The sequence below is a fragment of the Rutidosis leptorrhynchoides genome, chromosome 10, assembly GCF_046630445.1.
Source record: "Rutidosis leptorrhynchoides isolate AG116_Rl617_1_P2 chromosome 10, CSIRO_AGI_Rlap_v1, whole genome shotgun sequence".
In the NCBI taxonomy this organism is placed as follows: domain Eukaryota; kingdom Viridiplantae; phylum Streptophyta; class Magnoliopsida; order Asterales; family Asteraceae; genus Rutidosis; species Rutidosis leptorrhynchoides.
Window position 1 is genome coordinate 141,094,286 of NC_092342.1, and position 72,089 is coordinate 141,166,374.

The 72,089-nt window shown below is 33.1% G+C and overlaps 1 long non-coding RNA gene across 8 annotated transcripts; it reads right to left on the minus strand.

Moving 5' to 3' along the window:
• Nucleotides 1–42,443: 42,443 nt before the first annotated feature.
• On the minus strand, nt 42,444–46,959 carry LOC139872199 (uncharacterized). Of its 8 annotated transcripts, none has more exons than XR_011766929.1 (9): nt 46,733–46,959; nt 45,610–45,853; nt 45,351–45,430; nt 45,130–45,204; nt 44,515–44,589; nt 43,796–44,095; nt 43,543–43,667; nt 43,106–43,244; nt 42,444–43,019 (listed from the first exon to the last, which is right to left on the minus strand). It is a non-coding gene; the product is annotated as an uncharacterized lncRNA (long non-coding RNA). The 8 variants fall into 8 exon arrangements; XR_011766928.1 differs by having other exon boundaries at nt 44,509–44,589; XR_011766930.1 differs by having other exon boundaries at nt 44,509–45,204; nt 45,747–45,853.
• Nucleotides 46,960–72,089: the final 25,130 nt, after the last annotated feature.

Sequence of the window (72,089 nt, forward strand, 5' to 3'; positions counted from 1 at the left end):
GCATTCTGATTTTGACAAATCAAAATCCAAGTCATGATTTAACAGAAGACATCACTCTTAGATTCCTACATCTTTCAAAGCTATACTTTGACTTCAAAACCGTGTTAGAACATCATATGTATATTAACGATTACAAACTGTGTTTAAACTCTCCGAAGTTTTCGAAGACACTTCAAACAATGAACAATTGAGATGATGATCCAACCACATATTACCCACATTTATGTACCTAAAAAGCTCTCGAAGCCAAAGTCATAGTTCGACGCGTATCCGTGTCAGACCCTTTGGCATTTATTAGCTAAAATGACTTTTCAATTCCTTTTCAAAGTAGACAGTTTTGTCACAGATCCAGCAAGTCAACTTCGACTTTTCAGTCGGACTAGTCTTATTATAACCTCGATAGATACGTTGCCCTTTCGTCATCGTTACTGGGGACCTTTCATATCTCGCCACCTTAGCAATAAACTTACCAACAACTTCAATTATCTTTGAATTTTCGAAAAATCATTATATTTATTGAAATCGCATCATTTACTCATTCGCATCTTGTAACGAGAATTGTCATACGAATCATCGAAAAATAGTAACCAGTATTTTGAAATCTCGCAGAATGTCTACGCCAACAGTTACATGTGTACGTAAAACGTCTATCTCCTGGACTTACATACTTTGAATGTGAAGTTCTGAAAAATATTTTGAACTGCAAACTAGTTCTTGAAATGCTGACGAAGCATCAAAAACTGTAAACGATCTTAACAGTAAAAAGTTTGATGACAAAGAATAGTAAGGTGGTAAAGCTGAGAAAAAGAGAAGGTTTGGAACTGGAAAACGGATTGAACAGACTATGAAGGAGGCTGTGGACAAATCACAAAGACTAAATCTGCCTTCAAAGAATCCAAATGATTCAGTGCCTGCTAAAGTCATTAACGAATACCTTACTCTTTATTCTAAACCTTTACAAACAAATCTTCATCATCATCCATCAATATTAGAAATTCTAAGATATTATCATATCTTTCATCATAAATATCCGCGATATTTCTGAAGATATTTTCACAACTAATCTTATCTGAAGTCATTTATCTCTTTGCGCTATCAGTGTTACATCATATAAGAAACTATTAGTTTCTATATTCTATAAACTTTCGAGTTTAAATTATGAATGTTTTGAAGTAGTGTTGGGAACTGAAGCATGAGTTAGTATAATATAATGACACTTGATCAACGTGATTATATTACAGTAAGTCATGCTGAGTTTCTAATGAGACATGACGAGTCACAGACCATGCCATCATCATATTCCATGTTAAAAAACTCTTGTATTCTATTTAATCTCTAAAAATATCAAGAATATATTTTCTTGATGATTCGGTCTTTTCAGGGTATTCTGGTAAATTAACAAATCAAGATCGTGCCATTACCATTTCCTTCTTAGAACATTAACTATGTTCATTCTGAAATTCATATCTGCGAATACTGGACCATTACAAACGTTGCTTAATCACAAGAAGAAGAAACGAAAGGACAAAACTCCAAAATAGAAATTGGAGTATAAATCGCAGCAAATATAAGGGAGCATTAACTGTGGATGTCAATGATTATAGAAGACAAAAGCAGGGGCTTTGAAATATAAGGGAAGATATAAAACCTAACAACCACCCAAAAATTATAAACCGTATATATCGATGCATATAGCAATATAAAGACACGAAAGAACTAAAAACACTATAAAATCGAGAGTACAGTAGAAGTAAATAGATTCTTCCGGAGGCAGATGAAAAAGAAGAACGACAGATATGAAAGTGAGGAGTATAACGAGAATCAGTACTGGATGAAGCATATTGACAAATACTTTAAAATATGAGTTGAGGGAGAAAGAATAGAAGGTGTGAGTTGTAAGGAAATGAAGGAGGTGGATTTATAGTGAAATACCCGACAGAGAAATCAAGATGGATTATCGTATTAATTCGAAGAGAATCATAATCTCCTTAATCACCGAAGCATCAAATCCAACATAGATTATAAAGATTTTCTTTAAATTCGGAGATCAATTGTAATGACGTCAAAAGATATGACGAATCACTATAATCTTATTTCCTTCATTTACGATAACTTCCCTCATACGCTTTGAGTAATCGAATTATTTTATCCATACTTCTTAGACATGATAAAACTTCATAATCGTCTTAATAACATTCTCATTGTTAGCCATAACGACCTCTATCAAATTTCGGGGACGAAATTTCTTTAACGGGTAGGTACTGTGACGACCCGGAAATTTCCGACTAAATTTAAACTTTATCTTTATATTATTCTGACACGATAAGCAATGCTTGTTAAGTTAAATCTCAAGGATTTTAAACTATGTTTATACATTCATTTAAACCTCGACCAAATTCCAATGATTCACGAACCATTAAATGAACATATATGAATATGTATGTATATGTGTATATGTTATAAATTGAAAATGTCAACAAAGTATTTAAAAGTATAATGCTTTATATGGACGTATTTGTTTCAATATGATTATCGACGAAATTAAAAAAAAATATATTAAATGATTGAATTATCAGAAACATTGAATTATGATTACAAGTCTCTGTTGAGAGGTCCACTATGATTTGAGAAATCTATTCCTCTTAACGATATTCGAAATAATTTGTAAAGCTATTTATAAATAAAAATAAAAAGTGTCATTTACGAAAGTTAGACAAAAGCTAGTGGAGAATTGGTTTCCATAATATTCTATTAATCTATTTTCAAACGTACAAAAACGTTTTCAGTTTAAAAGGAACTTTATTATTAAAACGTATATAACTTTTATAAATATCTAGAATCACTTTTGATAACTCATTACTTAACCAGTATAATAAATATAACAATATTTATATTTTATTTCATTAAATATATATAACGATTTAAATTAATATTATATATATTTATACGCGTATTATACATACATAGTTTTTATACTTTTACTATACTTTAACTTTACCTTTACTTTACTTTTACTTTACTTTAACTTTAATAATTCATACTTTAATAATTCACTTTAATAATTAATACTTTAATAATTCACTTTAATAATTCATACTTTAATAATTCACTTTAATAATTCAAAAATCTATTATAAATAGAATTCAATAGGTTTCATTATTTCATAGAAACTTGAAAATATATTTCTCTAAACTCTCTCAATCGATTTACATATATATATATATATATTTGCTCTATATTATTTCAAGATATTATTAGTATACATAAAATATTACGACGGAGTGATGTCCGAGTGATTTCAAAATAGTTTTTTTAAATGAGTCGAAGCTAAGGAAATTATGGGTTATATCTATGGAGGTGATGGGTATGGTTCATGGGTATGCTCGTGAGGTCAATCTAGTGTTTATCATCTCCGTTGCGTCTACGTACTTTCCTGCAATATTGAATCTCAATATTGATACGTTCGTGAATCCGAGGCCAACCTTGCACTTGTTAAATGACGTTATATGTATTTTTACTACGAAATACAGTATTGTGAGTTTCATTTGCTCCCTTTTTAATTGCTTTTGCAATATATATTTTTGGGCTGAGAATACATGCGCTGTTTTATAAATGTTTTACGAAATAGGCACAAGTACTAAAACTAATTCTACGTGGGTTTAAACTAGAAATATACCCTTAGCTTGGTAACATTAAACTACTTGTCTATGTACGGTAGGCGCGAATCCTAAAGATAGATCTATTGGGCCTGACAAACCCCATCCTGACTATGGGATGCTTTAGTACTTCGAGGTTATTTTAAACACACCTGATCTGGTGTACTTCAGAGGGTAAAACATGAACGTTAATGCTTGTTACCGGGTGCCTACAACTTATAGAATACTTTTATACACTTGCGAGTGTACATATATTTATAAACGGAAATCTTGTGGTCTATTAATATATTGAAATGATTGTTATGATAAACCTATGAACTCACCAACCTTTTGGTTGACACTTTAAAGCATGTTTATTCTCAGGTATTAAAGAAATCTTTCGCTGTGCATTAGCTCATTTTAAGGATATTACTTGGAGTCATTCATGGCATATTTTGAAAGACGTTGCATTCGAGTCATTGAGTTCATCAAAATTATTATTATGTCAATTATAGTTGGATGTATTATGAAATGGTGTGCATGCCGTCAAGTTTCGTTGTAAAAAAAGTTTGTCTTTTAAAAACGAATGCAATGTTTGTAAAATGTATCATATAGAGGTCAAAATACCTCGCGATGTAATCAACTATTGTGAATCGTTTATAATGTATATAAACGGGTCCTTTCATTTAACCTATATATCAAATTGTAATAATAGACCACAAGATTTCATCTTTCAATAACATACAATCTGTATAAAAATCATTCATATGTTGAACACTTAGTAACCGACATTAACAAAATGCATATAGAATATCCCCAAAACAGAAATCCATATGTATTAATAACACGAAGTACTAAAGCATACCATTTTCCAGTATGAGGGGAGTTAGTGCCCGTAGATCTACCTTTAGGATTCGCGTCAATTAGGGTGTCTGTTCCCTAATTCTTAGGCTACCAAGCTAAAAGGGTGATATTCGGTATTCATAATTCAACATAGAATGTAATTTCAAGTACTTGTGTCTATTTTGTAAAACCTTTATAAAACTGCATGTATTCTCATCCCAAAAATATTAGATTTAAAAGTGGGACTATAACTCACTTTCACAGATTTTTCCTTCGTCGGAATAAGACTTGGCCACTGGTCGATTCACAAACCTATAACAAATATGTACATATATATCAAAGTATGTTCAAAGTTCAAAATATATTTACAATATTTTTATTACGTTTTAATGATTTAAGTTTGTTAAGTCAGCAGTCCTCGTTAGTAACCTACAACTAGTTGTCCACAGTTAGATGTACAGAAATAAAGCAATATATATTATCTCGAATCAATCCACGACCTAGTGTCTACAAGTCTCAGACTCGATCATAACTCAAAGTATATATATTATTTTGGAATCAACCTCAACTCTGTATAGCTAACTCAAATATTACTGCATATAGAGTGTCTATGGTTGTTACGAAATATATATATAGATGGGTCGATATGATATGTTAAAACATTGTATTCGTGTCTATAGTATCCCAAGATTACATAATATATGTTAGAATACATGTATAATACAATATAAGTTAGTTAAGTTATGATTTGTATAGATTTGTTACAAATTTCACGTAGCTACAACAAGCAAAATTATCCAATCTTGTTTTACCCATAATTTCTTCGTTTTAAATCCATTTTGAGTGATTCAAGTTGCTATGGTTTCATAATGAACTGAAATTTATGAAATTAAACAGAAAAAGTATAAGTTTATAGTTAGAAATACAGGTTACAAGTCAAATATTGTAAGAGGTAGTCATTTCAGTCGAAAGAACGACGCCTTGATGACCATTTTGAAAAACATACTTCCACTTTGATTTTAACCATGATTTTTGAATATAGTTTCATGTTCATAAGAAAAATCATTTTCCCAGAAGAACAACCTTTAAATCAAAGTTTATCATAGTTTTTAATTAACTAACCCAAAACAGCCCGCGGTGTTACTACGACGGCGTATGTCCGGTTTTACGGTGTTCTTCGTGTTTCCAGGTTTTATATCATTAAGTTAGCATATCATATATATATATAGAACATGTGTATAGTTGATTTTAAAAGTCAAGTTAGAAGGATTAACTTTGTTTGCGAACAAGTTTAGAATTAACTAAACTATGTTCTAGTGATTACATGTTCAAATCTTCGAATAAGATAGTTTTATATATATGAATCAAATGATGCTATGAACATCATTACTACCTCAAGTTTAGTAGGTAAACCTACTAGAAGTGATAAAAATTGATCTAGCTTCAAAGGATTTTTGGATGGCTTGAAAGTTCTTGAAGTAGAATCATGACACGAAAACAACTTCAAGTAAGATTATCACTCGAAATAAGATTGTTATAGTTATAGAAATTGAACCAAAGTTTGAATATGAATATTACCTTGAATTAGAAAGATATCGTACTGTAAATAAGAAAGATTTCTTGAGATTGGATGATCACTTGAAATGGATTAGAAAGCTTGGAAGTAGACTTGTAAACTTGAGAGTATTCTTGATTTTATGAAACTAGAACTTGTAGAATTTATGAAGAACACTTAGAACTTGAAGATAGAACTTGACAGAGATCAATTAGATGAAGAAAATTGAAGAATTAAAGTGTTTGTAGGTGTTTTTGGTCATTGGTATATGGATTAGATATAAAGGATGTGTAAGTTTGTTTTCATGTAAATAATTCATGAATGATTTATAATATTTTTTGTAATTTTGTGAGATATTTCATGTTAGTTGCCAAATGATGGTTCCCACATGTTTAATGAATTACATGGGCTGCTAAGGAGCTGATCATTGAAGTGTATATACCAATAGTATATACATCTAGAAGCTGTGTATTGTACGACTACGAATACGGGTGCATACGAGTAGAATTGTTGATGAAAATAAACGAGGATGTAATTGTAAGCATTTTTGTTAAGTATAAGTACTTTGATATGTGTCTTGAAGTCTTTCAAAAGTGTACAAATACATCTTAATATACTACATGTATATACATTTTAACTGAGTCGTTAAGTCTTCGTTAGTCGTTACATGTAAGTGTTGTTTTGAAACCTTTAAGTTAACGATCTCATTTAATGTTGTTAACCCATTGTTTATTATATCTAAAGAGATGTTAAATTATTACATTATCATGATATTATGATGTATGAATATATCTTAATATGACATATATACAATAAAATGTCGTTACAATGATAATCGTTACATATATGTCTCGTTTCGAAATCCTTAAGTTAGTAGTCTTGTTTTTACATATGTAGTTCATTGTTAACACACTTAATGATATACTTAATTATCATTTTATCATGTTAAACATAGTGTATCTATATCTTAATATGATTCATATGTATTTAGTAAGACGTTGTTATAACGATAATCGTAATATATATCGTTTCAAGTTTCTTAATTCAATAATCTCATTTTTATGTATATCGCTCATTGTTAATACACTTAGTAAGATACTTACTTATCATAATCTCATGTTAACCATATATATATATATATATATATATATATATATATATATATATATATATATATATATATATATATATATATATATATATATATATATATATATATATATATATATATATATATATATATATATCCATATATATATCATCATGTAGTTTTTACAAGTTTTTAACATTCGTGAATCACCGGTCAACTTGGGTGGTCAATTGTCTACATGAAACTTATTTCAATTAATCAAGTCTTAACAAGTTTGATTGCTTAACATATTGGAAACACTTAATCATGTAAATGTCAATTTTATTTAATATAAATAAACATGAAAAAGTTCGGGTCACTACATCATTTATAAAAATATATTTGTTTCATGCAGTTTTGACTGTTGGTTTGACAATTTCAGATATTGCCTGACTGTTAGGGTACACTATTATTATTTTTATGAAAGCTGCTTATTTGTATCCTCAAATCTTGATCTATAAGCTTGTAGACTACATTTATTTTAGTTTAACTGATGTAAATGGGTCGGTAGGCAAACAATATACCTACAATGAATGGGTTGAAATCACCACATGTAGAGGCAAAGAGTTAAATTCATTTTTTGTCATTAAAACTTGTAAGAAGCTTAAAGTTTTTCGTGTTTCACAGTTGTGAAATGTTTGACTTGAATAGTCAAAGCGTTTGATGTCTGCAGATTGAAGAATTATAATGCTAATGCATAGTTTTTGAAAATGGAGAATGCTAATATTATGTTATTTGTTTGTCTTTTAGGGTTTAGGTTCTGGATTTGTTTATTAATAAATAATTTTATAACATTACACTCATTGCATGTTTTTATGTGACGTGTTTTTCTGATTTCCATACATGATTTTTTTGATTAAAACATTAAATATGATGAATATTTTTTTATTTTTGAGTTCTGGACCTGTTTCATTCAGATAAACTTGCTCTTCAATAATAAGAGAATATGTTGATGGCTCACAGGAATGAATACCTGTTGTTGACGATAACTTGAAAGATGTTATTAGTGCTTTTTTCATCATATGATGCATGCTCTGTTGTTCCATGAGAGCTGTGGATTTGTCATCAAAAAATGGGCACAAAATAGAAATGAAGATGGGGTCATTACTTATAATTGTGTAGGTGTAACAACCTGGTACTTCTAAGAAATTAGGTTAAGATTCTCTATTAGATGTTAGTTTACATTTCGTTGAAGATTCTGTTGAATGTTCTGTTGAAGGTTCCGTTGAAGGTTCTAAAGGTGATAAGAAATTGTCTAATCGCAAGTCGTCGACAATTAAGACAGGTTGTCATGCTAGCCTTAGATGCAAGTTAATTGGTGATAAGGTCCTTATTCATAAATTTTATGAAGGACATAACCACAAGATGGTTTTTGTACTTAATAGAAACCAAATGAAGAAAAATATAAGGATTGGTTTAGATAACGCACAAAGTTTCTTTAATTTAAATAAGAGGAGTTTGACGATTTTGAAGTCTCATTAAAGTTTTCATCTATATATCATATGTTTACCTTCACTGAATGTTACTAGTATTATATTTAGACATAGCACTATTACTTATATTGAATGTTTATGTTTTAGACTGTTTTATTTCATATATTTGTTCTGACTGAATGTTATTATGTTTTTAGACCGAGTATCAGTTTATATCAATGATTTTTTCGTCGATCATCATTAAATTAGGGTTTCGTTCTCTATTCGTCAATATTCATTTACGGTTCTTCATACAATTTTTTCAGTGATTTCGTCTTCATCATAAACGTTTGAGTTAGGGTCTATATGTTCATATGTTTCATTTTTTTTGCTCAATTTAGTGTTATAACCCTCGTATCTGATTCGTTTGTATCTTTTTATGTGTAATTAGGTTTTGGGATGGCTTCCAGTTCTATTTGTGCTTCAGATTCTACCTCTGGTGTTGAAGTTTCTACCTGATTGTTGGTGCTACCTCTCGTGTTGAAGGTTCTATTTTTGTTCATATGTTTCATTTTTTTTGTTCAATTTAGTGTTATAACCCTCGTATATGTTTCGTTTTTTTGCTCAATTTAGTGTTATAACCATCTTATCTGTTTCGTTTTTACCTTTTTATGTGTAATTAGGTTCTACCTCGTGTTGAAGGTTCTACCTCTCGTGTCGAAGGTTCTACTTCTCTCGCTGTTTAATCTGGCTTCGATTCTGGACATTCTGATCCTGAATGTAAGTTTTTCAGTTTATTCTTATCATCATTCAATTATGGACATTATGATGCTTCTACGATGAATGTTCAGTTTCATATTTTAACTTATCTGTCTGTATTCATTAATATTTTAGTAATATTACATTCACTGCATATTTGTTTTTGACTTGTTTTTTTAAGATTTTCATTCATGATTTTTTTATTAACATTACATATGATGAATATTATTATATATATTCTGTTGTATATTTGTTTCTTAGGGTTTATGTTCTGTGTATCTGTTCATTAATAAAAAAAATTGAAAACATTACACTCGCTGCACATTTTTTTTACTTGTGTTTTTCTGATTTCTATATATGATTCTTTGAGTAATATTACATATGAAGAATGAAGAATATTATTATCTATCTTCTATTATTTGTGTTTTCTTACGGTTTATGTTCTGTATCCGTTCATTAATAAAAAAATTCGAAAACATTACACTCACTGCACATTTTTTTACTTGTGTTTTTTGAAGGTATTTCATATGCCCGAGAGACATATTAAATTAATGTGGCTAATATGTTATGATCCAAGTCAGGTCATACCCAATAACAAACTTACCGACACCTTATAAGTATTTAATCTTAACGGTTGGATCGTTAAATAAATACGCGACACTTGAACTTTAGAAAATCGGTTTTCTAAAATATCATCACTTGGGACAAATTATTTGGATAATTTATATGTAATTATTTATAGGTTTAAATAATTATGTTGTGTTATATTTTATAAAATGGTTTATAAAATTATTGCAAGTAGCAAATACATGTTTATTTTATACAAGTTTTATAAAATTTTATACAAGTTTTATAAAATTAACATCTTGTATAAAATAATGGGTAAATGTGGGCAGATTTTGGAGCCCCAAGAAATGCCCTCCCATGCTTATTCCTTTTGGTACTTTTGAGGTCACAACTCCTAGGTTCATGCTTAACATGTATACCAAGGCATTGACTCATGAAGATGCAAGTAACACACATAAAAATAGCTAGAAAATTCTGCTCTCTACCACCCCATTCTGGCCGTGAGTTTCAGCTGCAAGGAGAGGGTTATTCTAGTTAATTTTCAAGTTAAATTCAAGTGTCAATAAATCCTAACCATAGTATTAGGTGTTGGGTAAAAGTTTGGGGTATTATCTCTTGAGGTTTCATAGTTTTGAAGCTTCATTCATCATCATTCTTTCAACTAGCTGCTGTCCAGAATTTTGGGTTTAAAGGAAGTGGGTTTCTAGCTTGGTTTTAAGGTGATTAAGTGTCTAAAACATAATCAAGTTCAAGGGTGGTGTTGGTGCATCAAAAGCTTGGGATTTTAACACACTTGTTCATCATCTTCTTGTTTCAAACAACCCTCAACTAGCTTGAGGAGGTAAATACCTCTTCTCTACTTGTTATATTTGTAAGCATTTACCCAAGACTTGATGTTATCATGGAATTTAACTTAATAGCTTATCATGTTAACAAGAATTTTTCATAATGCTTCCGCTTGTTTTGACTACATTCAATTGGTTTAATGATCAAGTTAACTATAAGAACTTGTTGTTTTAAAACTTGTTAAATTCCATCAATGGTATCTAGAGCCGAAGTCTATGGATTATGCTTCTTATATGGTTATTAAACTCACCATGACTTTGCATTTTATGTACATGCATGAATATAGAATGCAAAAATTCATTGGTTTTGGGTGGGTTATGTTTTGGCCGAATTTTGAGGGTTCCAAAATAGGGTTTTGGATTGCCATTTGGTTCATATTTTGTTCATATGTTGTTGTTCACAATCAAGCCTTGACCTTGTGTTTGAATGGTTGAATGGTTGAATGATTTGTATTATTCATTTGGTATGTAATAATTAATTCATTCATTTGGTTGTAATATTCATTCATTTGGTTATGTAATTTATTTTATATTTGGTATGTAAAATAGATTAGGTTGTATTTTCATTTTCTAGAAAAATGTATTAGGATATATTTTTAAAAAAAATGAAGATGCAAGATGAAGACAAGGAAGATGCAAGATTAAGTGGGAGATTTGAAATCTCCTACTTTGTGCTATAACCCTTAACCGGTGACATTTGTTTTCGGCTAAACAAATGTCTACCAAATTAGCTTGATTGTGAACACATTTGTTTTGCATGTGTGGTTGTTTTATTTCTTGTATGATTGTGGATTGTGTATGTTACTACAACAAGTTATCACACAAGTTAATAACAAGCAAAACTGAAATTTAATTGGTTAAATTATTAACAACATGAAATTTACCAAACTACAATTTAATCGGTTAAATTGAAATGGCAAAAGACGCTGATAAATGGTTATTAAGAACAAGAAACGGATTGCACATATAAAAAGGTTTATATCAAAGTAATGAAATAGTTTTATTACATGACATGAAAATGGATTTTCATAAGTACCATACACTAAATGCATGTTGGTGTATGGCATAAAAGTTTTCTCAAACTAGAAATAATGAAAACTTAAAATCCCTTTAACAAACAAGGTAAACAAGTTAAACGCCATCCTTTTGTGTGACACTTAGACATATTAGGGAACTCATGATGGGATAAAGGTCACCTAACCGTCATGAACAAACTAATATGATTAAGGTGAATTTTGCATGCTTGTGGGATAAAGGTCACCTAACCACATGTATGTTAAGTTTACACGTTTACACAAGTAGGACGACTTGATTTGGAAATCATGAACTTAGGGTCACCGAAGCATGAGGAACAAATAGGCGTTGATGGAATTAATATGCCATACAAAAGGATTGCATGATTCCATAACTTAAAAGTTGCAAAAGGATTGCAATTGTCATTTAATGACTACCTAGCTAAATCAAATGACGGGATAAAGGTCACCTAATCGAAATTTGGTTTACCGTTGGATTCTAAAATTTAAAAATATCAATTGGATTAAAGGTTATTGATTGTTAAATTAAAATTGATACTTAAACAACTTTGTTAAATTTTATAGATGGCCGCCAATAACAACAACAACATTCCTAACGCACCTATCAACTTTAACAACCTATCGTTGAGGTCAATCCTCGAAAAAGAAAAACTCAATCATACGAACTTCATGGATTGGTTTCGCAATCTAAGAATTGTCCTCAAACTAGAGGATAGGGCGTATGTGTTGGAAGACCCCATTCCCAATCAGCCGGACGAGCATGATACGGAATGCATGGCTTATTGGGAGAAATATTGCACCGATTCGTTGCAAGTTTCTTGCCTCATGCTTGGGACTATGATACCCGAACTTCAAAAGGATTTTGAGCATCATAGTGCATATGACATGATCACACAGTTGAAGGAGATGTTCCTTCAACAAGCTCGTGTCGAGCACTTTGAAACGGTCCGAGCGCTTCATGCATGTCGGATGGACGACACCCAATCCGTTTCATCTTATGTCCTTAAGATGAAAAGCCTAATTGATCGAGCAAACCATCTAATTTGCAACGTGTCTAATGAATTAGCCACGGACCTTATCCTTAACTCATTGTCAAAGAGGTTTAACACATTCGTGTTAAATTATAACATGAATGGTTGGAATTAAAGCATTGGCGAATTACATGCCATGCTTAAGACGGCCGAAGCGAGAATGGGTAAAAGGGCTTCACCCATGTTTATGATCAATGAAGGCGGGTCCAAAAACAATAACACTTCTAAGCCAAAGGCGGCTAAGAGGAAAGGACCCGCCTACCAAGGCAAGGGTAAGGGAAAGGGGAAGATGTTTACCCCAACCAACAATAACAAGAAGCAAAAGGTTGCAGGTAAAGCTAACCCCAAGGAAGATCCGTGTTTTGGTTGCGGTGAAATGGGTCACTGGAAACGCAACTGCCCGGTCTACCTAAAGGATTTGAAGGAAAAGAGGGATGCAGGGTAAACCTCAGGTAATGTATATATGGTATACATTGAGCTTAGTATTACTTCTTCTAATACATGGGTATTAGACACAGGATGTGGAACGCATATTTTCAATTCTTTGCAGGGGTTCAAAAGAAGTGATCGAGAAGCGGGAACAACAAGTCTCTTCATGGGAAATGGAGCAAGGGTGCAAGTGAAAGCTCATGGAGACTTTGTTTTGAAGCTACCAAGTGGTTTGGAGCTTATTTTGAAAAATGTTTTGTATGCACCTGATTTATCTCGAAACATTATTTCTGTATCCCGTTTGAAACAATATGGTTTTAATCTTAATTTCATTAATGATGATATCCATGTTTCTTTAGATAATGTGTTCTATTTTAAGGCTTCACCTTCAAATGGTATTTATGAATTGGTTCATGATGACACATCATACAACAGCTCAATATACCATGCAAACACCAAAAAACTCAAAAGGGATTTGAGTGATTCCTACTTATGGCATTGTCGCCTTGGTCACATAAACAAGAACCGAATGCATACACTTCAAAAGAATGGACTTTTGAAATCAAATGAACTAGACTCGTTTGATGTATGTGAATCATGTTTACAAGGCAAAATCACTAAAGCACCTTTAAAAGGGACATATGAAAGGGCTAAGGACTTATTGGGATTAATACATTCGAATGTATGTGGACCCTTTAAGCCCATAACTAGGAATGGTGAAAGATACTTTGTTACTTTCATTGATGACTTCAGTCATTTCGGATATGTCTACTTGTTAAGACACAAGGACGAAACTTTTGGAGCATTCAAAGAATATCAAAACGAAGGTCAAAATCAACTCAATAAGACAATCAAGGTACTTTGTACCGATAGAGGAGGTGAATACCTAAGCGATGCTTTCCAAGATCATCTTAAAGGTTGTGGGATTATCTCACAACTTACTCCTCCTGGAACACCCCAACTAAATGGAGTTTCCGAAAGGAGGAACCTAACCCTAATGGATATGGTTCGATCTATGATGGCTAGAAGCACGTTACCTCTATCATTTTGGGGTTATTGTCTATGCTCTACGGCTCGTATTTTAAATATGGCCCCAACCAAGAAAGTGGAACGAACTCCTCATGAGATGTGGTTTGGAAAACCTCCATCTCTATCATACTTAAAGGTATGGGGATGTGAAGCTTATCCTAAGCGTTACGTCCCTAATAAGTTGAATGCTCGATCCACGAAGTGTATCTTCATAGGATATCCCAAGGATGATATGGGATATTATTTCTATGATCCTTCCGAGCAGAATGTATTTGTTGCTCGGAAGGTTGAATTCCTTGAAACTAAGTTCCTAATGGAAGGCGAAAGTGAAAGGAAGATAGATATTGAAGAGTTTCAAGATCAAACAGATGATACACAATTGGTTGACACTAGCACTCAACGTGGAAATGTTGAAAGTGATCAAATGGATGATCAAAATATACAAGACATTCGCAGATCTGGTAGGATTAGTAATCCTCCTGAGAGATATGGGTTTCTCATGGATGGTTGCTATGTGGTTGATTTGGATGAACCAACAAACTACCAAGATGCTTTATCAAGGATTGATAAGGATAAATGGCAGGAAGCCATGAACGCTGAGATGCAATCCATGTATGACAACCAAGTTTGGGAACTTGTTACACAGCATGCTGGCTCAAGGCTAGTTGATTGTAAATGGCTTTTCAAAATAAAAACCGACATACATGGAAACTTGGATACATATAAAGCTAGACTTGTAGCAAAAGGTTTCACTCAAACTCAAAGGGTTGACTATGATGAAACTTTTTCGCATGTGGCAATGCTAAAGTCTATTAGGATATTATTTGCCATTGCTGCTCATTATGATTACGAAATATGGCAAATGGATGTCAAGACCGCTTTCCTAAATGGATATCTTGTGGAAGATGTCTATATGGTTCAGCCTGAAGGTTTTGTTGATCTGAAATATCCTAAAAAGGTATGCAAGTTAAAGAAGTCAATCTACGGATTGAAACAAGCATCTAGAATGTGGAATCATTATTTTAATGAGGAAGCCAAGAAATTTAGCTTCATTAAAAATGGTGATGAAGCTTGTGTATATAAGAAAGCTAGTGGGAGCACTATCATGTTCCTTGTACTATATGTGGATGATATATTGTTATTTGGAAATGATATTCCGGCAATGCAAGGAGTTAAAGCTTGGCTAAGTAAATGCTTCTCCATTAAGGATCTTGGAGAAGCACAATACATTTTGGGGATTGGGATCTACATGAATAGATCCAAGAAACTGATAGGTTTGAATCAAAGTGCATACATTGAAAAGGTTCAAGATGGAGAACTCTAAGAGTGGTTTGGTACCTATTAAAAGAGGAACACCTCTTAGTTCATCTCAGTGCCCTACCATGAAAGATGAACAAGAGAGAATGAAGAGAGTTCCTTATGCATCTGCTATTGGGTCAATCATGTATGCAATGATATGCACTAGACCGGATGTGTCATGCGCCCTAAACTTGACAAGTAGATACCAGAATAACCCAGGAAACAGTCATTGGATTGCGTTTAAAAGTATATTAAAATATCTTAGGAGGACTAAGGATATGTTTCTAATATATGGATCTGGTGAGGAGGAACTCGCTGTAAAAGGTTACGTGGACGCGAGTTTCCAAACTGATCGAGATGATTCTCGATCACAGTCCGGTTATGTATTCACATTAAATGGAGGTGCAGTCTCTTGGAAGAGTTCAAAACAGGATGTTGTTGCATTATCCACTACAGAGTCGGAGTACATTGCCGCCTCATTGGCAGCTCAAGAAGCTGCATGGATGAAGAAATTCATCGACGACTTAGGAGTAGTCCCTTTCATTCAGGACCCCCTTGAGATCTTTTGTGACAACGAGGGTGTGATTGCTCAAATTAAGGAACCTCGTGCTCACCAAAAGACCCGTCACATTGAGCGGAGATTCAACTACATAAGGGATGAAGTTGAAAAGGGAAAGATATGTATTTGCAAAGTTCACACAGATCTTAATATAGTGGATCCTCTCACGAAGCTCTTACATGGAACAAAACATACTGGACATGTATGTGCATTAGGGCTTCGATATTCTAGTGATTGGTCATGATCTGTTTAAGTATTGTATCGGAACGAAATTGTTCAAACTCATTAATATAATTATGATATTAATTTATTTTGAGTCATGTTCCTATTTTGCATATTTTATCCATGAATAAGTAATTATTCTAAATTCCGTAGTCGATCACATTTGTGGGAGAAAGTGTGAGGATTAGACTATTATGAACTTGGATTGGTGTACATTCACGGGATGAATGTGGTGCAAGGTTGCAACCAAAGTTCATAGATATTTGTGGGATACAAATATTGGAAGACCCGCCCTCAAGATTCACTAGATGGAGCCTTTGTGGTTGATCACTTGTAATCTTGAGTAAAGGCAAATATCATTGTGTCCTCTGACCTGATATACATATTGGGTTCGGATATTTACCAAGTATTGTACCTTGATTCTTTCCTTCGCTATTCTGAAATATGGTAGTTCATAAGGAAGAGCTCAGGTATAATGCAAGGGATATATTTAGGAAGTATGTAATCAAGATGGAATTTGTCCCTCTTATTCGTTGAGAGTCAGATGTCTAAGGCCTGATAAAGTTAAATCTATAAGGGAGTGATCACTCTGTATCTCTTGGACTTAACATGACATCTAGGACGAAAGGATATAATGAAACATTCACCTATTGATATTCGAGATGGGAACTCGAAAAGGATGATGTTATTGAATGGCACAAAGTCATAACATATTGGGGGTGATGGACGGTCGTTAGGTGGTATCCATCACTTGCATTAATTTCTTATGTTTCTCGTGCAAGTGGGAGATTGAAGGTATTTCATATGCCCGAGAGACATATTAAATTAATGTGGCTAATATGTTATGATCTAAGTCGGGTCATACCCAATAATAAACTTACCGACACCTTATAAGTATTTAATCTTAACGATTGGATCGTTAAATAAATACGCGACACTTGAACTTTAGAAAATCGGTTTTCTAAAATATCATCACTTGGGACAAATTATTTGGATAATTTATATGTAATTATTTATAGGTTTAAATAATTATGGTGTGTTATATTTTATAAAATGGTTTATAAAATTATTGCAAGTAGCAAATACATGTTTATTTTATACAAGTTTTATAAAATTTTATACAAGTTTTATAAAATTATAAAATAATGGGTAAATGTGGGCTGATTTTGGAGCCCCAATAAATGCCCTCCCATGCTTATTCCTTTTGGTAATTTTGAGGTCACAACTCCTAGGTTCATGCTTAACATGTATACCAAGGCATTGACTCATGAAGATGCAAGTAACACACATAAAAATAGCTAGAAAATTCTGCTCTCTACCACCCCATTCTGGCCGTGAGTTTCAGCTGCAAGGAGAGGGTTATTCTAGTTAATTTTCAAGTTAAATTCAAGTGTCAATAAATCCTAACCATAGTATTAGGTGTTGGGTAAAAGTTTGGGGTATTATCTCTTGAGGTTTCATAGTTTTGAAGCTTCATTCATCATCATTCTTTCAACTAGCTGCTGTCCAGAATTTTGGGTTCAAAGGAAGTGGGTTTCTAGCTTGGTTTTAAGGTGATTAAGTGTCTAAAACATAATCAAGTTCAAGGGTGGTGTTGGTGCATCAAAAGCTTGGGATTTTAACACACTTGTTCATCATCTTCTTGTTTCAAACAACCCTCAACTAGCTTGAGGAGGTAAATACCTCTTCTCTACTTGTTATATTTGTAAGCATTTATCTAAGACTTGATGTTATCATGGAATTTAACTTAATAGCTTATCATGTTAACAAGAATTTTTCATAATGCTTCCGCTTGTTTTAACTACATTCAATTGGTTTAATGATCAAGTTAACTATAAGAACTTGTTGTTTTGAAACTTGTTAAATTCCATCATTTTTTTGATTATTTTTACATGATTCTTTTTAGTAATCTTACATATATTTGAGTAATCTTACATATGAAGAATATTACTATGTATCTTCTGTTCTTTGAGTAATGGTCATATTATTAATAAATCATTTATACTTTATCTTGAAATTAAATGTAACATAACAACTTTTATTGAACATTTATATTTATAAATTTTATATATATATATATATATATATATATATATATATATATATATATATATATACATTTTTATTTATATATTTATTTACACATAATGGTTCGTGAATCATCGGGAATAGTCAAAGGTTAAATGAATGTATGAATATAATTTAAAATTCCTGAGATTTAACTTAACAAACTTTGCTTATCGTATCGGAAACATATAAAGATTAAAGTTTAAAATTGGTCGGAAATTCCCGGGTCATCACAGCAGTAGTACTGTATTATTATTAATAGTAACCTTAATATTTGTATTATTAATAATATTATATCTAAAATTTGATTTATATAAAGTGATGACATTATTAATACTATTATTATCATTAATAATATTAATATTATTATAACAAATAAGATTATGATTATAATTGATATTATTGTTACTAGTAATTAAAATTATTGAAATTTTCATTAATATTAACATTATCATATAATTAGTTATCATTTATTTTTATTAGTCTTTATCAATAATACTATTATTAATAATATTATTATTAGTATTATTGATATTAATAGTATTAGTATAATTATATTAATTAATTATCAAAAATAAGAAAGTAAATATATATGTACACAGATATATTTAACCAAATTATAAAACACAGATATATATATATATAAATACATTTACATTTATAAAATACCGAATTATATAAACGGATCTAATTACAAATGAATAAAAACTGCATACGTATTTCTGTTCTCAATCGTTTTCCAACTGTATCATAATTTGATTTTGTCAACCATCCTGTACAAATTGAATCCTCATGATCAATAACAAACAAAAATTAGTGGGAGTTGATTAGAAATTTTCTTATATTATTAGTCTGACAGAATATTTTAGTGTCGAGTAAATTGAACTACAAAACAATTGTAATTGAATCAATTTGGTTGTAGCAACATCACTGGCCCTCAATGTAAATCTCTAAATTCTTGCATACAAAAACCATTATCATTTTTCCTTGAACACCAACCCTTCATTATTATAATTCTTCATCTTTCTTCTGTTTAACAACCGATGGTTCTTGTTCGTATACTATCCCCAAGATCCCAAAACTCTTTAGTAATCAGTTACTACTGCCTGTCTTGTTTGAATGTTATCATCTCTGTACGAAGCCAAGCCAAAAGAACCACTTATTTCTTGTTTCCATCGACCACCATGTAAACTTTTAACCACCACAACCGGAGTCATCACCTCCGTGACTTCATTAAAAACACCATCATCAATTTCATATGTTAAACTAACCGTCTCCTATTCTGTATCATTTCTATTATTGACAAACGCAAAACACCACAAACCTACGAAAACCACAATCGCCTCTCTCTCTTCTCTCTCTCTCTTCACATCCTTTCTTCTTTCTTTTGTTAGAATAGTGAACCCAAAACAACCATGAACACTGCTGCAATTACTTACGTTTCTGTTTCAAGACCGGAACATCACCACCTCCCTTGATCGTTACTACTGCAGCTAATATATATATATATATATATATATATATATATATATATATATATATATATATATATATATATATATATATATATATATATATATATATATATATATATATATATATATATATATTTCTCTTCTTCCCTGTCGCAAATAACACCACCCAGGCTATCACAACCCACTACTGTGTGCTACTGCTCGTACTTCTGCTACAGCGGTCGTTTTCTCTTTTGAACAAACACATACCCATCCTTTCAGCTGCTATGTTTAAATTAAACGTGAAGAAGAAAAGATGGGATGATGATGAACGAGTTTTAATCACCTCGTTTAATTATTTATTTTATCTATTTTTCTTTTGAATCGGGTACTAAATACCAATCAAGAATTTAATGGGTGATGATATAAGAATGAAAAGATGATGATGATTAAAAGATTAATAATGATGATCGAGTAGGGACAATGTTTGTATATTTTTTTTTCGATTCTAAACAGCTGGAGTATCCTCCCTTTGATTTAATGACCGACATTTTTTTTTTAAATCAAATACAACTTTAATAGTTTGGGCCAAGTAAGGTGTTAGGCTGAGATTAAATTCATTATTTTTTTCTGTTGGGCCGTAATTGGTTCATGGGCCGAAGTCTTTTAGTCCCTTGGGCTAGAACAAGCCTAGTTCCATGAAGAAGATAGGAAACCGAAATGTTGAGGGTTATATAGATTAAATCAGGAGCTAATTCAAGGAAACACAATTGGAGTAATGGTTAAGCGTATGGGGATTTAATCTAGAGGTCAAGGGTTCGAAACTGGGCATGGGCAGTTTATTTTTGGAAGCTTTTTAAGGTAGTATTTTCAAGATTATTATTATTACAATTATTATTATTATTATTATTATTATTATTATTATTATTATTATTATTATTATTATTATTATTATTACTATAGTTATTGTTGTTATTATTATTATTATTATTATTATTATTATTATTATTATTATTAATAGTAAAAGTATTATTATTATAAATATCATAATAATTATTATTATTATTATTATTATTATTTTTATCATCATTATTATTATTATCATTATTAGTATTATCATTACTAAAACTATTATCATTATTATTATTAGTATTCTTAAAATATTAAATAAAGAGTTCCTATATAAAAAAATATATATATATATATTTATGACACAAGACTTAACTACATTAATATCAATATTACATATTAAATAATATTTTAATGTGTAATTACTATATTAAAATTTAATGTAATAAGTATAAATTTATCTATATAATATATAATATAACAAGTATATTATCAATAATAATATATATAAACTTTTTCGATTACTATTATGTGTTAATATATATACTTGTTATAGGTTCGTGAATCCGAGGCAAACCCTGCATTGTTCAGTTCTGTCGTATGCATATTTTTACTACAAAATATCGTATGGTGAGTTTCATTATTCCCTTTTTATATACATTTTTGGGCTGAGAATACATGCAAATGCTTTATTAACTGTTTTACAAAATTTATATGCGTGAGTTTCATTACTCCCTTTTTAAATGCTTTTGCAATATATATTTTTGGGACTGAGAATACATGCGCTGCTTTTATAACTGTTTTACGAAATAGACACAAGTACTTAAAAATTACATTCTATGGTTGGATTATCTAATCGAATATGCCCTTTTTATTAAGTCTGGCAATCTAAGAATTAGGGAACAGACACCCTAATTGACGCGAACTCTAAAGATAGATCTATCGGGCCCAACAAGCCCCATCCAAAGTACCGGATGCTTTAGTACTTCTAAATTTATATCATGTTCGAAGGAGGATCCCGGAATGATGGGGATATTCTTATATGTATATTGTGAATGTCGATTACCAGGTGTTCAATCCATATGAATGATATTTTTCTCTCTATGCATGGGACGTATGTTTATGAGAAATGGAAATATGAAATCTTGTGGTCTATTAAAATTATGAAATAATTATTTATGTTAAACTAATGAATTCACCAACCTTTTGGTTGACACTTTAAAGCATGTTTATTCTCAGGTACGAAAGAAATCTTCCGCTGTGTAATTGCTCATTTTAAAGATATTACTTGGAGTCACTCATGACATATTTCAAAAGACGTTGCATTCGAGTCGTTGAGATCATCAGGATTATTATTAAATCAGTTATAGTTAGATATATTATAAAATGGTATGCATGCCGTCAAATTTCGTTGTAATGAAAGATTGTCTTTTCAAAAACGAATGCAATGTTTGTAAAATGTATCATATAGAGGTCAAGTACCTCGCGATGTAATCAACTGTTGTGAATCGTTTATAATCGATATGGACTTTGTCCAGATGGATTAGGACGGGTCTCTACACTTTGTTGGTTTCTTAGGGTTTATGTTATGTATCTGTTCATTAATAAAAATTTTTGAAAACATTACACTCACTTCACATTTTTTATGCTGAAAAACTAGAGCTGTTAAAAGACAAGTTTGAGGAGCTTTTCACTGATTTCTTTTAATCCTGATGAGCACTGATAGTTATGCGAGGTGTATATAAAATAGCTATTAAATTTTACAAGAAAATACTATTAAATACGATACAATTTTACACAAGATATTTATTTATTTAGAGAATGGATATACTTAAACCTTGCTACAACACTTATATGCAGTGTACCTAATCGTACAGTAGTGTAGTTTTTAGTAAGTCCGGTTCGTTCCACAGGGAAAATTTTTAAACAAAGCTTAACGCTATATTAGTTTACTTTTATAAAAATACAAATATATATATAAGTAATATTATTATTATAAAGTGGGGTTTTTACCGTTTAATGACCGGTTTGTAGATTTTAAAACTTTAGTTGCAGTTAAAACCAAATGTAAAATATTAAAAATAAATACAAGACTTAAATTAAAGCGTAAAGTAAATAACGATAATGAAATTGCGAATAATAAAAGTGCGATAAAATAAACTTGCGATAATTAAAAAGTACGATAATTAAAAGTGCAATTAAATACAATAACAATAAAAATGCGATAATTAGAAGTGCAATTAAATATAAAATAAAGGAAATAAAATATGAAATAAAATAATTATGCTTATTTAAACTTCCGTAATCATGATGTTTGACGTGTTGATTTTAGTTTTATGCCCATGGGTTAATTGTCCTTTGTCCTGGATTATTTAATATGTCCATCTAGTTTTTGTCCATAACAGTCCATCAGTCATAAATATAAAGTGCGAGTGTCCTCGTCAAATTATCCTTATACCCGAAGTTAAATATTCCAACTAATTGGGGACTTAAACTGTAACAAGATTTTAATACTTTGTTTAATAATTACACCAGGATGTCGACTGAGTGTAACCCAAGGTTTTAATATTTTGTTATCAATTATACCAAGTGTCCTTGTACATAATTTCACCCCTATTTTAATTATTCTAGTGGCTATTAATCCATTCCCGTGTCCGGTTAAATGAACGATTATTCGTACATATAAATACCCCACCCATCGTGTCCGATCGAGTGTATATGGTAATTTATAGGGAGGCCCAATTATAAATCTTTATATTAACATTAACAAACTATCATTTAGTTAAACAAATATAAAGCCCATTAATAGCCCATAGTCTAATTTCCACAAGTGTCGTTCTTTTGTCCAAACCCCAATTATGGTACAAAGCCCAATTACCCAATTTTAGTAATTAGCCCAACATCATGATTACTTCGGATTAAATAAGCATAATAATAACTTAGCTACGAGACATTAAATTAAAAAGGTTGAACATAACTTACAATGATTAAAAATAGCTTCGGATTAAATAAGCATAATAATAACTTAGCTACGAGACATTAAATTAAAAAGGTTGAACATAACTTACAATGATTAAAAATAGCGTAGCGTTACACGGACAGAATTTCGACTTACACCCTTACAACATTCGCTAACATACCCTTATTATTAGGATTAAAATTAAAATTAAAATTAAAATTAAAATTAAAATTAAAATATAAATATAAATATATACGTTTAGATATATGGATGGATATATTAGATGATTTTTACGATCAGAATGCGCGAGCTTTATAGGCAGTTTCAAAATTAGGGGCTCCGCAACTCGCGTAGTTTTTGCACTGCAAACTCCGCAACTTGCGGAGTTTGCTTTTACTGCTCACACAAGTTTGGTTCTTAGTCTGCCGACGGTTTTAAATATTAATATAATATATATATAATTTTTAAGAATTATTTATATATTATATTATATTCATGTGCATAGTTGACTTGTAATTTTTAGTCCGTTGCGTCGAGCGTTGAGAGTTGACTCTTGTCCCGGTTCCGGATTTTCGAACGTCCTTGCGTACAATTTTATATTTTGTACTTTGCGTTTTGAATCTTGTACTCTTGTAATTTCGAGACGTTTCTTATCAATAATTGGAACTTCTTTGATTGTATTTTGTACTTTTGAGCTTTTTGGTCGTTTGCGTCTTCAATTCGTCGAATCTGTCTTTTGTCTTCACCTTTTATTATTTAAACGAATATCACTTTTAAATAGAACAATTGCAACTAAAAGCTTGTCTTTCTTGAGGAATAATGCTATGAAATATATGTTCGTTTTTAGCATTATCAAATATTCCCACACTTAAGCGTTGCTTGTCCTCAAGCAATATCGTCTTGAAATACTAGAATCACTTCTTTATTCTTCACACTTTGTACATCAGTGATTTCTATACGGTGGTATAAACAATGGTAGTAACGATATGGTTTACAGTCCCACATGACTATAAAAATTTAGATCCATTAAGGAAATTGGATCTTTATGAAAACATTTGATCTTTTGAAAATTAAATCTAGTTTTTACCCTAGATAAGTTTTCCGGAATAACCCTTTACCGGTGTTTGCAAAATATTTTTGTGGGTTTGGTGGGTTTCAGATTTGAAAATTTTAGCTCAAAACTTGCGGTTTTGTGTCACCCACTTGCTAACCTTGTATTTGGAAAGCAACACGTCCAGTTTACTTGTCCCGTATATTACCTTTCGGTAAACTACCGTCCGGTTGTAAAGGAAAGCGTTGAACAAGCAACTGTTAAGGCAATGTCCCCTGACATGCTTTTAATTATGGTCTATAACGTGTCGGACGCAATTACTATCCTTGGTAGGAGCAATAGTAAAGCTCACCCTTATGATTTTTCGGTCTGGCACAAGGTCCTGTCTTTGACCACTATGCAACCACCGTTCTTACGGTTGACACCCGATTTGGTTCAGGTGACCTAATGAATTCCAGGTGAATTCCTAGGATTTTACGTTCAATGGTAATGAACGCATTGAAAATGGTTTTTCAGAAAACAAATAGGTTTATAATTTTGATCAAAATATTTTCTCGTTCAAGCTCGAGTTTAGATATCATTGAATTCCATGAGTTTGTAATTCTCAATCTTTAAGGTCAATCTCAAGGATTGGGTAATATCAGGCTTAAAAGCTGATTTTTAGTCTTTAAGGAGATTATCCTTTCTGGGGATCTGATTCATTAGTCTTATCAAGCTAATTTGCATGGTGCCCCTCATTGTACGAGATAAATCCTTCTCATGGTTAGGATAAATCTGACCACTTGGCGACCCTGTTTAATGCTGAGGTCCGTGGATTTCCTGCTGATTTTAGTGATGACTTTTCTAGATTTTTCGTCAACCTACAGCTGGTCTGGACGACAACTTCTTGACCTAAATCAAGAAGCGCGTGTCTTTTTCGGAAGACTTTACTTCCTTTTAATGATGGAATTGATTCATCGTGTTGATCCATCTCTCTTACAGTAAATCAGGTAAAACTTTTTAGTTTAGTCCAAAGCAAAAGTATTTTCAGTTATTTGTACAAAAATATGTGATATATGTTTTGAATAACTTGGAGAATTTTCCCACACTTGGCTTTTATTTTCCTTTTTATTGTCCTCTATTCCATTTTAAATGAATTTTAACATTTTGGTTTGTTTCTCAATTTATGTCCTTTCCGATGTTACAATAATTTCGGTGTTAAAACCTAGTTTTATCGTTCATAAATATGTATAAACATGATTTTGAGTTCATTTAATTGAAAATTTTTAAAAATTTTACTATAATTGGGTAGTCAGTATATAAGACTAGGGTTGTTCTTTATTATCAGAGAGCACTAGATTCTAATACAACTACTGCTTTACTAGTATTTTTAATGGTAACCCAGTGTTTAAGATAAAAATTTTAAAATCCGAAAGAATTTAACCCCTTCCCACACTTAAGATATTGCAATGCCCTCATTTGCAAGAAATCAGTAACAATTTAAATTATTGAGGGTGATTTGTGTGAAAATGATTAAATTTTACCAAAGTTTCCAAATATATTGGCATTTGTTTGCTGAATGATAAATGGTGCACATCATTTGTTCATTCCGTCTTGTTGTTATTTCACATATATTTTGCATCTTGTCGTCAAAATTAGTTGCTTTTGCTGAACTTAATGCCAGTCTTTGAAAATGCGTTGTTTTACCCTGTTGTGTACATAAGATAAACTGCAAACATATATACATATTTTTGAAGTTTGGTATATTACCCCACATTCAAAAATTATTAAAATCTAAGAATAAAAGTTAGAAAATTATGAAAACTATTACAATATTAACATAAGTATTAAACGTATCAACATTACAAATTACAAAATAAATAAAACTAAGTAGACTAGGGATGATACTGATACCAATAGGGGTTCCATGCATAACCATAGGTGCTATAGAATGCTTCGGCTGGGTTATACATAGGATACGGTGGTTGCATCTCTATAGACCAGGGAGGGAATATGGGTTTTGGAGTAGGAATATAGTTTCTACCTATATGTTGGAAATGAGCTATGATTTGGTTTTGATGAACTTGCCAATCTTCAAATGCTCTCTGTCTAGCATTTTCGTACTCCTGTGAAGCTATAAACCTTTGCATTTCTTGCATTTCATTTCCCCCTCCTACATTACCTTGCTGTTGGTTTCTCTCAACCTATGGATGTCTACCATGGTATTGTACTGCGGTGTTATTTCGCCTCTTCAAAACTTTTGCACCATGGTATACATTTAAACCTATAGTATCGCGGGGTTCTGGTTCTTCGACTAATAATCCCCCCCGACTTATATCCACACCGAGATATTCAGCAATCAAAGTAATAAAAATACCACCTCCTATTTTGCTATGCGGTCTCATCCCCCTAACCATAGCTGATAAATAATAACCCACACAATAAGGTATACTTACAGCGCTTTGTGGGTCTCGAATACACATATGGTAAAACAAATCCTGTTCATTTACCTTTTCCTTGTTCTTACCTCTTTGTGTAATCGAATTAGCTAAAAACCTATGAATCACTCTTAATTCAGCTCTATCTATATCCAAATAAGAGTAATTTCCCCCTTTGAATCGGTGATGGCTTGTCATTTGACTCCATACACCATGTGTATCAAAATTTTCATCTATCTTTCTACCATTTAGTATCAACCCTCTACAATCGGCAGATGCTAACTCCTCAGGCGTATATATACGTAAAGCCTGAGCCATGTCTAGTAAAGACATGTGGCGCATCGAACCTCCTAACAAAAATCTAATAAAAGATCGATCGGTTAAACTAGCTACCCAATCATTTAATTCTATACTACACAACAATTCTTCACACCATACTTTATATACAGGTCTACGCATGGTGAATAAACGTACCCAGTCGTTAAAAGTAGAATTACCATACCTCTGTGCAAGTAATTCCCTAATTGGCCCGGCCAATTCTACAGCTTCTAATGGTCCCCATTCTATGACCCTAGGTACCTCAACAACTTTAGAATGAAGAGTATGCAAACCCCTTTGGTATTTTGGATAATCTATCCAAAGTCTGTCAAATCTCAGATTTGGATGCAAATCTTCCAAGTGTATATCAGAAAATATCATGACTGGATGAGGTATATCTTGTTTGTAGTAGTTATCCACCTCCTGTTGTTCCGCATTCTCAGCAGGAGTATTGCGAGCTTGGGATGAAGATTCACCCCTTTCAGTCTGCAAAACACATCAAACACAATTTTTGTGCATCCAAATATGCATTAGTGTTAGCAAAATCATCAATCAAAATAATTACAATGACATGATCAATTTATATCAAACTTAAGCTCATTTTCACATTTTTATCAAATCTACACTTTTTCAAATAAGCATATACGAAAATGTTTGCCAAGTTCATAAGCATTCAACTCAAATAACATGTCAAAATAATCATTACTAGCAATTAAACAAGTTTCAAATGGCATTATCTCTCAAAAATCAAGTTCATGAATTTTAGACTTGAAAAAGTCCACTTTAATTCTCAAAATCATGTTTAGGCTCAAAGTTTGGATCATTTAACTTCCTAAACATGTTACACTACTTAATTTAGCAAAAATTCATGACAAAAATCGGCCATAACCTGTTTATATCAAAAAGCCCCAAATTTCTCAAGAACACAAACCCTAGATTACTCAAAATTTGAAGTTTAAGGCTTCTAATCATGTTAAATAGCATCAATCTAGGTTATACAAGCATAATACATAAACAATTTAAGCATAATTACACTAAAAAGCATCAAAATCAAATTGGGGAAAAAATTGCTCAAGAACACTAATTTTCGGATTAAATGGTGTTTAGGTGTAGAAATTTACCGTTTTTCTTGAGTAATTCCTTGATAGCATCCTTCTCAACATGATTTTAGTAAAAGATTTGATGATTAACTGTTAAAAATTGTGATTTTGGGGGTGTTTTTGCGGGTTTTTTCGACAGTATTTCGCAGTATTTTTCGTGTGTGGTGTGCAACTGATCAGTTCGATCAGTATATATTTTTTTTTCTGGATTTTTCATCCTCCGCGAGTCGCGGTGGATTTCTCTTTCAAACTCCGAGACTCGCGGAGTTTGTATTTTTTTTTTATATCTTATACTAATTAAAATAATTAAGTAATTAATTTTAAAATTTTGTTTCCCTTGTTATTTAGGACGAGGTCGTTTCGGATCGATGTCCTAGTCCGTCCCTCGACAAAATTTTAAAATTTGTCTTTTTGTAGCGATTGTTTTAAAAGCTAAGATTTTTGGGTTTTTTAATGTTTTTGGCATACTTTAATTCAATAAGATTAAAAATAATGATAATAAAAGTTCTCGTCCCTCCCTCGAGTAAAGCAATTTCGGTTCAAAGACCTAGTCTTCAACTTACGACGAAGTTTAAAAATCATATTTTTAACTTAATGAGATAAAGTAAATTTTTGTTTTTAAATTCACACAATTTAAATATAAAATTCAAAATTAATATTAAAAATTCACACCAAACTTAAAATTTGAAATGCATAAAATTAAAAATTCATATTTTAAAAATTAAAAATTAAAAATTCACACCAAACTTAATTTAAAAATTCATATTATAAATTCACACCAAACTTATATAAATTTTTCAAATATTTACAATTTTAAATATATTGTTTTTACAAAGTTTACAATATTAATTTAAGATTTATATATTAATTTTAAAAACATGGTAAAAATAAAATTAAAAATCTTTTTGGCTTTTTATCCCACTTTAATCAATCAAATATTATCAAAAATATGCGCCCCTCTTTTCGGTAAAGTAATTTCGGTTCCAAGACCTAATTTAACTCATGACGAATTTTTGTAGCATTAGACCATGGTTTAGTTCACAGGCAGTCTTCATTTTGTAAAAACCTAAAAAAGTAAAAATTCAGAATGGGGAGAGAAGACTAGTTCTTTAGGGTCTGCTAGGGAAAGACCATTCGGGTTCCATTTTCGAGAACTACACGAAAACAGACAATCTAACTCTAACAGAAATACATATTATCCTTTAAAGACTTGATTCTCCCCACACTTAGTTAGCTGTGGTGTCGAAATTGTGATTAACTTCGTTGTCGACTTCCATCGGACTATCTATGTAGTGTTTAACTCTGTGACCATTAACTTTAAATTCAATCCCATTTGAATTTATTAATTCTATTGTTCCGTATGGGAAAACTCTTTTGACTATGAATGGTCCAGACCATCTTGATTTCAATTTTCCAGGAAATAGCTTGAATCGTGAATTGAAAAGAAGAACTCTGTCTCCTTCTTTAAATTCTTTTGAACTTCTGATTCTTTTATCATGCCATTTCTTCGTTCTTTCTTTATAGATTAATGAATTTTCGTATGCTTCATGTCTTAATTCTTCTAATTCGTTTAGTTGACTTAATCGTAGACGTCCGGCTTCATGTAAATCAAGATTACATGTCTTCAAAGCCCAAAATGCTTTGTGTTCAATTTCTACTGGAAGATGACATGCTTTTCCATAAACAAGTCTAAAAGGTGTGGTTCCAATTGGAGTTTTGTAGGCTGTTCTAAAAGCCCAGAGTGCATCCTCCAATTTAATGGACCATTCCTTCGGATTTGATCCTACGGTTTTCTCTAGAATACGTTTTAAAGCTCGGTTGGTATTTTCAACTTGTCCACTTGTTTGTGGATGATATGCGGTGGAGATTTTATGAGTTACTCCATATCTTTTAAGAACTTTCTCAAGTTGATTATTACAAAAATGAGTACCCCGATCACTTATTAAAGCTTTCGGTGTTCCAAACCTTGCAAAAAGACGTTTTAAAAAGTTGACTACAACTCGTGCATCGTTAGCTGGGAGAGCTTGTGCTTCCACCCATTTAGATACATAATCAATGGCTACGAGTATATATAGATTATTATGAGATTTTGGAAATGGACCCATAAAGTCAATACCCCAAATGTCAAATACTTCACATACTTGGATGACATTTTGTGGCATTTCATCACGTTGACTTATTTTTTCGGCCCTTTGACAAGCATCACAGGATTTGCAAAGAAGGTGTGCGTCTTTGTAAATTGTAGGCCAATAGAATCCAGCATCATAAACTTTTCTTGCTGTTAGTTGAGGCCCATAATGCCCTCCTGTTGGTCCTGTGTGACAATGGTTTAATATTTTACTGGCTTCATCTCCGAATACACATCGGCGTATTATTCCATCGGGACAACTTTTAAACAAATGTGGATCTTCCCAAAAATAGTGTTTTATATCACTGAAGAATTTCTTTCGTCTTTGGTACGATAATCCTTTTTCAAGGAATCCACAAACTAAGTAGTTTGCATAGTCTGCAAACCATGGAATTTCTTTATAATCTATCTTCAATAGATATTCATCAGGAAAGTTGTCTTGTATGGCCGATTCATTTAGAACTTCTAATTCAGGATTTTCAAGACGAGAAAGATGATCAGCTGCGAGATTTTCTGCTCCTCTTTTATCTCGGATTTCAATATCAAACTCTTTTAAGAGTAAGATCCAACGGATTAATCTTGGTTTAGCATCTTGTTTCAAAAATAGGTATCTAAGAGCAGAATGGTCGGTATAGACCACCGTTTTTGCTAGAACGAGATATGATCGAAATTTGTCAAAAGCAAAGACAATAGCAAGGAGTTCTTTTTCAGTAGTTGTATAGTTCGTTTGTGCTCCTTATAACGTCTTACTAGCATAATATATAGGTTGAAATCGTTTTTCAATCCTTTGTCCTAAAACGGCTCCCATTGCAAAATCACTTGCATCGCACATTAGTTCAAATGGTAGATTCCAATTTGGTGTTATCATGATCGGCGCATTAGTGAGTTTCTCTTTAAGAATATTAAAAGATTTGATGCACTCATCTGAAAAGATGAATGGAGCATCCTTTTCTAGGAGTTTATTCATAGGAGTGGCAATTTTAGAAAAATCTTTTATGAAACGTCGGTAAAAACCGGCATGCCCTAGAAAACTCCTAACTCCTCTAACATTGGTGGGATGTGGAAGTTTAGCAATTACATCTACTTTAGCTCTATCCACTTCAATTCCTTCTTTTGAAATTTTATGACCAAAAATGATGCCTTCTTTAACCATGAAATGGCATTTCTCCCAATTAAGTACTAGATTTGATTGTTCGCATCTAATAAGCATTCGTTCCAGATTAACTAGACATGATTCAAATGTATCACCGAAGACTGAAAAGTCATCCATGAAAACTTCCATGCATTCTTCTATCATGTCGTGAAAAATCGCCATCATACACCTTTGAAAGGTTGCAGGGGCGTTGCAAAGTCCAAATGGCATGCGTTTGTAAGCAAAAATACCATAAGGACACGTGAATGTGGTTTTCTCTTGATCTTCGGGTGCTATTGGAATTTGAAAATATCCGGAAAATCCATCTAGAAAACAATAGTAACTATTTCCGGCTAATCTTTCCAACATTTGATCAATGAAAGGTAAGGGAAAGTGATCTTTTCTGGTGGCTTCATTTAATTTTCTATAATCAATACACACACGCCATCCTGTTACAGTCCTAGTAGGAATAAGCTCATTTTTCTCATTTGTAATGACAGTCATGCCACCCTTCTTAGGCACGCATTGAACTGGGCTTATCCATGGACTATAAGAAATTGGATAAATTAAACCTGCATCTAGCAGTTTAATAATCTCTTTTTTAACTACATCTTGCATATTAGGATTTAGTCTTCGTTGGCGTTGCACATACGTTTTATGACCTTCTTCCATAAGGATTTTATGTGTGCAATACGAAGGACTTATTCCTTTAATATCATGAATCTTCCATGCAATGGCTGGTTTATGAGCTTTCAACACAGAAATGAGTTGTGATTTCTCATTTTCAGTAAGAGAAGACGATATTATTACAGGTAATTTAGATTCACCATGTAAATAAGCGTATTCCAAATGGTTTGGAAGTGGCTTTAACTCTAATTTCGGAGGTTCTTCTATCGATGATTTGTATCGATATCTGTCTTCTTCTTTTAGCATTTGAATTGCTTCTGTTGTTGGTTCATATCCATTAGCTATAAGTGTAGCTAACATTTCAGCTTCATCAATTGGTTCATTACCTTCTCCTAAAGAACATTCTCCTGTTCCTTGTAATTCTGGAAATTCTTCTAATAATTCTGCATGTGCATCTATAGTTTGAATATAATAACATGTATCATCTGCAGATTGTGGTTGTTGCATTGCTCTATCAACTGAAAAGGTAACACTCTCATCCTCTATACTTAGGGTCAATTTCTTACCGAACAGGTCTATCATTGCTTTAGCCGTGTTTAAGAATGGTCTTCCTAATATGAGAGGAACTTGAGAATCTTCTTCCATGTCCAGAACAACAAAATCTACTGGAAACACTAAAGTATCAACTTTAACTAGCATGTTCTCCATTATCCCTCTAGGATATTTTATTAATCTATCGGCTAGTTGTATGCTTATTCTGGTTGGTTTCAATTCTCCAAGGTCTAGTTTAGTGTATAGTGAATACGGCATTAGATTTATACTAGCACCTAAGTCTGCCAATGCTTCTATTGAACTAAGACTACCCAGAAAACATGGAATGGTGAAACTTCCTGGATCAGATAGTTTTTCTAGTATCTTATTCAACAGCACTGCTGAACAATTAGCATTCATAGTAACAGCCGAGAGTTCTTCCATTTTCTTTCTATTTGAGATTAGATCTTTCAAGAATTTAGCATATCTAGGCATTCCTGAAATCACATCAATGAAAGGAAGATTTACATTTATCTGTTTAAACATATCCAAGAATTTAGATTGCTCGGCTTCAAGTTTCTCTTTCTTCATTTTACTCGGGTAAGGAAGTGGTGGTTGGTATGGTTTAACATAAGGTTTAGCCTTAACTGTGTTATCTTCATTAACCTTTTCAACTACCGGTTCTTTTTCCTTATCTTGATCAGGTTGTGGTTCTTGTGGAGTAGGAATAGCTTCATCAGAAGTTACAGGTATTTCAGGTGGTTTAAGTGTTGTACCACTTCTTGTGGTAATGGCTTTAGCAGTTTCATTCCGGGGGTTAGCATTTGTATCACTAGGTAGACTTCTCGGTTTTCTTTCACCTATTAACCTTGCTAGGTTACTTACTTCTTGTTCCAGATTTTGAATAGAAGCTTGTTGATTTCTAAATGCTTGAGCATTTTGTTCATTGGTTTGTTTTTGAGATGTGAAAAACTGCGTTTGAGTTTCAACTAGCTTCGTCATCATATCTTCTAAATTTGGCTTTTTATCATCAGTTTGTTGTGGTGGTTTGTTTTGAAAATTAGGTCTTTGCTGATTGTAATTATTATTGGATATTTGTTGATTGCTAGGACCTTGTTGGTTGTTGTATGGAATATTTCTGTTATAATTCTGGTTTTGATTGTAAATCGGTCTTGGCGGTTGATAATTATTCTGATAATCATTTCCAGGTCTTTGGTTTATGTATGAAATATTCTCTCTTTGTTCTATTGTTAATTCAATACTGAGACAATCTTTTGTCAAATGTGGTCCTCCACACTGCTCACAACTAATTCGTATTGAGTGAATATCTTTAGTCATCTTTTCCATTCGTCTCTCGACAGCATCTATCTTTGCGGAAATGGAATCTAAGTCATGGCTAGAATCGGCTCTAGCTGCTTTAGATGATCTAACGATATCTTTTTCTTGGTGCCACTCATGTGAGTGGGAAGCAGTGTTATCAATAATTTTGTAAGCATCAGTTTCGGTTTTCTTCATAATAGAACCACCAGCTGCTATATCTATGTCTTTCCTTGTAGTGATGTCGCATCCTTGGTAGAATATTTGTACTATTTGACAGGTATCTAAACCATGTTGCGGACATCCTCTTAATAACTTTCCAAATCTAGTCCACGCCTCATATAGAGTTTCATTCGGTTTTTGTGTGAACGTAACAATTTCTGCTTGAAGTCTTACGGCTTTAGATGCAGGAAAGAATTGTTTAAGAAATTTTTCAACTAAAACGTCCCATGTATCAATCGCCGCTTCAGGTAACGATTCCAACCAATCTTTGGCTTCTCCCTTTAAAGTCCAGGGAAATAACATGAGATATATCTGTTCATCCTCCACTTCTCGGATTTTAAATAGTGTGCAGATCCTATTAAAGGTACGTAGATGTTCATTTGGATCTTCCTTCGGCGCACCACTAAATTGGCATTGATTAGTCACCATGTGTAGAATTTGTCCTTTGATTTCATAATCTGGCGCATTAATGTCTGGATGAGTAATTGCGTGACCTTGGCCAGTGCGTTTAGCTCTCATTCGGTCTTCCATACTTAAAGGTTCCAGATTCTCCATAATTGAATTTGTTGAATCGGAATCACTAGAGGATTCTGATTTAATGGTTCGTTCCTCAACAATCTCTGTTTGAATGATTGGTGGTTCCGGAGGAAAATTTAGTGGTTCAGGATCTACGAATCGTTCCTGAATATTCTCCGGATTCTCAATTGTGAGGTCGGGTTCAAAAAATGGATTATCGGAAATTTGAACTGGAGTACTTGGTCGACTGGATGACGATTCTAAAGAAAAATCAACGGCAGTAATATTTGCTAAATGTCTTGATCTAGTTACAGGTGGTGAACGTACAAAAGGTGGTGAACGTCTTGCTTGGTGCATTCACTGAATATCCTATTAGTTTTTAAAAGGAAAGAAAAATTATAATAAGTTATCCAATCAATAGACTTTTCTGATTTTGCCCACGTTTCGAATAGCCAAAAGATGCAGCAGAGGGGCAGGATTCGTTTGGTCTCAATATAATTGAGGACTGTTTGGCTCCAATAACCCGGTCCACATACAAATCCAACTATTACTACGAACCAGAAAATTTTAATGTCTATCAATTTAACCACTTAAAATAAATTTTCGTAATTTTAAGAAATTTAGATAAGAAGTAGAATAAAAATCTATGTCCTAAAACTAGAATAGCGAGAAATAAGAAAGAAAAAGAGTGCATCGGAAAAAGGTCGAAAAAGAAAAATGGTTAAAAAATAAAAGGTGACGGAAAAATAAAAGAAACTTATAACACTTAAAAACACTTGACTAACCTAACCTTATTACTACAACTAACTTAAAATTATAATCGCAAATTGAGATTAGTAATTGGAATGATAATTGATACATAGGTAAAAGTCGTCTAAAAATATTAAAGCTTACAGGAAAAACTAAATCCCAAATGGAATTAACTTAAAAAAAACTAAAACTTAAAAAGGCGTCGCAAAATTCTAAAGCACCTAAATCTTAGTCTAAAGAAAAAGCAATTAAGGAATTCTACGGCAAAGCCTAAAAATCTAGAAGTAAAAATAACTATGGCAAAAACTAAGTTTAAAACTAAATATGAGCGAAAAATACAATTATTACACTAAAACAATTAAAAAGGGACAAAATATAAAAATATACAAAAAGTTGTAAAAAGTACAAATTTTATAAAAAAATATTATTTTTATATTATTTATTTATTAAAACTATTAATTTTACAATTTAATTAAACTAATTTAACTAAATAAAACAAATTAAATAAAAAGAAACTTTAAAATAAAACTAATTATAATAATAATAATTATTTAGGGTTAATAATAATAATAATTAATAATTACCCGTAATTAATGCTGAATTAGGGTTATGTCGGTGTCAGAGTAGCTCCGCGACTTGCGGTATTCTAAGCAGCAAACCCCGCGAGTCGCGGGGTTCCAAAATTCAACTCTGGTACAGTTTTAAATTCGACGTTTTTTTTTCTGTTTTATATTTTTTTGTTTTATATTTTCTGTTTTATAATCTAAAATTTTTATATAATAAAAACTTATATTTTAAAAAATTAGAATAAAAATAGAACTACTTTATAATTTTATAAATAAAAATCTTAAAACTAGATTTATATATATATATATATATATATATATATATATATATATATATATATATTTTATATGTTTTAAATAAAAACAAAATACTTAAATAAAACTTATATAAAAATAAAGAAACTTTATAAAACTTAAATATTTAACAAAATCTTAAAAATACTTATATTTTTCTTTTTCTTTTTATATTTTTGAATATTTAAAACGTATTTTTATAAAAACGAATTTTAATAAAAGTAAACTAAAAATCTTTTTTTTTTCTGTAGCGTTGCGCTTCCGGCGTTTAAAAGTTCCCCGGCAGTGGCGCCAAAAATACTTGATAGTTATGCGAGGTGTATATAAAATAGCTATTAAATTTTACAAGAAAATACTATTAAATACGATACAATTTTACACAAGATATTTATTTATTTAGAGAATGGATATACTTAAACCTTGCTACAACACTTATAGGCAGTGTACCTAATCGTACAGTAGTGTAGTTTTTAGTAAGTCCGGTTCGTTCCACAGGAAAAATTTTTAAACAAAGCTTAACGCTATATTAGTTTACTTTTATAAAAATACAAATATATATATAAGTAATATTATTATTATAAAGGGGGTTTTTACCGTTTAATGACCGGTTTGTCGATTTTAAAACTTTAGTCGCAGTTAAAACCAAATGTAAAATATTAAAAATAAATACAAGACTTAAATTAAAGCGTTACGTAAATAACGATAATGAAATTGCGAATAATAAAAGTGCGATAAAATAAACTTGCGATAATTAAAAAGTACGATAATTAAAAGTGCAATTAAATACAATAACAATAAAAATGCGATAATTAGAAGTGCAATTAAATATAAAATAAAGGAAATAAAATATGAAATAAAATAATTATGCTTATTTAAACTTCCGTAATCATGATGTTTGACGTGTTGATTTTAGTTTTATGCCCATGGGTTAATTGTCCTTTGTCCTGGATTATTTAATATGTCCATCTGGTTTTTGTCCATAACAATCCATCAGTCATAAATATAAAGTGCGAGTGTCCTCGTCAAATTATCCTTATACCCGAAGTTAAATATTCCAACTAATTGGGAACTTAAACTGTAACAAGATTTTAATACTTTGTTTAATAATTACACCAGGATGTCGACTGAGTGTAACCCAAGGTTTTAATATTTTGTTATCAATTATACCAAGTGTCCTTGTACATAATTTCACCCATGTTTTAATTATTCTAGTGGCTATTAATCCATTCCCGTGTCCGGTTAAATGAACGACTATTCGTACATATAAATACCACGCCCATCGTGTCCGATCGAGTGTATATGGTAATTTATAGGGACGCCCAATTGTAAATCTTTATATTAACATTAACAAACTATCATTTAGTTAAACAAATATAAAGCCCATTAATAGCACATAGTCTAATTTCCACAAGTGTCGTTCTTTTGTCCAAACCCCAATTATGGTACAAAGCCCAATTACCCAATTTTAGTAATTAGCCCAACATCATGATTACTTCGGATTAAATAAGCATAATAATAACTTAGCTACGAGACATTAAATTAAAAAGGTTGAACATAACTTACAATGATTAAAAATAGCGTAGCGTTACACGGACAGAATTTCGACTTACACCCTTACAACATTCGCTAACATACCCTTATTATTAGGATTAAAATTAAAATTAAAATTAAAATATAAATATAAATATATACGTTTAGATATATGGATGGATATATTGGATGATTTTTACGATCAGAATGCGCGAGCTTTATAGGCAGTTTCAAAATTAGGGGCTCCGCGACTCGCGTAGTTTTTGCACTGCAAACTCCGCAACTCGCGGAGTTTGCTTTTACAGCTCACACAAGTTTGGATCTTAGTCTGCCGACGGTTTTAAATATTAATATAATATATATATAATTTTTAAGAATTATTTATATATTATATTATATTCATGTGCATAGTTGACTTGTAATTTTTAGTCCGTTGCGTCGAGCGTTGAGAGTTGACTCTGGTCCCGGTTCCGGATTTTCGAACGTCCTTGCGTACAATTTTATATTTTGTACTTTGCGTTTTGAATCTTGTACTCTTGTAATTTCGAGACGTTTCTTATCAATAATTGGAACTTCTTTGATTGTATTTTGTACTTTTGAGCTTTTTGGTCGTTTGCGTCTTCAATTCGTCGAATCTGTCTTTTGTCTTCACCTTTTATTATTTAAACGAATATCACTTTTAAATAGAACAATTGCAACTAAAAGCTTGTCTTTCTTGAGGAATAATGCTATGAAATATATGTTCGTTTTTAGCATTATCAAGCACACATTTTTTTCTAGATTTGCTTTAATTGAACATTATGGTTTTCCTAATGTAACAACCCTCACTTTTCGACTTCTAAATTTACTGAATTAACCATAGGGTTATCTGTCTGACTATATATATTAAGGGTTGTTATATACAATTAAATATTGACCGAATAGTAATTTTGTCAACAATGTACGCTTAAATAAATAATATATTATTAATTTATATAATTTGACATAATTTAACTAAGTATATAAACTTTGTATCACTTTTATTATTTAGTTAATGTATTATATATTTAACTATATAATAAATTCAATTATATATAAATGTAATAATATTTACAAACTTACTAAAACTATAGTTTAATAATTAAAATGATAATTATTATTAAAAATACAAAATACCGAATTATTTATTATTTTTATGCAAAATTTGTATTTATTAAAAATATATATATATATATATATATATTATTGACAAATACTCTTGGAAAAGCACTAAATCAATTTGTTTATTTATATATATATAAAAAAGAAATCCTTAAAATAAATGAATTAAAAAAAATAAATAAATAAATAAATTACTTTTTAATTAAAAAATTATAATAGAAAAACTACTTTTATTATTTTATTTTTGTGCATTATCCCATGACCTAACATTTAATACTTTTGAATTTTAAAATCCCATTAAAAATTAAAATATTTCTTTTTCTTTTAATTATTTTATTCTTTTTACCTAATTTTTTCAAGTATAAATACCCCTCATTTCTCATTCAAACTCACACCAAAATTTCTCTCATTCTCTCTTTGAAGAATTACTACTAGTAAGTATTCTTTTCTTACTTTTTATTTTTAATTTTTACTTTTACTTTTTACTTTTTACTTTTTACTTCGGTTATTATTTTTACCGAAACATGTAAATAATGTTATAAATTATATGCAATTAAAAATAAAATAAATAACATGTATAGACTATTACTATTACTAGCACCTATAACCTACTACTTATATTGTAACATAAAAACATTTTGGGATATGTATTAGAGATGTATAGATCTTCGAACTTTCTTGACGAATGGTTTCTACGAGATTCTAGGCAGAGGGTTTGGATTTCCGATTTAAATGGTCCTATAGCTCAAGCTCCTAGATCTGAATTGGCCATTCGAAGGGAAAGGGGTGATTGGAAGCTTATCTAATACGACAAGTATCCTAAAATGGAAAACACTCTTTAAGTAGAAACTCTCTAGTCATAGAAACTTACTAGAATAAGGAACCTACTAAAATAAGAAACTTTCTAAAAATGGAAGCTTTCTAAACGTAGAAACTTACTAGGAATAGAAACTTAGTAAAACAAACTATACTTAAACACATACTTAAACTTAAACATGGGCAAAACACTTAACTACTCTTAAATGTCAATAGGTTGACTTTCCTGCTCACTCGTTCAACTCTCTATTCCGAGGAATAACCCTCTCTCTACTTACTAAGGTGAATTCATAGCCCCTCTTTATTGCTAGCAAACTTACTTACTTTACTTGGGGTGAGACACATGCTGTTTTTACTTTTTACAATTTAGACACAAGTACCAAACTGTTAAACTATGCTATACCCGGCTATGTCCGACTAAGTCCCTGCAGTGATATTTTTAATTGCTGCTGCATGCTTAATTATTGGGGGTAGGCCTATCGGGAGTAACGTCCCCGATACATTTGACTAAGTCTTTGTATTACTTAATAATGAAATTAAACTGACAAGGACAGACACAACATGTCATGGGGCAAACTTAAACGTTTAGTCTAAATATCACGCATTGGCATAACTTTTTGATCCTGCGGGAGATCAACTTTACAAACTAAATCTTGTGGTCTAAAACAACGACAAACTTTTTGTTAAACCTATGAACTTCACTCAACCTTTTTGGTTGACACTTTAGCATGTTTTGTCTCAGGTGCTGTTTGATTCAAGCTCTTATACTTACTGCTTATGTGATGCTACTTGGACATAGGATCAAGAGATATCGCATTTATTACTTCTGCATGTGAACATTTACGTTATTGTTATTCCTGTCATTGTAACTACATTTCATTTTCCGCTGCGTACTCATTAAAGTTAAATTCATCATTTAGTATTGTTCTCGTTTATTATAATATGTTGGTATGTTTTGATATTAGTGACGTTCCTTCCAGACCCTATTGGGAAGACGTTACACCTAAGCCGGTGTTTTAAATGTAATGCTCCTAAGGGCGTGCGTAAAAAAGGTCAGGTTAGCAAAGATGAGACAAGTAACAAGAGATATTTACCTGCTGTCCAGAAAAGTGTTAAGAGAAGGGCATGCAAAATATGTGGTATACTTGATCATAATAGGAGAAGCTGTAAGAAATGAAAAGCTTCTCAACTCGAGCTTGTTGATGAAGAAGATACTGATGAAGATGATCAACAGTTTGAAGGTAATGAAGACTTTGACTCAAGAAAGGAACACAATGAAGAATTTGCCAAATCTCAAGACCGACTAAAGTTTTCATCTATTATTTCATATCATTACTTAGACTGAATCTTATTATGTCTTTAAAACTGATTAAAGTTTTCATCTTTTATGTTTTATGACTGAATGTTCTTATGTTTTAGACTGAGTATCATTTCATATTGTATGATTACTTATATTACTAAATGTTATTATCTTTCTTGACTTATCATCAATTTTATATCATTCATCCGACTCAATGTTTTCATTCCTTAAGTTATTTCCTTGTTATTGATTTATATGTTAATACATTTATGACAAAACATGCTAAATCCAATCCGAGCTGTTTGACCCATGAACCATTTTCACCGAAACCACGACCCAATCGAACACGACCCATTTGACATATGTAGAATAGAAACAAATAGTTCCACACTTCGACCCAAACCTCAACCCAACCCTATCTGACCGAAACCTGTTTTGACCCAACCCAACTTCTTTGCCATGTATACTTTAGTAACATAGCAATTCAAGCACTTCAATATTTCACAGAATGAAAACGAAAACCAAGTATATAAAGAATCCTTCAGACACTTAGCTAATCATATAAAAATAGATGTTACTTATCCCACACACCAATGGTGTTACTTAATTCTCAATTTTCAATTCATATAATATTATTACATAATTTTTATAAATTTTAATATTTGATTTTAATGAATATTGAAATTAGCTTCATATATTTTGTTATCACTAATTACATTCACTCAATAACTGCAGATGTTTATACTCTATACACCAAGTGGTGCAAATTAGTCAACAATAGATATCAAAGCATGTAACTAGAGAAATATCAACGTAAATCATATAAAGTTATCTTTTTATTGATCGTATATAATACATCTAAAACATATGGCAATTTCGACCCATATCATTATAAATGTGTCAATTGATGCTATGTTAAATCTCTAGCTGCTTCTTGACCAGGTAACATCAATATAGTATATCTCAAAATATGCAGGTTAAATGATTCACAACAAACGAATTATATTATCAAAATTCAAAATATATTTCGTTTACATACTGAGAACATCTCTAGTTGCTTGACCAACTAACATTAAAACAATTTCTCAAAATACATAGGTTAAACGTGTTACATCATAGATCGATATATCAAGATCCAAAATATAAACTGTTAACATTCTGAGCATGAAATAGAATACATTCTATCTTTTGTTATGCCATTCATCAAAATTCTTGATTGCCTCTCTCTTTTCTTTAAGGGTCCTTTGTGTTCCACTGTATTTTCTATTGAAACATTCCATATCTTCAGTGACTTCACCTTTTATTGTATTCAGATCACTCAAAATGATTTTTTTTTTTTTTGCACACTTCTTTCTAAGCAAATTCTATTTGACTTCTCTGATGGTTCTCTTCGATATCTAGCCCGCAATCCCACTGAATTTAGCCTCTATACAACTCCATGTGTCTCAGCATAATCACCCCATAATCAATGTTGTTGTCACTTATGCCCCAAGATATCATCTTGATTTTTGGTATACATTTTGAAATCAACATCGCTTTCGGATGACCAACCTCATTCAAGTATGTTTAAAACAAGTATGTCTGCAACTGAAAAAACTAAACTTAGGGCTACAAATATATTAAGTACGGACTAATTAAATGTGCTTTTTCAATTTTATAAATTATTTACTTACAATGGTTGTTGGGGGAACTGCCATACTTCAGATGAACACAAATATTATGTTTGCTTTGATCTATTATTTCAACCTCTGAATTTTTCAGATTAAAGACCATCAGGTAATTCATCCCTTTTGACATTATTGGAAAGAACACCTACATTAATATTTTTACTGTAATACGAGACATAAGAAAACATTACATGTAATTAATGTTATTTATTTTGTCTAAAATGTTAACATTTTTACTCTAAAATCATATTTTTCTTTTATGAATGATGATAATTTTCAACAAAATTTTTAAAATTTCAGATTAATTTTAAAAAACTTCTGCTTATATAATAACATTACATTTATATAATGTTTTACTTCCCCCTTCACCATTTATATTTGCTACCCACTTGATTGGCCCTTATAATATATAATCTATAAATTTATTATAAATTGTCTCATACCAGATATGTTTTATGAATCTGAAGTCTATATTATCTAATGTTGCTTGTAGCATCAAGTTCATTCTCAATCTTGTATAAAATTCTTCTTTGTAAGGAGCTTCATTCAGCATATCCATATCTTCAGACTGCATTTATCATAAGAATATAATTTTTTATTAGTTATTAATTAAGCATTACAAATTACTTATTACTATTTATTATAATTATAATAAGTAACCATCAAACATTTCATGATCAACAGTACAAGACTTACTATGATTGTGCTTCCAAAAATGTATATTGAACAAACATTACTTCCATGTAATCTTTCTTCATGATTCATGATGGTTGACCAGCAATCTACAACAGATGGCGATATTCTTGTGTGATGAAGTAAACTTCGAACTTGTATTCTATTTAGCGTCTGTCCCTTTTTAGTCTTGAATACTACCTTCCTGTAATATCTGAACTATTTTTTTTTGCACAACTTATATCTTTACTTTTTGGATACTTCTTTAATGCTTCCTTCAGAATTTCCATGAGTTATTCACTTTCTTCAACAATGTGATCGTACCTTAAATTCAAGCACTCAACATATTGCTTTATGTGTACAACAATAAAAAGATCATAAGCATATCAAACATCACTATATTTCAATAACATGCATCATGATTAGTATTTTCAATAACATTCAATGTATGTAATATAATGGATATAATTTATATTCATTTTAATAGTTTTGTTTTAGCATACCTTTTCTTCATTTGGATTGGATATAAAAAGTTATACACATTATTAACCGCCTCAAACAGGCTAGAAATTAATATTAAGAAAAATCAATAAAATTTGGTAGAAGAAATGTAAACCTGTAGTAGTACTAATATAATAACATGAGTAATGTACTATGCTATCCAATATTAATCACAACATATGCTATATACATGGAGAGAGAGAGAGAGAGAGAGAGAGAGAGAGAGAGAGAGATACATTTACCAAGTATGGTGAAACTTGCCCAAATGTTAGTAAGAACTTCAGTGTGTTCTGTACTAAAAGCCCAACAACGACCCTCTGACAAATAATTTGAGATTTTAGCCACCAAAAAACATGTTCGCACAACATTTTTTATCAGCTATTCAAATGTCACGCTAGATTAGATCTTGAAAAGTTGAAATAAGCATGGTTACATAAATTGACAGCAATACCAGAGTTTTAAACAGGGCAAGGATCACTAACGGGTTGAGGTCTTATTTCTAACAAGTCAAATGTGTAAAATTCAGAAAATAAAAGATAGCTTGAAAAGGAACGGGTCAAAAGTGGCCAAGTGTAATAAAATACCTAAAAAACTCCAGATAATGTATAAATCTTGAAATTAATATCACAGTTATAGACTAGTACATTTTTATATATACGCTTTGACATTTTATGCACTAACTTCTTGATAGAAAGTCAACTCAACCTACCCATTTTGATCCTTACCGAATATAATACATGTATGACCTGCTACTCAAACACCAATACCCATATTACCACCAATATTCATATATAGGAACTATTAATAACAGAGACTTAAAACCAAAGCATTTGATGGGTACATAGGGAGTTGCTGACCATAGTAGTAGGAAAAGATGCAGCACAAACTCCTTCACGCTTAAGTGTTCGCTCATCAACTCCCGATGCGACAACCTAAAAAAGCACAAAATCACATTTAAAAATAGTGAGTGAAACTTCTTTTTACAAAAAACTAATACAAGTAATTTGGAATGTTATACAATACGTGATTCAACAAAGTCTTGTAAACATTTAAAGCGTGTTTATATAGTTACACTAACCAGAGGAGGCGCACAAGCAAAACAAGCAATTTCTCAGGAATCAATAACTGTATATGACCCGAAACAGCATCCTCAGACACCTGCCCAAAAGCAAAATTTAAATCCTCAAAAACTCACAAAAAACAGGAATTGAATTACAATATGAATGTAAAAGTTATGAACTTTAGAAATCCTTCATTATGAATAAATGGTTACATTATGAACCTATATACAAAAAAAAATTGAATATATTTCAATATATCAATCTCGTCTGTTATACTTGGAAGGAACTTCATATTGCAAATTCCATATTTGGTTGATCCGGCAAAGCACGTTGCAAATAAAATGAGAAAGTTCAATACGAAAATCCTGTTAGCTTCTTTTCTTGTTTTCATATACTCAACTATATCTCCACACCTTATAGTCTGCTTGAGATAATTCGCTTTCCACATTTATTGGTTTTTTTTCCCTATTTGTTGTTGCACTTCTTTCCTTTTTCTGTTTTTCTTTTTCGGGTTTGTCACCTGTAACATTTGTTATAATATTCAGTATGATTATTGATGTTAAGTTATGAAATTCAAGATATGTAAAACAATCAGGATATATATTATAAATAACATTCATTACATGTAATAGTTTTAAAAAATAGTAGAAGTAAATCGTAGTACCCAAATATGTTTTATTATGAAACATTCATCATATGTAATATTATTAAAAATTCCCTGCAACAGAAAAACTTAATGATTTTTTTACATCAAATCTCTATTCTAATGCTGAATTATACAAAATACAATGTAAATCCAAGTAATATTCATTACATGTAATAGTTTTTAAAAATTGTACAGCTAAATCGTATTATCCAAATATCTTTTATTATGAAACATTCATCATACGTAATATTAAAATTCACTGGAACAGAAAATCTTAATGATTTATTACATCAAATCTGTATTCTAATGCTTAGTTATACAAAATACAATGTACATCCAAACATCATTCATTACATGTAATAGTTTTAAAAAATAGTACAACTAAATCGTATTATCCAAATATCTTTTATTATGAAACATTCATCATACGTAATATTATTAAAAATACACGGGAACAGACAATCTTAATGATTTATTACATCAAATCTGTATAATAATGTTGAATTATACAAAGTACAATGTACATCCAAACATCATTCATTACATGTAATAGTTTTATTATAACTAACTCATATTATCCAAATATTTTTTTATTATGAATCATTCATCATATGTATTATTTTATTACATTCAATATGTATTTTAATTTTGAAATATACAGAATACAATTCTTTAAAAATTAGAATCGCCCAAAAAATCTTCAAATGCAAAATACAATTAGTTAAAATTCATAATACCTAATAAATTTAGTACCTGAATCTTCAGTTCACTTCGATTTTCCTTTCTCTCCTATTTTTTTACCCTATTCCGACGATTCTCCGTCATTTCGTATTTTGTTGATTCTTCAGTTGTCGTACCTTCAGTTGTTGATTCTTCAGTTGTGGAAATTAACGATGATTATTCAATTGAAGATTTTATGTGTTAAAATCGAGCCAACGAAAGAAGGATGAAGATCGATTAAACCCTAGAAAATTGATCGATCTGCTATTCCGTAATATTCATATTTTTTTTATTTTTCTAATTTATTTATTTTTATTCAGCGCTATTTTATTAAATTACGATATGACAAATATACCCCTCCGTGTTTTTAATGTTCAGCATTAGATCCAGCTAAATTGGTTAACTTCCCCCTTCTCCCTAAAAACCACTTCCCTCTTAATTAAGCCCCTATATATATATATATATATATATATATATATATATATATATATATATATATATATATATATATATATATATATATATATATATATAGGGGATCAGATAAGCACTAAATGGGGCACAAACTAGATAAGTAAAATTTCAAAAAAAAAATTTTAAAAAAAAACGATCCTTTAATATGCAAATAGAAGAAAACGAAAAAAATTTAAAAAGTTTTTGAACAAAATCGTTCGAAAATCGATGATGAATGGTAAACATCGATGATGAATGGTAAACATCGATGATGATTGGTAAAATTAACCATTCATCTGGTTAATTTATCATTCATTTTTGTTCGCGATGAATGATAAAATTAATCAATGCTAAAAAAAAAAAGCAGATGAATGGTTAATTTAACCATTCATCTGTTTATGATGAATGATAAAAAAAATAGATGAATGGTTAATTTAACCATTCATCTGGTTTTTTTTAGCATTGATTAATTTTATCATTAATCGTAAACAAGATGAATGATAAATTAACCCGATGAATGGTTAATTTTATCATTCATCATCGATTTTTGAAAGATTTTGAACTTTTTTTTTATGAAAAAAATTGATTAGAGGTGCATTTTAATGCAGATTTATGAATGTAAAAAAAATTCAAAAAAAAAAATTTATTTTGCTTATCCGGTTTGTACTCCTTTTAAGCTTATCCATGGATCGTGCCCATATATATATATATATATATATATATATATATATATATATATATATATATATATATATATATATATATATATATATATATATATATATATATATATAACGAAAAAGTTATTCTTAATTGTGGTTGAAAGTTATTTATGGATTGTTATATGTATAGGTTATATGTATAGATTATATATGTTATTCACAATTATTATTTTTATATTATAATGGAATGCCTTAATATATTAAGAATGAATTTAAATCAATCCATGATTTAAGATACAAGTAATTACAATAAAATATATGATAAACGAATTTTTTGAGTGGCTGCTTTTCTCTCCTATAGGTTTCCTTTACAATACTCCAAAACAAGCGTATATTAAATTTATATATACATATAGATTTACATTTAATAGATTACAATAATAGGTGATTATTTGAATTTTCATTATTGATGTGGAAAAACCATTTAAGTTTTTATAACTTAATTTACGTAATATCTAAATAATAATATTAGTCAACACCACAAGCTAACTCAAACGAATTTTTATAATTTGTCAACGCCACGGGCTCTTAAATAATTCTTATACTTTTTCTATTTTTTCAGTATCACTATTTACATACCAATATAAACTGCAAATTATATATATATATATTATGATTTATTTATTGTACATACATGTACGTAATGTAGTAATATGTATATGTATATTCCATGTATAGATATAGTTACATTTAGATATAAAATATAGTTATTTTAGGATATTATTATGTTTAGATATAAATATTTTAACAAATTTATCTTTCTGTTCGTCGTGAGTTATGTTCTACCGCCATCAACATTTAACTCGAAATAATTTTACAAACAAAACTCAATAAATTGTATTCGAAACAGAGTTTCGATGCACTACCAATGGAGCATTTATTTTTAACAATAAATATGGAAGTGATTTAAATTTACAGTTTAAGTCCTTAAAATATTTATCAACACGCATGTAACGACCCTAGAATTTCCAACATTTATTTATTAATAATTACTATTATTAATACGTATGATTAAACGAATGTATGTTATTACATTTACATGTTGCCTTGATTGCCCGTACTTGACTTTTAAGAGCCCGAAACGTCTTTGTGACACCCGGAACTTTCACGAATAATATTTTTAGATATTATTTACATTCATGATTAAATTTATTAATCATTTTAATTAACTAAGACTATTAGTTAGTTACTTGGGCTTTAATTGGTTTAACTTGTGATTTATTTGAACTTGGGCTTTGTTAGTGTAATGGACTCTTGATATTGGGCTTCCAAGCCCACCCTACCTTTTAAGTGGACTTAGTTAGCCCATGACTTTAAGTGTAAGTATCATTTAGTGAGGTAACTAGTTAGTTTTTTCAATTGGAATCTAGTTAACAACTTATCCCCATGCATGGCCATCTTTTATCCAACTTTATGAGCTTTACATGTAAGTGACTAGAGTGTAATCTCCTTTCCCCCACACCTTGCTAAACCGTCGGCCTTTGTTTACTACAAGGGGATTCAAATTTTCTTTTACACTACTTACTTACACTCTCATTCTCTCATTCTCCAAAACACACTTCAACTTGCACTTCAACTTTTCTTTCTTTTTCTCTCTAGATTGTAAGCATTATGAACTTCTTTTCTTCCTTTCTTTTCTTACAAAACTGAATTTATACACCTTAAATCATCATCATCTTTGTTGTTTGATTACTTGTTAGTTATAGTTGTTTACTTACTTGTTGTTGTTACATACTTGTTACAAGAATCAACTTTCTAGTTAGATTCTTCTTTTATCTTGTAATTGCAAGAACACTCAAGAACATAGCTTACTAGTTATGATTCTACATATACTTTCTTAAAAGATTGCAAGTTCATGTGTTGATTAAACTCATACTTGAAGTTCATGAAGTAAACTTTAAAGTTTACTTTCTGAAGATCAAACTTTGGTTTGAATCTTTAAAGTATGAACAACCATGAACAAACTACATGTTTACTTAGTTACTTCTTCATTTATTGCACTTTAATTTCATGTAGTTAGTTTATTTTCAAGTTTAGAGTTCAATATTTCTATTATAGTTCATGTAAGTGTCAAACCTAAGACTTTGATGTAACTTTGGTTCATCAAACTACATGCAACTCTTAAGTGAGTTGTGCTTCATGTCTTAGACTTGCACTAGGGTTATGATGGTCAAGACTTGGTTAAGATGATGTATATACATCAATGAGTTGTACACTTGAAGCTATATGCATCAAGGATGAGAACCATGATGAACATCAAGCACCAAGACCACCGGAACCCCTTTTAAACTCACTGTTCTGTCCAAAACCTACTGACCTGATGATTCTGGAACAGACCAGTAGACCTAGGCTGTTCTAACCTTGATTTTTATATAGAACTTTTCGAGTAGATAACTTTTCATATAAGACTCGTCTTAATTCGAGTTACGGTTTAGAGTCTACGGCCCTCCGAGCGTCACTATGTCCATTTACTTTTCTGTTTTCTGTGTACAGTTTCTGTTTTTCTGGTTTCTGTAACAGACCAGTACACCTGGGCTACTGTAACCTTGATTTTCAGATAGCTCAGTTCGTGTACATAACTTTTCATATAGGACTCGTCTTAATCCGAGTTACGGTTTAGGATTTATGGCCCTCCGATCGTCACTATGTCCTTTAACGTTGTGAAGAAATTTCTGACCTACTCGCACTTAGACCGTCGCCACGGTCAAACCAAGATGAGTTTGCTTCTGTAAACTTTACCACACTTAAGGGACTCATAGACGGATCCATGGCCACTGGTCTCACCTTAATTCAGTAAGGGTAGAGGCCGTGGTGACTGACTGAAGTCAGACTTTGTTGAAAACTACTTTCATAAACGAAACTTACTTTACGCCTTTTGTTTAATGATGATTGATGATGACCCTTAAGACCTTAAATACATACTTTTAAACCTATTAAGACGATTTACTGACTTAGTACTATTTGACTTAGGTTGAGGACTTCGGACCATTTACTTGCACACCTTTCCCGACTACTACTTTACCGCTACATATCATTGTGAGTTGTAGCATTCCCTTTTTACTTTAACTTATTTCGGGAACTGAGAATACATGCGGATTTTATGTTTTACATACTAGGCACGAGTATTTAAACTTATATATGTGTGGGTTATACAACGGCATAAACATTCCCTTTAGCTCGGTAACGTTTAATCATTGGTTTTTGAACCATGAACGCGAATCTTAGATATGGATCCATAGGGTTTGACATCCCCACTCGGGCTAGTCGCGCTAGCATTTAACGAGTGTTTAATACTTCGTAAACATACGCACTCGCCAAGTGTACTTTCAGGGGGTATTTTAAATGTTAAGTTAGTTACCAAGTGCCCACGGTTAACATATACTTTATCATACTGTTTTGAAACGCTCTTTGTAGCACTGAAATCTCGTGGCCTACCTTGCATACTGTTATACTTAAACTATAGCTCACCAACCATTGTGTTGACGTTTTTAAGCATGTATTTCTCAGGTGCTTGAGGTTGCTTCCGCTGTGTACTAGTCGTGCTGTAGAACCCGCTGCTTAGAGTTGTCCACGCATGAACTACTTTACTTTGCATTCAAACATTCGTACTTTTGAACTATGACTTGCAACGACCATTGTGTTCACGTACACTTATTATTTGCTTCTACTTAGTGAAGCATGCTTTTGAAATGTAAAACATTTGATGTCGGTTATGACATCACCTTTTTTATCATGAATGCAACTTCTTTAATTACAGCATATAGTACTTAACCTTGTAATGATCCTGTTGTTGATGATTCGTACACGATGGTTTTGTACGGGGCATCACATTTGGTATCAGAGCATTGGTTGTAGGAAATTAGGTTGCATTAGTGAGTCTAAGACCGACCCGAGTAGGATTCACTAATAGGACTAATCTACAACTTGCTAGTTTACGTGTTTCTGCTGAACTTGCTGCATGCTGCTGCTTACTGTTACTGCTATATGCCATATGCTATTACATGATTTCACTACTGCATGATGCTACTTGCTTTCGATTGCATGCTACTTTCATACGAATTACTGTTATTGCCATGCTAGTTACTGTTATACATGATTTAAACTGTTGGCCTATTATTTGCTTGCTTTATGACATACTGACATGGAAAATTTATTTTTCCTTGTTCAGATGTCGGATGTTCCACCTGCTGGCATTTCGGGCAGTATAGACTCAGACCCCGTCGCCCTACCTACTGCTACACCTGCTGCTGCTACTGCCGATACACCAGCCCCGACACCCACTAGTGATCCCGGCGCTTCTACTTCCGGTGCTGGTACTAGTGCACCTGCCCCAGTGTCAGCTCCCGGACCCTCGAGGTCACAGCCCCGCATTGGTGGTATTGAGATCCCCGCGGAGTTCGGGGAAGGGCCGTTTCGTAACCACATGCGCACGCCTTGCCGACGCACTCCCGACGGACGTTTAGTCGTGATTCCTCCAGGCAGACACAGACAGATGTTGGCCGCCTTCGGACGCTTCGGATTACCAGCTCAGCCACCAGTGTCACCACCACACGATTCGGATGACTCATCATCCACCGATTCTTCATCATCAGACGACTCCAGCGATGATGAGGATCCTACTGATAGACCTATTCAGGCACCCTCCACCCCGCCGAAGAAGCGGTACCGTTTCGACGGCACCGTCATTCCAGGGGTGAATAGAGGTCGTGCTTTTACTGACGCTTTTGGCCATCGTCGTAGGGTTACTGCTCGTAAACGAGTTGTGCCATACCCTGCCGACCCACAGATACGTAAGGTTCCCCGTTACGTATTGACTATTCCTGGAACCGTACCACCTAGATTTAGATACGGACCGCTTACATCTAGGGACGTACCGTCTACATCCGGAGCCGGACCATCTACATCAGCACCACCCGCACCACCCGCCCCACCTGCACCGCCTGCCCCACCAGCTCCCTCTAACGAGGAACTGATGAGGGAGACTGAGACTCTCCGAGCTCGAGTCACTGAGCTCGAGGAGCAGTTGGCTCGAGGAGCAGTTCACCCGCCTTCACCGTAGGACCTTGTATTTAGATTTCATGATGTAATCTAGACATAGTTTCATGTATTTCATATGTATTGTACGAACTTATTCAGATGTATGAAACTTATTATTATTAATGAATGGAACTTTGCATTATTTAATTCTTGCACGATATTCTATTTACATTGCTGTACGATGATTCTGTGGTATTTGTACCTAGATGCATTATTTAATAACATGTGATGTTTTGATTCCATGTTGGTCACTATATACTGTATTACTACTACTTGCATGCTGGATTTTGACTTGGGTCAAAATTTTTGTTTAGAATACCATGGCTAATGGAAGAACCACACCTACCGCCGCCCAGATTGAGGACATGATCAGTGAACGGGTCGCTGCAGCCCTAGCAGAAAGAAATCTCCAAGCTCCACCGCCACCACCACCAGTTATCCCACCCGTTCGAAATGGGTGTACATACAAGGAATTCCAGAGCTGCAAACCGCATAACTTCAGCGGCACCGAGGGACCAGTTGGTCTCACCAGATGGTTCAAAAAACTTGAATCAGTATTCCGAGTTAGCAACTGTTCGGAGGACAATAAGACCAAGTTTGCATCTTGCACGCTATCTGACAGCGCGCTAACGTGGTGGAACATGTTAGCTCAAGCGAAAGGTATCGATGAGGCGTATGCTACGCCATGGGAGGAATTCAAGGCGGCTATGATTGATGAGTATTGCCCAAGAACCGAAATTCAGAAGATGGAAATCGAATTTATGCAGTTAAAGGCCGTAGGGAATGACCTTAACAGTTACAACCGTAGGTTTTTGGAGTTGGCACTTATGTGTCCGACCATGGTCACCCCCGAATTCAAGCGCAAGGAGAAATACTTCTCGGGACTCCCTAAGTCCATCAAAGGAAATGTCACCTCATCCAAACCACCGAATGTTCCCGAAGCAATGCGCATGGCGCATACTCTCATGAATCAGATCCTCATTGATGAGTCGGAGAAGGCTAAGTTTGAAGCTGGTAGTAGCGAAAAGAGGAAATGGGATAACAACCACAACAACCACAACAACAATAACAACAACAGGGGTAGAAACTATGATCAAAACCCGGCGAAGCGACATGAAGGGTTCAGGCAAAACAACAACAACCCCAACCCCAACAACAACAACTCCAACCCGAACTACAAGGGCACGCTACCACAATGCAAGAGGTGCTACAAGCACCACACCGGGTATTGTAATGCTGTTTGTGAGAAGTGCAAGAAGAGCGGGCACATCGGTAGAGACTGCAAGACTACCACAATGACAGGGAGACCGAACACCAACTGGCCGAAAAAGTGTTACGAATGCGGGCAGACGGGCCATTTCAGAAACGAGTGCCCGAACAAACGAAAGGATGGCGGACCACCGCGTGCTAGAGCTTTTAATGTTAATGCAAGGGATGCACGCGATAACCCTGACTTGGTGACAGGTATATTCATAATCAACAATCTTTTAGCTTCTGTCTTGTTTGATACTGGTGCGGATAGAAGTTATGTATGTAGACATTTTTGCGATAAGATTAATTGGTCATTAGTCCCGTTAAAAGAAAGTATGCTTGTCAAGGTCGCAAATGGAAAACTTGAAAAGGTTGACCATATTAGTCGTGGAGCTATTATCAACATAGCTGGTGCAGATTTCGAAATTGATTTGATACCTATTAAACTGGGAAGTTTTGACGTAATCGTCGGTATGGATTGGTTGAGCAAGATAAAGGCCGATGTTATCTGTGGAGATAAAGCACTTCGCATACCACAAGGAGATGGCGAACCACTGGTTGTCTATGGAGAGAGATGTACCTCGAAGTTGAACCTCATTAGTTGCGTGAAAGAGCAAAAGATTATGAAGAAGGTGTAGTGACCCGAACTTTTCCATGTTTATATATATTAATTGAGATTGATATTTACATGATTAAATGTTTCCAATATGTTAAGCAATCAAACTTGTTAAGAATTGATTAATTGAAATATGTTTCATATAGACAATTGACCACCCAAGTTGATCGGTGATTCACGAACGTTAAAACTTGTAAAAACTATATGATGACATATATATGGATATATATATATAGTTAACATGATACTATGATAATTAAACATATCATTAAGTATATTAACAATGAACTACATATGTAAAAACAAGACTACTAACTTAATGATTTTTAAACGAGACATATATGTAACGATTATCGTTGTAAAGACATTTAATGTATATATATCATATTAATAGATATTCATACATGATAATATCATGATAATATAATAATTTAAAATCTCATTTGATATTATAAACATTGGGTTAACAACATTTCACAAGATCGTTAACCTAAAGGTTTCAAAACAACACTTACATGTAACGACTAACGATGACTTAACGACTCAGTTAAAATGTATATACATGTAGTGTTTTAATATGTATTTATACACTTTTGAAAGACTTCAATACACTTATCAAAATACTTCTACTTAACAAAAATGCTTACAATTACATTCTCGTTCAGTTTCATCAACAATTCTACTCGTATGCACCCGTATTCGTACTCGTACAATACACAGCTTTTAGATGTATGTACTATTGGTATATACACTCCAATTATCAGCTCTTAGCAGCCCATGTGAGTCACCTAACACATGTGGGAACCATCATTTGGCAACTAGCATGAAATATCTCATAAGATTACAAAAATATGAGTAATCATTCATGACTTATTTACATGAAAACAAAATTACATATCCTTTATATCTAATCCATACACCAACGACCAAAAACACCTACAAACACTTTCATTCTTCAATTTTTTTCATCTAATTGAACTCTCTCAAGTTCTATCTTCAAGTTCTAAGTGTTCTTCATAAATTCCAAAAGTTCTAGTTTCATAAAATCAAGAATACTTTCAAGTTTGCTAGCTCACTTCCAATCTTGTAAGGTGATCATCCAACCTCAAGAAATCTTTGTTTCTTACAGTAGGTTATCATTCTAATATAAGGTAATAATCATATTCAAACTTTGGTTCAATTTCTATAACTATAACAATCTTATTTCAAGTGATGATCTTACTTGAACTTGTTTTCGTGTCATGATTTTGCTTCAAGAACTTTGAGCCATCCAAGGATCCATTGAAGCTAGATCCATTTTTCTCTTTTCCAGTAGGTTCATCCAAGGAACTTAAGGTAGTAATGATGTTCATAACATCATTCGATTCATACATATAAAGCTATCTTATTCGAAGGTTTAAACTTGTAATCACTAGAACATAGTTTAGTTAATTCTAAACTTGTTCGCAAACAAAAGTTAATCCTTCTAACTTGACTTTTAAAATCAACTAAACACATGTTCTATATCTATATGATATGCTAACTTAATGATTTAAAACCTGGAAACACGAAAAACACCGTAAAACCGGATTTACGCCGTCGTAGTAACACCGCGGGCTGTTTTGGGTTAGTTAATTAAAAACTATGATAAACTTTGATTTAAAAGTTGTTATTCTGAGAAAATGATTTTTATTATGAACATGAAACTATATCCAAAAATTATGGTTAAACTCAAAATGGAAGTATGTTTTCTAAAATGGTCATCTAGACGTCGTTCTTTCGACTGAAATGACTACCTTTACAAAAACGACTTGTAACTTATTTTTCCGACTAGAAACCTATACTTTTTTTGTTTAGATTCATAAAATAGAGTTCAATATGAAACCATAGCAATTTGATTCACTCAAAACGGATTTAAAATGAAAAAGTTATGGGTAAAACAAGATTGGATAATTTTTCTCATTTTAGCTACGTGAAAATTGGTAACAAATCTATTCCAACCATAACTTAATCAACTTGTATTATATATTATGTAATCTTGAGATACCATAGACACGTATACAATGTTTCGACCTATCATGTCGACACATCTATATATATTTCGGAACAACCATAGACACTCTATATGTGAATGTTGGAGTTAGCTATACAGGGTTGAGGTTGATTCCAAAATATATATAGTTTGAGTTGTGATCAATACTGAGATACGTATACACTGGGTCGTGGATTGATTCAAGATAATATTTATCGATTTATTTCTGTACATCTAACTGTGGACAACTAGTTGTAGGTTACTAACGAGGACAGCTGACTTAATAAACTTAAAACATCAAAATATATTAAAAGTGTTGTAAATATATTTTGAACATACTTTGATATATATGTATATATTGTTATAGGTTCGTGAATCAACCAGTGGCCAAGTCTTACTTCCCGACGAAGTAAAAATCTGTGAAAGTGAGTTATAGTCCCACTTTTAAAATCTAATATTTTTGGGATGAGAATACATGCAGGTTTTATAAATGATTTACAAAATAGACACAAGTACGTGAAACTACATTCTATGGTTGAATTATCGAAATCGAATATGCCCCTTTTTATTAAGTCTGGTAATCTAAGAATTAGGGAACAGACACCCTAATTGACGCGAATCCTAAAGATAGATCTATTGGGCCTAACAAACCCCATCCAAAGTACCGGATGCTTTAGTACTTCGATATTTATATCATATCCGAAGGGTGTCCCGGAATGATGGGGATATTCTTATATATGCATCTTGTTATTGTCGGTTACCAGGTGTTCACCATATGAATGATTTTTATCTCTATGTATGGGATGTGTATTGAAATATGAAATCTTGTGGTCTATTGTTACGATTTGATATATATAGGTTAAACCTATAACTCACCAACATTTTTGTTGACGTTTAAAGCATGTTTATTCTCAGGTGAATATTAAGAGCTTCCGCTGTTGCATACTAAAATAAGGACAAGATTTGGAGTCCATGTTTGTATGATATTGTGTAAAAACTGCATTCAAGAAACTGATTTCGATGTAACATATTTGTATTGTAAACCATTATGTAATGGTCGTGTGTAAACAGGATATTTTAGATTATCATTATTTGATAATCTACGTAAAGCTTTTTAAACCTTTATTTATGAAATAAAGGTTATGGTTTGTTTTAAAAATGAATGCAGTCTTTGAAAAACGTCTCATATAGAGGTCAAAACCTCGCAACGAAATCAATTAATATGGAACGTTTTTAATCAATAAGAACGGGACATTTCAGTTGGTATCAGAGCGTTGGTCTTAGAGAACCAGAATTTTTCATTAGTGTGTCTTATCGAGTTTGTTAGGATGCATTAGTGAGTCTGGACTTCGACCGTGTTTACTTGAAAAATGATTGCTTAACAAATTTTGTTGGAAACTATATATTTTTAACATGTGAATATTATGTGATATATTAATCTCTTAACGCGTTTGATATTATGTGATAGATGTCTACCTCTAGAACAAGTCCCATTGACTCACCTAATAATAATGAAGAGTCAAATGTAAATTGGAATGATTCGTGGACTGATTCACAAGTTCCCGAAGAGGAACCGGAAGAAGAGTCGGAACCGGAAGAAGAATCGGAACCGGAAGAAGAATCGGAACCGGATGAAGAAATAGAACCGGTGGGGGAAATAATAAAACGGTTAAGTAAAAGAAAATCCTCAACCAACCGACCAAAGTTAATTATGGTCAATGGTGTTTCCGCCAAGGAGGCAAAATATTGGGAGGATTACCAATTCTCCGATGAATCGAATTCCGACGAGAATTCCGATGATGTTATAGAAATTACCCCAACTGAATTTAAAAAGGCAAAAGAAAATAATAAGGGAAAGGGCATAAAAATAGAGAAATCTAATTCCAACCCCGATGAACTTTATATGTATCGTCAACGCCCGAAGTCCTTAAGTTGTAACAATGACCCGGGAACCTCTAAACCACCAGGTTTTTGTAAACCAATGTGGACAACGACGGCTCGTATTAGGGGAACATCATATATCCCTAGAAACTTGGCAAAACGAACCAAAACCGAAGAAGAAGAAACGAGCGAGTCGGAATAAGATAGTTGTATTCGTGTGGTGTAATATATGTAATATAGTGTTCTTATGCTTTATGATATATGTAAAAATTGCTTGTATTAATAAGTATTTTTTTATGAAACTAACTCTTGTCTATTTTACAGTTTAAAAACACAAAATGGATAGACAACCCAATATTTTAAGAGACCTACCCGGAGACATGATTGATGAAATCTTGTCTAGAGTCGGCCAGAATTCCTCGGCACAACTATTTAAGGCGAGATCAGTTTGTAAGACATTCGAAGAACGTTCCAAGAATGTCTTGGTTTATAAGAGACTTTCGTTTGAAAGATGGGGGATATCACATTGGGAAACCCATAAGTTACGATGTGTTTACTTTGACGCATATATTGCGGGGAACCCAAATGCTATTTTACGCAACGGGTTAAGAAATTATTTTGACTCAATATATCCGAATATTGGACTTCGTGATTTAGAAAAAGCGGCTAACATGCAACATAAAGAAGCATGTTATGCTTACGGATTAGTAATGTTCGCTTCTCACCAAAGTGAGAACAAGAACATCGGGCTACAACTATTAAACAAAACGTTTCCACAAGTGACGGAGTCGGTAATTGGGGTAAGAAATGAGGTTTTTAGATTATTACGGGACTGTTGGACATTACGTAACCCTCGTCCCTTTGATGACGTTACAACACGCTGTCTTATCAACGGCCATAACGGTTATGTTGCACAAGACCAAGGATGGGAAGTAGTCCTAGTAAAACCAGAATGCATGACTTGTTTCTGGACGTATGAATTACGTGTCTTTATTGCCTTTGCTGAACGACTTGTGTACTAGCTAGAATTGTCTTCACAACTATCTTGTATCAAAGTTATTGTGTGCTATATTTCATGCTTTATGTAAAATAAGCGGTATTGTAAGTTTGTAAAATATTGTATAAAAGTTTGAACGCGAAATATTATTATAATCAGTTTTTCATATAGAATTGTAGTAGTTGAATTGTATATTAGCTACTAAGTATGAACTTAACGGGTAGGTACTACCCGAATTTAAACTTATAAAACGCTAATATGAAGAAAAAGCTTTTATAAATGAGTTCATATTATGCTACGAAATACTATTAACTACTCTTAATATTCTGTATGATTAACTTGTTCCATTTAACTATTTTGAAGGAAATGGCACCGACTACTCGACACACAGTGAATATGAATGAAGAGGAATTCCGTACTTTTCTAGCTTCAAACATAGCCGCAGTACAGGCTGCGCTACATACCAACAATAACCTTGGATCTAGCAGTACAGGAAATCGTGTAGGATGCACCTACAAAGAATTCACTGCCTGCAAACCTTTGGAATTTGATGGAACCGAAGGACCGATCGGATTGAAACGGTGGACCGAGAAGGTCGAATCGGTGTTTGCCATAAGTAAGTGTACTGAAGAGGACAAAGTAAAGTACGCTACGCATACCTTCACAGGTTCTGCGTTAACATGGTGGAATACCTATCTAGAGCATGTGGGACAAGACGATGCGTACGCACTACCGTGGTCAGCATTCAAGCACTTGATGAACGAGAAGTACCGTCCCAGAACCGAGGTCAATAAGCTCAAGACAGAACTTAGAGGGTTACGAACCCAAGGATTTGATATTACCACGTACGAAAGACGATTCACAGAATTGTGCCTATTGTGTCCGGGAGCATTCGAAGATGAGGAAGAGAAGATCGACGCGTTTGTGAAAGGATTACCGGAAAGAATCCAAGAAGATATAAGTTCACACGAGCCCGCCTCCATACAACAGGCATGTAGAATGGCTCACAAACTAGTGAACCAAATTGAAGAAAGAATTAAAGAACAGACTGCTGAAGAGGCCAATGTGAAGCAAGTCAAAAGAAAGTGGGAGGAAAACGGTGATAAGAATCACCAATACAACAACAACAGCAATTACAACAATAATCGCAACAATTATCCCAACAATCGCAACATCAATCGCAACTACAACAAACGGCCCAACAACAACAACAACAACAGCAACTACAACAATCATCCCAACAACAGTAATAACCGCAACAACAACAACAATCAGAAGCAGCTATGCCAAAGGTGTGAAAAGAATCACTCGGGGTTCTGCACCAAATTTTGCAACAAGTGTAAAAGAAATGGTCATAGCGCGGCGAAGTGTGAGGTCTACGGACCAGGGGTTAATAGAACGAAAGGAACAAATGGTGTCGGAACGAGTAATGGCGGAGCAAGTAGTGTCGTAGCAAGTTATGCCAATGTAGTTTGTTATAAATGTGGAAAACCGGGCCACATTATTAGAAATTGCCCGAACCAGGAGAACACGAATGGACAAGGCCGTGGAAGAGTTTTCAATATTAATGCGGCAGAGGCACAGGAAGACCCGGAGCTTGTTACGGGTACGTTTCTTATTGACAATAAATCTGCTTACGTTTTATTTGATTCGGGTGCGGATAGAAGCTATATGAGTAGAGATTTTTGTGCTAAATTAAGTTGTCCATTGACGCCTTTGGATAGTAAATTTTTACTCGAATTAGCAAATGGTAAATTAATTTCAGCAGATAATATATGTCGGAATCGAGAAATTAAACTGGTTAGCGAAACATTTAAGATTGATTTGATACCAGTAGAGTTAGGGAGTTTTGATGTGATAATCGGTATGGACTGGTTGAAAGAAGTGAAAGCGGAGATCGTTTGTTACAAAAATGCAATTCGCATTATACGAGAAAAAGGAAAACCCTTAATGGTGTACGGAGAAAAGGGCAACACGAAGCTACATCTTATTAGTAATTTGAAGGCACAAAAACTAATAAGAAAAGGTTGCTATGCTGTTCTAGCACACGTCGAGAAAGTACAAACTGAAGAAAAGAGCATCAATGATGTTCCCGTCGCAAAAGAATTTCCTGATGTATTTCCGAAAGAATTACCGGGATTACCCCCACATCGATCCGTTGAATTTCAAATAGATCTTGTACCAGGAGCTGCACCAATAGCTCGTGCTCCTTACAGACTCGCACCCAGCGAGATGAAAGAACTACAAAGCCAATTACAAGAACTTTTAGAGCGTGGTTTCATTCGACCAAGCACATCACCGTGGGGAGCTCCTGTTTTGTTTGTCAAGAAGAAAGATGGTACATTCAGGTTGTGTATCGACTACCGAGAGTTGAACAAACTTACCATCAAGAACCGCTACCCACTACCGAGAATCGATGACTTATTTGATCAACTACAAGGCTCGTCTGTTTATTCAAAGATTGACTTACGTTCTGGGTATCATCAAATGCGGGTGAAAGAAGATGATATTCCAAAGACTGCTTTCAGAACACGTTACGGTCATTACGAGTTTATGGTCATGCCGTTTGGTTTAACTAATGCACCAGCTGTGTTCATGGACCTTATGAACCGAGTGTGTGGACCATACCTTGACAAGTTTGTCATTGTTTTCATTGATGACATACTTATTTACTCAAAGAATGACCAAGAACACGGTGAACATTTGAGAAAGGTGTTAGAAGTATTGAGGAAGGAAGAATTGTACGCTAAGTTTTCAAAGTGTGCATTTTGGTTGGAAGAAGTTCAATTCCTCGGTCACATAGTGAACAAAGAAGGTATTAAGGTGGATCCGGCAAAGATAGAAACTGTTGAAAAGTGGGAAACCCCGAAAACACCGAAACACATACGCCAGTTTTTAGGACTAGCTGGTTACTACAGAAGGTTCATCCAAGACTTTTCCAGAATAGCAAAACCCTTGACTGCATTAACGCATAAAGGGAAGAAATTTGAATGGAATGATGAACAAGAGAAAGCGTTTCAGTTATTGAAGAAAAAGCTAACTACGGCACCTATATTGTCATTACCTGAAGGGAATGATGATTTTGTGATTTATTGTGACGCATCAAAGCAAGGTCTCGGTTGTGTATTAATGCAACGAACGAAGGTGATTGCTTATGCGTCTAGACAATTGAAGATTCACGAACAAAATTATACGACGCATGATTTGGAATTAGGCGCGGTTGTTTTTGCATTAAAGACTTGGAGGCACTACTTATATGGGGTCAAAAGTATTATATATACCGACCACAAAAGTCTTCAACACATATTTAATCAGAAACAACTGAATATGAGGCAGCGTAGGTGGTTTGAATTATTGAATGATTACGATTTTGAGATTCGTTACCACCCGGGGAAGGCAAATGTGGTAGCCGATGCCTTGAGCAGGAAGGATAGAGAACCCATTCGAGTAAAATCTATGAATATAATGATTCATAATAACCTTACTACTCAAATAAAGGAGGCGCAACAAGGAGTTTTAAAAGAGGGAAATTTAAAGGATGAAATACCCAAAGGATCGGAGAAGCATCTTAATATTCGGGAAGACGGAACCCGGTATAGGGCTGAAAGGATTTGGGTACCAAAATTTGGAGATATGAGAGAAATGGTACTTAGAGAAGCTCATAAAACCAGATACTCAATACATCCTGGAACGGGGAAGATGTACAAGGATCTCAAGAAACATTTTTGGTGGCCGGGTATGAAAGCCGATGTTGCTAAATACGTAGGAGAATGTTTAACGTGTTCTAAGGTCAAAGCTGAGCATCAGAAACCATCAGGCCTACTTCAACAACCCGAAATCCCAGAATGGAAATGGGAAAACATTACCATGGATTTCATCACTAAATTACCAAGGACTGCAAGTGGTTTTGATACTATTTGGGTAATAGTTGATCGTCTCACCAAATCAGCACACTTCCTACCAATAAGAGAAGATGACAAGATGGAGAAGTTAGCACGACTGTATTTGAAGGAAGTCGTCTCCAGACATGGAATACCAATCTCTATTATCTCTGATAGGGATGGCAGATTTATTTCAAGATTCTGGCAGACATTACAGCAAGCATTAGGAACTCGTCTAGACATGAGTACTGCCTATCATCCACAAACTGATGGGCAGAGCGAAAGGACGATACAAACGCTTGAAGACATGCTACGAGCATGTGTTATTGATTTCGGAAACAGTTGGGATCGACATCTACCGTTAGCAGAATTTTCCTACAACAACAGCTACCATTCAAGCATTGAGATGGCGCCGTTTGAAGCACTTTATGGTAGAAAGTGCAGGTCTCCGATTTGTTGGAGTGAAGTGGGGGATAGACAGATTACGGGTCCGGAGATTATACAAGAAACTACCGAGAAGATCATCCAAATTCAACAACGGTTGAAAACCGCCCAAAGTCGACAAAAGAGCTACGCTGACATTAAAAGAAAAGATATAGAATTTGAAATTGGAGAGATGGTCATGCTTAAAGTTTCACCTTGGAAAGGCGTTGTTCGATTTGGTAAACGAGGGAAATTAAATCCAAGGTATATTGGACCATTCAAGATTATTGATCGTGTCGGACCAGTAGCTTACCGACTTGAGTTACCTCAACAACTCGCGGCTGTACATAACACTTTCCACGTCTCGAATTTGAAGAAATGTTTTGCTAAAGAAGATCTCACTATTCCGTTAGATGAAATCCAAATCAACGAAAAACTCCAATTCATCGAAGAACCCGTCGAAATAATGGATCGTGAGGTTAAAAGACTTAAGCAAAACAAGATACCAATTGTTAAGGTTCGATGGAATGCTCGTAGAGGACCCGAGTTCACCTGGGAGCGTGAAGATCAGATGAAGAAGAAATACCCGCATCTATTTCCAGAAGATTCGTCAACACCTTCAACAGCTTAAAATTTCGGGACGAAATTTATTTAACAGGTAGGTACTGTAGTGACCCGAACTTTTCCATGTTTATATATATTAATTGAGATTGATATTTACATGATTAAATGTTTCCAATATGTTAAGCAATCAAACTTGTTAAGAATTGATTAATTGAAATATGTTTCATATAGACAATTGACCACCCAAGTTGATCGGTGATTCACGAACGTTAAAACTTGTAAAAACTATATGATGACATATATATGGATATATATATATATAGTTAACATGATACTATGATAATTAAACATATCATTAAGTATATTAACAATGAACTACATATGTAAAAACAAGACTACTAACTTAATGATTTTTAAACGAGACATATATGTAACGATTATCGTTGTAAAGACATTTAATGTATATATATCATATTAATAGATATTCATACATGATAATATCATGATAATATAATAATTTAAAATCTCATTTGATATTATAAACATTGGGTTAACAACATTTCACAAGATCGTTAACCTAAAGGTTTCAAAACAACACTTACATGTAACGACTAACGATGACTTAACGACTCAGTTAAAATGTATATACATGTAGTGTTTTAATATGTATTTATACACTTTTGAAAGACTTCAATACACTTATCAAAATACTTCTACTTAACAAAAATGCTTACAATTACATTCTCGTTCAGTTTCATCAACAATTCTACTCGTATGCACCCGTATTCGTACTCGTACAATACACAGCTTTTAGATGTATGTACTATTGGTATATACACTCCAATTATCAGCTCTTAGCAGCCCATGTGAGTCACCTAACACATGTGGGAACCATCATTTGGCAACTAGCATGAAATATCTCATAAGATTACAAAAATATGAGTAATCATTCATGACTTATTTACATGAAAACAAAATTACATATCCTTTATATCTAATCCATACACCAACGACCAAAAACACCTACAAACACTTTCATTCTTCAATTTTTTTCATCTAATTGAACTCTCTCAAGTTCTATCTTCAAGTTCTAAGTGTTCTTCATAAATTCCAAAAGTTCTAGTTTCATAAAATCAAGAATACTTTCAAGTTTGCTAGCTCACTTCCAATCTTGTAAGGTGATCATCCAACCTCAAGAAATCTTTGTTTCTTACAGTAGGTTATCATTCTAATACAAGGTAATAATCATATTCAAACTTTGGTTCAATTTCTATAACTATAACAATCTTATTTCAAGTGATGATCTTACTTGAACTTGTTTTCGTGTCATGATTTTGCTTCAAGAACTTTGAGCCATCCAAGGATCCATTGAAGCTAGATCCATTTTTCTCTTTTCCAGTAGGTTCATCCAAGGAACTTAAGGTAGTAATGATGTTCATAACATCATTCGATTCATACATATAAAGCTATCTTATTCGAAGGTTTAAACTTGTAATCACTAGAACATAGTTTAGTTAATTCTAAACTTGTTCGCAAACAAAAGTTAATCCTTCTAACTTGACTTTTAAAATCAACTAAACACATGTTCTATATCTATATGATATGCTAACTTAATGATTTAAAACCTGGAAACACGAAAAACACCGTAAAACCGGATTTACGCCGTCGTAGTAACACCGCGGGCTGTTTTGGGTTAGTTAATTAAAAACTATGATAAACTTTGATTTAAAAGTTGTTATTCTGAGAAAATGATTTTTATTATGAACATGAAACTATATCCAAAAATTATGGTTAAACTCAAAATGGAAGTATGTTTTCTAAAATGGTCATCTAGACGTCGTTCTTTCGACTGAAATGACTACCTTTACAAAAACGACTTGTAACTTATTTTTCCGACTAGAAACCTATACTTTTTTTGTTTAGATTCATAAAATAGAGTTCAATATGAAACCATAGCAATTTGATTCACTCAAAACGGATTTAAAATGAAAAAGTTATGGGTAAAACAAGATTGGATAATTTTTCTCATTTTAGCTACGTGAAAATTGGTAACAAATCTATTCCAACCATAACTTAATCAACTTGTATTATATATTATGTAATCTTGAGATACCATAGACACGTATACAATGTTTCGACCTATCATGTCGACACATCTATATATATTTCGGAACAACCATAGACACTCTATATGTGAATGTTGGAGTTAGCTATACAGGGTTGAGGTTGATTCCAAAATATATATAGTTTGAGTTGTGATCAATACTGAGATACGTATACACTGGGTCGTGGATTGATTCAAGATAATATTTATCGATTTATTTCTGTACATCTAACTGTGGACAACTAGTTGTAGGTTACTAACGAGGACAGCTGACTTAATAAACTTAAAACATCAAAATATATTAAAAGTGTTGTAAATATATTTTGAACATACTTTGATATATATGTATATATTGTTATAGGTTCGTGAATCAACCAGTGGCCAAGTCTTACTTCCCGACGAAGTAAAAATCTGTGAAAGTGAGTTATAGTCCCACTTTTAAAATCTAATATTTTTGGGATGAGAATACATGCAGGTTTTATAAATGATTTACAAAATAGACACAAGTACGTGAAACTACATTCTATGGTTGAATTATCGAAATCGAATATGCCCCTTTTTATTAAGTCTGGTAATCTAAGAATTAGGGAACAGACACCCTAATTGACGCGAATCCTAAAGATAGATCTATTGGGCCTAACAAACCCCATCCAAAGTACCGGATGCTTTAGTACTTCGATATTTATATCATATCCGAAGGGTGTCCCGGAATGATGGGGATATTCTTATATATGCATCTTGTTATTGTCGGTTACCAGGTGTTCACCATATGAATGATTTTTATCTCTATGTATGGGATGTGTATTGAAATATGAAATCTTGTGGTCTATTGTTACGATTTGATATATATAGGTTAAACCTATAACTCACCAACATTTTTGTTGACGTTTAAAGCATGTTTATTCTCAGGTGAATATTAAGAGCTTCCGCTGTTGCATACTAAAATAAGGACAAGATTTGGAGTCCATGTTTGTATGATATTGTGTAAAAACTGCATTCAAGAAACTGATTTCGATGTAACATATTTGTATTGTAAACCATTATGTAATGGTCGTGTGTAAACAGGATATTTTAGATTATCATTATTTGATAATCTACGTAAAGCTTTTTAAACCTTTATTTATGAAATAAAGGTTATGGTTTGTTTTAAAAATGAATGCAGTCTTTGAAAAACGTCTCATATAGAGGTCAAAACCTCGCAACGAAATCAATTAATATGGAACGTTTTTAATCAATAAGAACGGGACATTTCAGAAGGGACGCTTTGCTGTCCTAGCACATGTGAAAGCGGTAGAAACTGAGGTGAAGAGCGTGAATGACGTTCGAATTGTGAACGAATTTTCCGATGTCTTCCCAGAGGAATTGCCTGGATTACCACCGCCGAGAGCCGTAGAATTTCAGATTGACTTAGTGCCAGGAGCTGCACCTGTAGCTCGCGCACCTTATAGACTTGCACCTTCCGAGATGCAAGAATTACAGAGTCAACTACAAGAGCTACTTGACCGGGGATTTATCCAACCAAGTTTCTCGCCTTGGGGCGCACCGGTTCTGTTTGTGAAGAAGAAGGATGGATCCTTTCGTATGTGTATCGACTACCGTGAGCTCAACAAATTGACTATCAAGAATCGGTATCCTCTTCCACGAATTGACGATCTTTTTGACCAACTACAAGGATCGAGTGTCTACTCAAAGATCGATTTGCGATCCGGTTATCACCAGTTGAGGGTGAAGGAAAGTGACGTGATGAAAACTGCATTCAGAACCCGTTATGGTCATTATGAGTTTCTCGTGATGCCATTCGGTTTGACAAATGCACCTGCCGTGTTCATGGACCTCATGAATCGTGTCTGCAAGCCTTACTTGGACAAGTTTGTTATCGTCTTCATAGATGATATCCTCATCTACTCTAAGAGCGAAGAAGAACATGAGCAACACCTCCGATTAGTGCTTGAACTCTTAAGACAAGAGCAACTTTACGCCAAATTCTCCAAGTGTGAATTTTGGTTGAAGGAAGTACAATTTTTGGGTCATGTTGTAAGCGACCAGGGTATCAAAGTTGATCCCACCAAGATTGAAGCCATCAGCAAGTGGGAGACCCCCACTACTTCAACGCATATTCGCCAATTCCTAGGTCTCGCCGGTTATTACCGAAGATTCATCGAAGGATTTTCTCTGATTGCGCGTCCTTTGACCGCACTGACTCACAAGGGTAAGAAGTTCATTTGGGAACCCGCACACGAATCAGCATTTCAAACTTTGAAGAAGAAGTTAACCTCCGCACCTATCCTATCACTTCCTGAAGGCAGTGACGACTTTGTTGTTTATTGTGATGCATCGAAGAGTGGTTTTGGTTGTGTACTGATGCAACGATCAAAGGTTATTGCCTATGCCTCCCGCCAATTGAAGATTCACGAGCGGAACTACACTACACATGATCTTGAACTTGGAGCCGTGGTCTTTGCGCTCAAATTGTGGAGACATTATTTGTATGGAACTAAGAGCACTATCTTCACCGATCACAAGAGTCTCCAGCACATCTTCGATCAGAAGCAACTGAATATGAGACAGCGTCGATGGATCGAGACGCTCAACGACTACGATTGTGAACTCTGTTATCACCCTGGCAAGGCCAATGTTGTAGCTGACGCTTTAAGCCAAAAGGAGAGGACGGCACCTCTTCGTGTTAGGGCTCTGAACATCACCATTCATTCAAACCTCAACAACCAGATCAGAGTAGCCCAAGTTGAGGCTCTCAAGGAGGAGAACATATCTCACAAACATCTGAACATACTTGTCTCTCGATTCGAGGTTAGGGAGTCTGGACTCCGATGTTATGCCGGAAGAATTTGGGTACCTTATTATGGAGATCTACGAAACCTGATACTTGATGAAGCATACAAATCGAGATATTCAATTCACCCCGGTGCGGGCAAGATGTACCACGACCTTAAAGAACAGTATTGGTGGCCGAATCTTAAGAAGGACGTTGCAACTTATGTTGGGAAGTGTTTGACTTGTTCGAAAGTTAAGGCCGAACATCAGAGACCTTCTGGTTTACTTCAACAACCGGAAATCCCACAATGGAAGTGGGAAAGGATAACAATGGACTTCATCACCAAGCTACCAAAGATGGTGGGCGGATACGATACTATTTGGGTTATTGTTGACCGCCTTACCAAATCTGCACACTTTCTAGCGATGAAGGAAACTGATACAATGGAGAGACTTGCTCAGTTATACATCAAAGAGGTTGTATCTCGTCATGGTGTACCTTTATCGATCATCTCCTATCGCGATCCCCGTTTTGCTTCCAGATTTTGGCGTTCTTTGCAAGAAGCCATGGGAACTCGTCTCGACATGAGTACTGCTTATCATCCTCAGACTGACGGGCAAAGTGAACGAACGATTCAGACCTTGGAGGACATGCTGCGTGCATGTGTCATTGATTTTGGAAAGGCCTGGGAAAGACATTTGCCACTCGCCGAATTCTCGTACAACAACAGTTATCACTCTAGCATTAATGCTGCACCGTTTGAAGCATTGTATGGCCGTAAGTGCCGATCTCCTATTTGTTGGGCCGAAGTAGGCGAAAATCAAATCACCGGACCCGAGGTAGTCCACGAAACCACGGAGAAGATTGCTCAGATTCAAGCTAGACTTAAGACTGCCCGTGATCGCCAAAAGAGTTATGCCGATCTTAAACGTAAAGACTTTGAATTCAACGTTGGTGATCGTGTAATGTTAAAGGTTGCACCTTGGAAAGGTGTGATCCGTTTTGGAAAACGTGGAAAGTTGAACCCACGATACATTGGTCCTTTCAAGATCCTGGAACGTGTTGGACCCGTTGCATATCGTTTGGATCTACCAGCACAATTGAGCTCAGTTCATCCTACCTTCCATGTGTCAAACTTGAAGAAGTGTCTTGCTGCACCCGAACTTATCATACCATTGGAAGAACTTATATTGACGACAAACTCCACTTTGTGGAGGAACCTGTTGAAATTATAGATCGTGAGATCAAAACTTTGAAACGCAACAAGATTCCGATTGTACGGGTACGGTGGAATGCCAAACGAGGACCTGAGTTTACTTGGGAGCGAGAGGATCAAATGATGCGAAAGTATCCTCACCTTTTTCCGACTCCTCCATCTACCTCAGCTTAAAATTTCGGGACGAAATTTTCTTTAACAGGTGGGTAATGTAACGACCCTAGAATTTCCAACATTTATTTCTTAATAATTACTATTATTAATACGTATGATTAAAGGAATGTATGTTATTACATTTACATGTTGCCTTGATTGCCCGTACTTGACTTTTAAGAGCCCAAAACGTCTTTGTGACACCCGGAACTTTCACGAATAATATTTTTAGATATTATTTACATTCATGATTAAATTTATTAATCATTTTAATTAACTAAGGCTATTAGTTAGTTACTTGGGCTTTAATTGGTTTAACTTGTGATTTATTTAAACTTGGGCTTTGTTAGTGTAATGGACTCTTGATATTGGGCTTCCAAGCCCACCCTACCTTTTAAGTGGACTTAGTTAGCCCATGACTTTAAGTGTAAGTATCATTTAGTGAGGTAACTAGTTAGTTTTTTCAATTGGAATCTAGTTAACAACTTATCCCCATGCATGGCCATCTTTTATCCAACTTTATGAGCTTTACATGTAAGTGACTAGAGTGTAATCTCCTTTCCCCCACACCTTGCTAAACCGTCGGCCTTTGTTTACTACAAGGGGATTCAAATTTTCTTTTACACTACTTACTTACACTCTCATTCTCTCATTCTCCAAAACACACTTCAACTTGCACTTCAACTTTCCTTTCTTTTTCTCTCTAGATTGTAAGCATTATGAACTTCTTTTCTTCCTTTCTTTTCTTACAAAACTGAATTTATACACCTTAAATCATCATCATCTTTGTTGTTTGATTACTTGTTAGTTATAGTTGTTTACTTACTTGTTGTTGTTACATACTTGTTACAAGAATCAACTTTCTAGTTAGATTCTTCTTTTATCTTGTAATTGCAAGAACACTCAAGAACATAGCTTACTAGTTATGATTCTACATATACTTTCTTAAAAGATTGCAAGTTCATGTGTTGATTAAACTCATACTTGAAGTTCATGAAGTAAACTTTAAAGTTTACTTTCTGAAGATCAAACTTTGGTTTGAATCTTTAAAGTATGAACAACCATGAACAAACTACATGTTTACTTAGTTACTTCTTCATTTATTGCACTTTAATTTCATGTAGTTAGTTTATTTTCAAGTTTAGAGTTCAATATTTCTATTATAGTTCATGTAAGTGTCAAACCTAAGACTTTGATGTAACTTTGGTTCATCAAACTACATGCAACTCTTAAGTGAGTTGTGCTTCATGTCTTAGACTTGCACTAGGGTTATGATGGTCAAGACTTGGTTAAGATGATGTATATACA